We start from the raw sequence: 58,986 nt of genomic DNA, 5'->3' as shown, positions 1-58,986 counted from the left end.
TTTGTGTCCATCGGATATAACCAGTCAACAGTACGATAACCCTTCATAGATTGCTTGTAAGTATAGCTCGGCCAATTTACCGTTTTGCCCTTGTAGTTACATCTAACTCCTTAAGTTACAACGACAACCAAGGATCTTCGTATATTGGTTTGTGGTTGATAGAAATTAAATATCTCATATTTCATAGATAATAGTGAAGAAAAAATCTTATATTATTACATCACAAGCGTTTGTTCATACAGGTGTTTACAAACTACAAGACCCTATGAGCGTTTAAGGCATCAACTCCAACAATCTGCCACATGTTCTAAAACGAGTGGGTGTATAAGATAAAAACAAGTACAAAACAAAAAACTAGGGCACTAAGGCCCAGTACAAAAACTCCTACTTGCCCTAATCCAGCCGCAGGCGGCCCCATAGACCCATGCTCTGAACATGACCCTAAAAAACTGTAACCGTGAGAGCCTTTGTAAATGGGTCAACCACATTGTACTCCGAAGCGATCTTTGTGACTATCACGTCGCCTCGATGCACTATCTCGCGGATGAGATGATACTTCTACTCTATATGTTTTTCACCCTTGTGACTCCTCGGCTCCCTGGTGTTCGCCACAACACAACTATTACCACAATAAAGGGTGATGGCCCTAGACATGTCTAGAACAATATCCAGATCAGTCAGGAACTTCCTAAGCCAATTGGTTTTCATAGCAGCTTCACAAGCCACTACATACTCGGCCTCCATCGTGGAGTCACCGATGCACCCCTGCTTAGTGCTTCGCCATACTACAGCTCCTCTATTCAGAGTGAACACCAAGCTTGAAGTGGATTTTCGAGAATCCTTATCAGTCTGAAAGTCAGTGTTCGTGTATCCAATAAGGATCAAATCCTTAGATCCATACATGAGCATGTAGCCCCTCATACTCCGATGATACTTAAGGATGTTCTTGACGGCGGTCCAGTGACCCTGTCCTGGATTAGACTGATATCTACTGACTATCCCCACAGTGTAGCAGATGTTCTAGTACACAACATCGCATACATCAAACTACCAACGACAGATGTATAGGGGACCCGTCTCATCTCCTCAACCTCTTGAGGTTTCTTAGGACAAATTTCCTTAGACAATGTAACTCCATGCCTCTTTTGAAGTTCTGCATCAAGTACTTAAGCAACATCTTGTCAATATACGATGCCTAAGACAGTAGTAGAACTTTGTTCTTTTGATCCCGAAAGATCTGAATACTAAAAACAAACTGAGCCTCTCCCAAATCTTTCATTTGGAATTAGGTCGTTAGTCAGTTCTTAACTGATGTCAGTAAACCTACATCATTCCCAATAAGTAGGATATAGTCTACATTCAACACTAGGAAAACTTCTGAACTGTTGATGATTTTCTTGTAGACACAATGCTCATCAATGTTTTGGACAAAGCCATACGATTTGATCACAGTATCAAATCGAATGTTCCAACAGCGAGACGCCGTTTCAGCCCATAAATGGACCGATTCAGTTTTCAAAACTTTTGCTCTTGACCTTGCGCCATGAATCCCTCGAGCTGCACCATATAAATGGTCTCCTCAAGATTACCATTCAGAAAGGCAGTTTTGACATACATTTGTCTTATCTTATAGTCATAATATAAGGCATGGATAGGAGGATGCAGATTGACTTCAACATGGCAATAGGTGAGAAAGTCTCCTCATAGTCAACTCTCTCCACCTGGGTATAACCCACAACTCTTGCTCCAATAACGACTAGCCATCATTGATTTGGCCAAGAGATCCTTAACTTACTTAACAATCTCCTGTAAGTATGACCCGTCATTTTAGGCTCTAGAGGTCCATCTCAAAAAGCCAATCCGAAACAAAAAAAATCTAATTGGGGCAAAACCTAAAGCAACCCTATCATTTCTAAAGTTCACCTTGATCTTGACCAACTACACAAAACCCATCTGAAGGGGGATGCTCAAAGGCGACACGAGGGAGTACAGAATGATCTCACGGTGTGAACCAATGACAGATACCATAGGATGTATTGACACACACCCTTCACCCACTTACTATAAACACTATCTCTATCCACCTTGATATTGACTCATGCAAACACCATCTGAAGGGGGATGCTCCCAAGACACCACGAGGCCAAACATGAATCTCATGGTGTGAACATACAGGGAGAAACGTGAGTGGAATCATAGATATATCAGATACATCTCTTCCTCCCACTGAGTATTTTATAACCTGGGGTTTAGCTTACTTAGAAAAAATATGACTAAGGATTTTAACTAAGTGACTTTTATGTTTGCCCAAGAGTAACTTTTACCTTGGATAGTTAAACAATTGTTGATCATCATCCATTAAACTCTTTAATGGAGTCTTTGACCAAATTGGCGCATGCTTGTTGAAAATCTATCTAATTCACCTTTCCAGGTAGGTTTCCAGGTAGGGCTGTTATGTTTTCGTCAACTTAAGAACCCTAGCCTAGCCAGAACCCGCCTTAGACAAAAGGTCTCTTATAGATAGGTATAAACAAATTTAATCTTTTATGCCAATCAATTTACTCCTATTAAACCGATTTTAAAAGAATAATCTAGGTTACTAAACTCTTTAGAACAACTTAAACTTAGGTCTATCTCAAACCAATTTTAAAACCCTTTTAAAAAACTTGAGTTCCCCCTAAGTTCGTATGCAACTCTTTCTTATTGATTTTAGTTCTAATTTCCTTTATAACACTTATAAACAGAAAAAACCAAAAACACAATACTAAGCTAACACATGCAAGGCATTCATAAAGATTATAAACAGCCTAAATGTCATGCTCAATGCATTGTCCATTCATTGCTATTTCTTTTATATAACACTTATACAAAACAGCAATGAAACCAAGCATAACATACTTCCATTCCCTCTTAGACTATAACACTTACAATAAAAGGATGATGCATGATAATGCTCACTGCATGCAAAATATAACTCTTATATTTCATGATGCATGCACATGCTTTCAAGTAATTTCTTCATGCTCGATTATAACATTTATAATACATGATGCATGAATAACTGCACAACCTAAGGTGGGTTTTAAACTATATGTCAAACACTTTGGTATATAAGCACCATACATCACATGTATAATAAATCAATATTGATGAACCGGGTAAAATTGCCTTCAAATCACAAAATTGAAGCTAACTATTACAAAGACAAGGAGTCTCCGGTTCAAACAGGTGAGTTGGGTCTTGAATCACTCGGTCAAAGCATCGTGTCTCCAATCATCGTGTACTTAACTCCCTACGATCGTCTACATGATAAAACAAATGCTTTGCTCTATCACTTACCAACGCTCGTAGAGCTAAACGATCATTTAGCAATTACTACACGATCGTGTACCTTTTGCTAAGCGATGAAGCTTAAGTACGTGATTGCTTAGTGCGCTCCGCACAATGCCCGCCTTCCGTAATTGTCTATACGACTAGGATGCCGTAAACCACCATTGCCTAAGCGATCACTTAGTTAGCGTCTCAGTATAGTATACATACGATCGTGTAGGTAGTAACTAAGTGATGAGGCTTGCTAACTACACGATCGTTTAGCGCGCGCATTTAACTAAACGATGAGCATCACATGCTCCCACTGTGATCGTCTACCTCCAACGCCTTTAACTAAACCGTTTTGACCCTTGAGCATTAGATTATTGCCGTTATGCCCGTTGGTCTCTCCCTCCCCTATCTCCACATTATCTTGGTTATATCATGTTAACTAAAAGTTGAAACATTGATGGATGACTTTTCATCATTCTCTTTATTTTATTAAAAAAAATTATCTAAATGGGAATCTATTCTATTTAATTAAAAATATATTTGGAGTAAAAGTTAGAATGAAGGAAAAACTATTGAATATGAATGGTCCATACATTATCAAAACTTTATTTGATTTGAAGTTTATACTCATTTTACAAACCCATGTAAATTCCTTTACCATACATATTATATTTTTTTTCCACTTTAGTGAATTCAATTTCACCTTTCAACTTTTTCTATGATTTTCATTGGTCACAAATGAATAAAAAAAATTAATAATAAAAGAATGATGTAGCGGTAAATATAGCAATAAATGTCAAAGTATCAATAGATAGCTCTATCCAAAAGAAATTTTGCTATGTATCAGCATATATACTAATGATAGATTATATCACTAATAGGAATGTAAACATAAAATGCGATGATTCTATTTTAGGCATATGCATAACGATATATGATGCATGATACAAGCCCATGTCCTCGACAACGGCGCCATAAACTTGTAAACATAAAATTTATCTTCTTATGTCACACTATGCATTGGTGAATGTGAATATGCATGCGTGATAATGCGCTACAAGCTCATGTTGCCATAAACTTGTAACGGGAAAATGTATGTTCAGCTATGTAATTGCTCATGCACACTTTATGCGATACTACTTCTAGATGTATCTGTTATTAATGAAATGCTTGTAGTATGCTATACGTTGTCACAAGTTTCCTTGTGCTAAAACCAAGTATAATTCCAACGCAATTTTCTCGGTGTGATCTGAGGTCGAACACAGCGATTGTTTTCGTTAATGCGTTACCTTCGTGATATATTTGACCGGTTTTACAATTAATAAAAGAGTGGGCGTTTGTACAAGAAATTAAAGTGCGGTAAAGTAAAGTTGCGATAATAAAGTAAAGTGCGATAAAAATAAACCTAAGCTATTATGATAGAAGATAAAGGATATAAGATGCATGATACTGAAGTTGAGGATTGTGAAGATTGTACAAAGAATCGTGTTATGCGATGGCAAGTCTTTATGTATGAGTCAGAAATAGAAGGGATAACTAGTATGAACATCGCAAGTACATTCATTGTGTTAACGATATAACTAAGGTTCCGCTTTCCCTTGGCGTAACTTCTCGGTGATCGGCCGCATTCCCACATCTCTGTGGTGAAACAGGGATGAACGTAATGAACTCAAGGTTGCTTCCATCTCTGGAAGTACTTCTTGCTTTAGTTAATGCATTCTTCCAACCTTCTCTCAACAGGCAAAATGGCATCTTCACTTCTTCTCTCACAGGTGAAGATGTTGTCTAGCATGCTTTAGCTAAATATATTTATTTCTTTAGCACAGATTAATTTACTTGCTTAATTCATACTAATCACTAAGGGATTAAGAAAACATCATGAAGAAAGCAAATTATGGAAGAATGGAAATAGACAGAAAGATGGAGATGGAAATGATCATGACATTCAATATTAAAATTTAGCATCTGATACATGGTGTGAATGATAGAGATTAAGAAGATGAGTACAAATGATTATAAAGAGATAGAAACAAATACAGAAGAGTGCCAATGTCTTGACACAGATCTTGATGGTAGATTTGCTTGCCGGCATATGGAATGAATGGAAAGAAGAGCTTCCCTCTCAGGCTTGCTCGTCCGATAGTGTTGATCTTGGTACAGAGCTTCAACGGCGGGGATTGAAAGGATTTGCCCTGAGACTCACCTCTCGGCCTTGTCTCTTAATTCTGGATATACTCCGATCAGCACTCAGTCAGTCTCTCTCTCAATATACAAATATCAAAATATACCCGTATCCATTGTATCTTGCAATGGAATTGCAGATGCTATTTATAGGCTCAGCTTTGACTCTTTGCAGTGTGAACCCCACTTTATTGTTAAGGCAGCTCCAAAAATGATGGAATGAATATTCCTTCTATTACACAATCAATCCCGTCAGAAATGCACAACGGTCAGCTGTACACGCGTCTGAATCCTCTGCAATTGCGTTGCTCTTTTGCATCTTCGATCGTGTGCCTGCATGCGGTGTTATTTTTTATTATCGCATGTGGTTGAAGTTAAGCTCTGGATCGACTGTCGCATGCGTCGTCATTGCATTGATCATCTCTTCCTTATTGATTGACAGGCGCAATGTGACGAAGATCATTGTTCAGTTTCTCTTTGAGCCACGAACGCAAGCGGTGAAAAAACAGAATGGAAACATCCTTTTCTACCATCGCAATGGTGTTAGTAGGCGTATTTATGATAATTCATAATTCTTGCATTTCTTAGCCAATTTTCATACATTCGACGCAACTTTTCTCTCTTTAAGCCGCAATATCTAAATAAAACAGTATAAATAACTTGTATTTCTACAAGTTATCAAGGAGTCCATCAACAACTAAGTCTATTATTAAGACACTTTGCTATGTTTTTATTATGTTTTTTAATATGTCTCTATAGACTTAAATATGACACCGAATACCAAAGTATCAGCAAATATGGCCCCTTGTAAAAAAAAAAAATGTATATATAGAAAAATTTAGATCTAATTCTTGGAGTTTACTATTGATAGGCTATATCGTTAATAGGACTATATTAGTAATATAGTTTATCATTGATAAATTTTGCTATGTTTGTATTTTTTCTTAAAATATTGACATACATTTAATTATTAACCCTAAAAATGCTACCTATTGCAATTACCTTCAAGATGTATTTTTATGGACCACTAGTTGATGACTTGATATTGGTTGTTTACTGTGCATGCATGATGATGTGCTACAAGTTCATGTTGCCATAAACTTGTAATGCTAAATTTAATGTGATGCTATGTTATTGCTCATGCACATTTTATGCGATACTACTTCTAAAGATATATGCGTTGTTAACTATATGATTGTAGTATGCTATGGAGTAATGTGTTGTCACAAGTTTCCTTCTGCTAAAACCAAGTATAATTCCAACGCAAATTTCTCAGAGTAATCCGAGGTCGAACATAGGAATTGTTTCGTTAGTGTGTTACTTTTGTGATACATTCAACCGATTTTTATAATTAATAAGAATTGTTATTTGTACATGGATTTAAAGTGCGGTAAAATAAAGGTGTGCTAATAAAATAAATTGCATTGAAAATAAATCCTAAGCTAACGTGATACAAGATACAAGATACATGCTATACATGATACTGAGTTCGAGACTGACTCTGAAGTTTATACAAAAGATCGTGGTATGCGATGGCAAGTCTTTATGTATGAATCAGAAATAGAAGGGATAATTAGTGTTACAAAGGATCGTGGTATGCGATGGCAAGCCTTTCGTCTGCCAAGTCATAATTGCTTGGGGATACAAATTGATTGGACTTCTTCCCAAATTAGCAAATGAATTTTTCTTTAATATTTTATTTGAATGGATGCATGAAAAAGGAATAATGCATTGTGCTCACCAACGCAACTGTATCTACGCAAAGGACGGGCAACAACGTATATATCCCCGTAACACATCCCATAACCAACGCATTTTTTGAGAATACCTCAACATAGTGCATTTGGCTAAAGACGGGCAAAGGACATATGCAAGCGCAACACACCCCTCACCTTAATACAATTGAGTTAGGTGAACGTAAAGCATTCCTGATTGGTTTGATATGCGTTCATTGCCGCCTTGCATATTTGTTGTTAGATGTTTTTGTTATTATTTTTATTATATCTTTTTCATCAACACAAGTGTTATGTCTTGCGACGATATATTTTCCTTTATTACTCAATCATTCACAATTTAAAGCACAATGCACTGACTACAAAAAAAAAAAGTCAAAGAATTAAAGACGAGACGAAATTAAATGCAAAGAAGTGAATGAGGAAATAAATTCATAAAGTAAAAATTGAATTAAATGAAGAATTTAAGACAGAATTCAGAATTTAAAGAGACAGAAGTTCAATAAAGCATTAAACATTACTCCTTCCCTGTAGATCCCGGGGCTTCTAAATTGCTGGGCAATGTTCTCGGTGTTCGACTTCTTAGCTCAGAGGCCAGTTGGCCAACTTGGATCTCCACATTCTTTATAGGGGACACTTGTGCTTGCATCACAACATCATTTTTATCTATATACTGCTTTAGTAGTGTCTCTAATGAGCCTCCTGATGTGTTAGACGATGATGGTTGCTGGTTCTGCGGTCTTGATTGCCCTTGGCTATGGTGAAAAGAAGGATTTCCTCTACTGCCCCTTGATGGATCCCTGGCCCCCCTCGGATGGGATTGCCTCCTCAACCGAAGTTAGGATGGCTCCTCCAACCCGGATTATAGGTGTTGCTGAAGGGGTTGTTCTAGATAGAACACACTTGCTGAAGATTCAATGGACACCCATCAATTCCGTGAGCCCCTCCACAATTGACGTAGCTGATTGCGGCCACTTGAGCCGCTGCAGCGGGTTACACTGATTGTGGGGAAATGGCTCCTTGGTTGATTGCCATTAACTGAAGGATCGATGTCACAGTGGCCATCTGCGCGGCCAACGTGGTCATTGTCTCCGAAGGGACAATGGCTATTTCAGTTTTCCTTCTATCGTCGCCTCGGCCTCCATAACCATCGTCGATCCAATCATCCATATTCCGCAAGATGCGGTCGAGGATGACTTTGGCCTTCATGTATTTCTTATCCATAAAACCACCTGCCGCGGAGGCATCAACAATAGCTTGCGTTGCTCTGTTCAGGCCATTGTAAAATGTTTCCATCAAGACACAATCGGGAATCCCGATATGCGGACAGTTTTTCACCAGTCTCATGAATCGCACCCAGACGGTGCTCAGGGTTTCATTCTTCTTCTGTTCAAAGTTCAACACATTCTTTCGTCGCCTTGCATTGATGGTAGGTGGGAAAAACTTCTTCATGAACCGTTCCACCAATTGCTCCCATGAAGTGATCTCATTTGGCTTCAGTGAGTAAGCCCACCTCTTAGCCTCGTCCCTCAAGGTGTAAGGGAACAAATACAATCTTATATTTTCTAGAGTAACGCCCGGTAAGGAAAAATTGCCGCACATCTCGACAAAGCTGGTCAGATGGGCATGTGGGTCTTCACCTTGCAGACCTCCGAACTGCCCAACATTTTGAATCATCTGCAACATGACTGGCTTAATCTCAAAACGTGCATTCTCCTCCATAGTCTGCCTCGAGATTCCAGGCAAAAAATCATACTTATTGGGTGTCGTATATTTACGCATCGGGATGTTGTGGTCAGCCACCAGGAAAACAGGATCTTGAGTCGGTCGAACATACCCTTGGTTTGCAACCGGTACCACGTTATCATTGTTGTCTGCCATGCTGGCTGCCTTTTTTTGTCGAATTCGGTTCTGACGTACCCTTGCGCGGAAAGTTCACTCGATCTTAGGGTCATCTACAAATTCCAGTTCAGCACCAGGATTCATAAACCGTCAGGTTGCTTTCCACGTTGAAGAAGCAGTACAATGAGATCTGTCCTGCAAAATACCAAAAACACACTCAAACAATAAACTGTTAACCACTCCCTGGCAACGGCGCCATAAACTTGTTACGCATGTTTACTATAACAATGATGCATGATGTTCTCTGCACATGACGATGCGATACTACTTCTAAATATGCGTTAATTATGGATGTTCATGTAGTATGCCATGCGCTGTCACAAGTTTCCTTACGATGGAACCAAGTGTAATTCCACCGCAAGTTTCTCGGTGTGATCCGAGGTCGAACACGGGGACTGGTTTAGGTTATTGTGGTATGTTCATGATATATACGACCAGGTTTTCAATCTTTAAAAATGTGTTTGTACAGGTATATAAATTGCGATAAAGTAAAGTAAAGCAGTAAAGATGCGATAATAAAATAAAAATCAATAAACCTAAGCTAGATGATACAAGATACAGGCTTCGTGTACAAGATGCAGGGGTCAAGGCTGGCTATGAAAGTTGTGCAAAGACGTGGGACGCGGTGGCAAGTCTTATGAATAGAATAGAAAGAGAAAGACAAATAATATAAACAACACAAATTCTTAATATCATTGAAGCTAAAAATACTGTTCCGCTTTTCTCTTGGCGTACACCTCTTAGTGATCGGTCGCGCTCCTACATGTCTGTGGTGAAACAGAGACTAACGTAATGAACGTAAGGTTGCTTCCATGTCTGGAAGTACTACTCGCTTTAGTTAACGCATTCTTCTACCCCTCTCTCGATAGATCAGAATCGCATCTTCACTTCTGCTCTCATAGGTGAAGATGTAGTCTAGCATGTCTTAGCTAAACGCATTTTATATCTTTAACACAGATTAAGTACTTGGTTAATTCATATTGCTTATCAGGAAATTAAGAAAACATCATGAAGAAAGTGATTGATGGGGGAACGGAAATAGACAGAAGATTATAAATGAAAGCTATCGAAACATTTAATATCTATATTAAGCATTTGATACATGGTGTGAATACAGAGGTAAAGAAACAGTGAAAACAATGATGTAAGAGATAGAACAGATACAAACAAGTGCCAATGTCGTGGCACTGATTTGATGAAGATCTATTTGCTGGATAGGATGGATTTGATGGCAAGAAAAGCTTCCCTCTCAGGTTTGCTCCACCGGTAGCAGGGATCTTTGCATAGAGCTTTCAATTGGGTGTTTGGCAGATTAGATTTAAGATTCAACTTTTGGCCTTATCTCATCTTCTTCCCGAATTTCTTCACTTAAGCACTCAGCTCAGCCTTTTCTCTCAACAATTTTGCAGCACTTACCCCGTGTTCTGTAGCATCCCTTTTTCTCTGAAATCAATGGTGTATTTATAGGTACAGATCTTTGACTCCAACCTTGTGGTCCCCACTTGATCATTATGGTAATTCCGAAGATGGAGGGATATTATTCCTTCTGTTATGCAATCAAACCGTCAATTCTGCACAATCGTTAGTTGTACACGTGTCTCAATTCTCCGCTTTTGCGTTTCTTAGTTGCATCTTTCGATCATGGGTTCGCATGCGGTGTTGTTGTTATCACCGCATGCGGTTGACAGCTCTGGACCGACTGTCGCATTGCGCCATCATTGCAGTAATCGTCTCTTCATTGTTGATTGACGAGCGCAGTGTGACAGAGATGCGTTGATCAGTTTCTCATGAGCCTGGAGTGCAAGCGGTGACTTGGTCTCCTGCAAAATAGAGTAAAATTCGACCTGTTTTCCATCTTTATGGTGTTAGTGGGTGTAATTGCAAACATTTATAATTATTGAAATTCTAAGCTGATTTTCATACAATCGGTGCATATTCATTAATCTTTTGGCTGCAATATCTAGATAAGGTGGCATAAATAACTTGTATTTCTACAAGTAATCAAAGGGATAATTAATAAAAACATCGTAAGTTTGTTAATTGCGTTAAAGATATAACTAAGGTTCGGCTTTCCCTTGGCGTACACCTCTCAATGATCGGCCGTGTTCCCATATCTCTATGGTGAAACATGGATGAACGTGATGAATGGAAGGTTGCTTCCATCTCTGGAAGTACTTCTCGCTTTAGTTAATGTATTCTTCCAACCCTCTCCCGATAGGCGAAATGACATCTTCACTTATGCTCTCACAGGTGAAGATGTCGTTGAACATGCGTTGACTAAACTTAATTATTTCCTTAACCCAATTAATTGACTTACTTAATTATTGCTAAGTATCCAAGGGATTAAGAAAACGTCATGGAGAAAGTGAATTATGGATGAACAGAAATAGACAGAGAGATGGAGATGGAAATGAGCATAACAATTAATACTAAGATAAAGCGTCTGATATATGGTGGGAATGAAAGACTAAAGAAGATGAATACAAGTGATGATAAAGAGATAGAAACAAATACAGAAGAGTGTCAATGTCTTGACACAGATCTGGACGGGGGTTTTTCTTGTCGGCATGTGAAATGAATGAAGAGAAGAGCTTCCATCTCAGGCTCGCTCTTCTGGTAGAAGTGACCTTCGTACAGAGCTTCAACGGCGAGGATCGAAAGGATTCTTTGCCTGAAGACTCACCTCTCAGCCTTATCTCTTAATTCTTCCCGGATCTACTCTAATTAGTCGCTCAACTAGTCTCTTTATCAAATCAATATATCAAGTCTCTATGTATTCAAGCATATTTTTCAATGAAATTTCAGAAGCTATTTATAGGCGAGCTTGACTCTCTAACTTATTGTCCCCACTTTATTGTTATGGCAATTCCTGAAATGGTGGAGTGAATATTCCTTCTGTTACGCAATCAATCCTGTCCGAAATTCCTGAAATGCGGCGATGGTGGTGAAAAGTGAGGTGGAGATGGATGGTGAGGGGACGCTGCTGGAGATTTGGTTTTGGAATCTGAAGCAAGGAGGAGGTTTGTGAAGTGTTCGGGAAGAGGGGAAAGGGGTTCTATTGGAGGGGTCGGTGGGCGAATGATTAAAGGCAAAGGGTTCAAGGGTACTTGGGTTTGTTTTTGCGGTGATTGTTCTTGGACTATCTCCTTTCCTTTATCATTGCAGCGCTGGTTCTTGGGCTTGGGTGGTTGCGGCGCATTGAGATCAATGAGGGGCCTTTTGGTTGGAAGCTCAGAGCAATGTGGGGAATGCTTGAGAAGCATTCTCAGGATCTTCATGTGGATGATGCCTTGAACTTTAGGCATGGGCTCTTCGTTAATGCCTACGCCCACAGAGAGGCACAAACTTGAAATCATCCACGTGAATAAGTATTAGCCTCTCACACGGCCAACAAAACCTCGAATCTGCTTTGCAATAAGTTGGCCTACATCAATCAAAATATCGCACACTATACAGTATGCGGCCATCACTCGATCCCTTGAAATTGTTTTGTCATGCGTTGTTGGGATGAGTCGCCATTTCACCAAATACACCCAAAGTTGTGCCTCTGGGAGTAGCTTGTTGGAGGCGAGGGTCTTAATGTCTGTTAATGATACTGACCACTTGGTGCTCGGTAGTGTTAATACCTTCACCGCATCCTCCATGTGCTCTTCTTCAGGATCATCAATTATCTTGTTACCCGGTGCTTCCGGGAGGTTTTTCAACTTGTAGAGCTCATTGATGTCCTTTGCGCTTAATGGCACTACCCACCCTTCAATGATCACTGCATCTTCTGTGTCATGGAGCTGGCCACGATAAAAGGCCCTCACTACTGCAGGAATAACAATAGAGGGACATTGGCAGAAATTTCCCACCCATGTTCCAACACAACACTCATGATCAAATCTGGTAGTGGTGTTGACGCAGGGAAGAAACCCATTTCCATCATCATATCATCATTTTTCTTTCTTTGTTGATGGGCGTCTCCTGGTCGATGCAAGCTCGTTGCTCACAACTTTAGCTTTGCCCTTGTCTTGAGCAGACGCAAGGCGGGATTTTTGTCTTTGTTTGCATTCCCTTTCATTGCGTTGCTCTTCTTTTTCCCTTTTCCATTCCCCCCTTCCTTTCTCTTATTTTCTCTGACGTGTTGCACATTGGCCTTGCAGCGTCTTTCCTTCTTTTCTCCTTCTTTTCTTTTTCTTCTTCTTCTCTCATCTTTCTCTCAAACTGCTCTGAGGCAAGCAATATGCGTTGCTTTTCCTCGAGCCTTCTTATTTCTTCTTCTGCCGCCCTTGCATTGTCACAGTGGACCGCTTCATCGTGAAGTTTTCTCGCTAAATCGCTTGTTGCGATGATTTGGCGCACACATGACAACTTTTCTTTCTTCTCCCCTACTTTTCTTTTTCTTCTCTCCTCTTCTTCTACTATGCGTTGAAAGAATAGTGGGTCACTTGTTGACCCTTGCGGTGCATTCTCCTTGTGACGCCGCATAAGAGGGTTGATGTCAGGATCTTCTCTATCTTCAGTCACAACCATTATGATATGCAGTGATGAAACTTGTAGTTGCGCTGATGCTTTGGCTTACATTGACATTCCCTTTTCCACCCTTGCATGGTTGATTCTCCGTCAAAATTTGGGCTTTTCGCCCTCTTCCTTTTCTACTCCTTCTTCAAGCGCTTCTCTTCTCGCCTGCATTGTTTCTTTTCACTCTCCTCCTTTTTTCTCTTCTCCTTCTTCAACCGGGTAGCTTCATCTCCTCCCAATTGTTTTTCTTTACTTCTTCTCTTCTTCTTCCCTTCAACCATCCCTGGCTGCTTCTTCGCCCCTATAACCTCCAAAATGGCCCTGATGGGTCCCTCATTGGAGTCTGTTGGAATAGTCTCCTTAGGATCCATAGTGGCCAGGGCCATTGTCCACGAAGCTTCCACCATTTCCTCCTCTGAAGGTAGGGGCTGGTTTACAACTCCAGCTTCCGGTAGCCCCCCCCCCCCTTTCCATATTACTCAAAATTCTGCCAAATACCTCTTTTCGTCCCTTCGCCTCAGTTCGCTTTCTGTCCACGGTACTGGGAGTGCCACCTTAGTTCTGGTGGCATGGGCACTCTCCATGCTTAGCCCCTCTCGGATGGTGAGTGGTTTTGCTACAAAGGTCTTTTGCCAAGGTTTTCCAGCGATTCTTAGGGAAGACTTGGGCTGGGCAGTGAGGCAGTGCTAGCAATGAGGAATGCCGCCTCCCATGTGGTGACGAGTGCTTGGGAAGGGGATGATGGTAGGGAAGATGAGTGTGAAGATTGTCCGACCATTTGCTTGGCAGAGTGAAAGATTTAAGAAATTTTTTTGTCTGAGGAAGGAAATCGGCAAGGGAATGAGTATGTAGAGAATTGCTTAGGGTTTCTTTTGCGACGAATGCAAATGAGCTCCTCAGTTGAAAGGGGTAAGATTTATAGGTTGGGCCTTGATAGGCCCAACGAAATCTCTACGTGGCAGGCTTCGATATTCTCAAAAAGCCTGCTGTCGTGCTCCTCCCATTATGATTTAAATGAAAGGACGTCCTTTCATCTGCTAAGTCATAATTTCCTTGGAAGCTGAAACGATTCAACTCCTCTCTCGCAAAAATTTTATCATTTTATTTTATTTTTTCTTTAATCAGACGGGCGCAATATTAATTATTAACGCAATGCATCCGTTACCGCAAATGCATATTTGCGGAGGACGGGCACAACGTATGCATTAGCACAACACACCCCTTAACACAATGTATTTCTGGAGGACGGGCACATGGTATTTCTACCAGCGCAACACTACCTTCGACATAGTGCGTTTCTACTGAGGACGGGCACAGTGTAGATACGCGCGCAACACACCCCTCAACGCAATGCATTTGTGGAAGACGGGCGAAAAGTGTATCTTATTAGCGCAAGATACACCCATCATCGCAATGCATACCGGACGTTATAAAAGTTTATTTTATTTTTTTTTTAATTTCATCAACATCACAACGCTTATCCCCAAAACCAAGTTGATAAGACGTTGTGGTGTTCATTTTCTTTTTAATATTCATTCACAGAAATTAAGTTCAATGCAAACTAAGGCTAAAATGGAAATACATTCTACTAGGCATAAAATTAAACTAACGCAAGCTGGAATTGAAATACAAGTAAATTCAAGTAAGCAGTAAAGACTAATTTAAGAAAGCGATAAACTGAATTGAATAACGCAATAACAAAGCAATAAACTAATGTACGAAAGCAGTAAAGAAAGTATTAAAGAAAGCGATAAAGATAGATGTAGGGATGCTGATTGAAAGAGGTTCTTCAAGGTTATCACAATAGCATCCCTGCAAGCGGTCAATCCTGCTTGCTTAAGTCGATGGTCTCCATGCATCATTCCACATTGCCCCCATAGTAGGGCTTAATTCTTTGACCATTTACTTTGATTGCGCTATTTCCATCCTCGGTGGTTAGCTCCACTATGCCATGGGGAAAGATAGTCTTGATGCGGAATGGCCCAGACCAGCGTGACTTCAACTTTCCTAGAAACAATCGCAAATGTGCATTAAATAAAAGGTACCTGTTGACCCACGAAGAATGTCCTCTTGCTTATGCGGTCGTCATGCCACTTCTTGATTCACTCTTTATAAAGCTTGGCATTTTCATAGGCATTCATTCCCCACTCGACTAGCTCGTTCAGCTGCAACTTTTGGACTTCTGCCGCACTTGACAGATCAAAATTCAGCTTTTTACTCACCCATATTGCTTTGTGTTCCAACTCTAGAGGCAGATGGCAAGCTTTTTCGAAGACTAGGGCATATGGGGACATACCGATTGAAGTTTTGAAGGCAGTCTTGTATGCCCATAGTGCTTCGTCAAGCTTGGGTGACCAATCTTTCCTGGAGGTACTGACTACCTTCTCCAAGATGGTCTTGATTTCTCTGTTGGAGATTTCTGCCTGCCCATTAGTTTGTGGGTGATATGCAGTTGCAACTCTCTGGCTGACATTAAATTTGATCAACATGTTGGTGATGATGCGGTTGATGAAATGTGTGCCTTCATCGCTAATTAAGGCACGAGTCGTTCCATATCGCGTGAAAATATTTTTCTTGAGAAATTTCGCTACCGTGGCCGCATCATTTTTAGCGCATGCGATGGCCTCAACCCATTTTGAAACATAATCAACCGTAACCAAAATATATTGATGACCCTCTGCAGGCGAAAATGGACCATGAAGTTGATTCCCCATACATCAAACAATTCAATTTCTAAGATCGAAGTCAAAATCATTTCATCCTGTCTGGACATGTTCCCTGTTCCCTGGCATCTATCGCATTGCACAACATGGGCATGGGCATCCTTGAATACCGTTGGCCGAAAGTCGCCACTCTGTAGGACTTTTGCGGTGGTCCGCTGCTCCCCAAAATGTCCTCCATAAAGGGACTCATGACAAAGTTCTAAAATGTGCTTGGTCTCGTGCTCAGGAACACATCGACACAGAATATGATCAGGTCCGAGTCGATACAAGAATGGATCATCCCAAAAATAAAACTTGACTTCGTACCTCAACTTCTTCTTCTGTTGGTATGAATAGTCTTCTGGTACTTGGCCATAAACTATGAAGTTCACAATATCCACTTGCCATGGGACATTAATGCATACCGTCATAAGTTGCTCGTCAGGGAATCTCTCTTCAATTTTTTTCTCTTTCTTCTGAACCTCACAATTTTCTAATCGTGACAAATGATATGCGACTTGGTTCTCAGTGCCCTTCTGATCTTTGATCTCTAGGTCAAATTCTTACAGGATTAATACCCATCTTATCATATTGGTTTTGCATCCTTTTTCGTCATGAGGTATTTGATCGCAGAATGATCAATATACACCACTACATTTGATCCAATTAGGTACTGTCGAAATTTCTCCAGGGCAAACACCATTGCGAGCATTTTTTTTCTCTGTGGTTGTATAATTTTCTTGTGAATCATTCAGCGTCTAGCTGGCATAATAGATAAGATGCAAAACCTCGTCTTTGCATTGACTCAAGACTGTGCCCACTGCATATCCACTGGCGTCACACATCAACGCAAACGGTTGTGTCCAATCGGGCACAACCAGAATAGGTGCGATGATGAGCGCATTTTTCAGCGTGTCAAACGCTTCCGCGCATGCGTCATTAAAATCATATTCACCGTCAATCTCGAGGAGCGCACTTAGGGGTCTTGCGATCTAAGAAAAGTTGCGGATGAATCTTCGATAGAACCCCGCATGTCCCAGAAAACTCCTAAGTGTTGTCACATTGACTGGTGGTGGTAACTTAGATATTATGTCAATTTTTGCTTGATCAACTTCCAACCCTGCCTTTGATATCTTGTGACCTAGCACTATTCCTTCTTCTACCATAAAATGGCATTTCTCCCAGTTCAGAACCAAATTTGTTTCAACGCATCTCTTCAAAAGTTTTTCCAAATTTGATAAACAAGAGTCATAGGTGTTGCCAAAAATCGAAAAGTCATCCATTAAAACCTCGACTGACTCCTCTAGAAAATCTGAAAATATGGCCATCATACACCTTTGGAAGGTGCCTGGTGCGTTACAGAGTCCATATGGCATGCGACAGAATGTAAATGTGCCAAAGGGGCACTTGAAAGTTGTTTTGTTCTGATCTTCCGGCGCCATCGCGATTATGTTATACCCTGAATAGCCGTCAAGAAAGCAAAAGAATTTATTCCCCACAAGCTTAACTAGCATTTGATCAATAAACGGGAGTGGAAAATGGTCCTTCTTTGTGGCCAAGTTTAACTTGCGGTATCCATGCATATTCTCCACCCCGTGGTTATTCTGGTAGGAATTAATTCATTTTTGTTGTTGGTGACGACTGTCATGTTCCCTTTCTTTGGAACGCATTGCACTGGGCTTACCCACGGTTCAGACGAAGCTGTCTCTCTACTGATCCTGTTTTTCCCTCTTCAAGATGGATCTTGTGCATGCAATACGAGGGACTGATCCCTCGAATGTCTGCTAAGGTCCATCCCAAGGCTTTTTCATATTTCTTAAGGAACTGAATAAGTGCTTCCTTCTTTTCTTTGCTCAGTGAGGCAGAGATTATAACTTGTAGAGTGTTATTGCCTCCTAAATAAACATATTTGAGGTGCACTGGTAACACCTTCAACTCCAACATGGGTGGTTCTTCCAAGGATGGCTTAGTTTACTGCGTTGCTCGTTCAAATAACTTTATTGTTTCAAAATCTAGTTCAGTTTGTATTGCGGCGCAATTCTCGTCCAGCATTGCGCCAATCTCAAAGTCTTCTTCCTCTGATAGTTCTCGAAACTCGTGCCAATGTTTTCATGCAGTTCTCCAACATACTGGCAGTTTTCCAAATAATCACCTGGGTATTTCAACACATTGAGAACATTGAACTTTACTTGCTGATTATTGACTCTTATTACGTTATCATTTCTGTACGTCAATCAGTGCTCGCCCTGTTGCGAGAAATGGGCGACCCAAGATGATCGGTACCTCAATGTCAGCTTCATAATCCAATATAATAAAGTCAGCAGGAAAGATGAATTGATTCACTTGCACAAGTACGTCTTCTATCTTGCCCTCTAGATGCATTATTGATGTGTTAGCCAACTGTAATGTAACTGTGGTGGGTCTTGCGTTGCCGATGTTTAACTTCTTGAAGAATGACAAGAGCATCAGGTTTATATTTGCCCCTAAGTCACACAACACATTTCCGACTTCTTTACCCCCTATTGAGCATGGCAATGTGAAACTCCCTGGATCTTTCATTTTCTTGGGGATGTTATTCTAGAAGAGTGCACAACATTCATACGTTAGTGCGACAATTTCATTTTCCCCGATCTTCCTCTTGATGGCGATTATGTCCTTGAGGAATTTCACATAGCTCGACATTTGTTCCAGTGCTTCTACTAAGGGGATATTGATATGTAGCTATCGGAGAACATCCAGGAACCTCTTGAATTGTTTACTATCATCTTTCATTTTTAGCCTAGACGGGAAAGTTGGAGGATCCCACCGTACTTTCTGATCATTTGACTATTCATTGAGGTCCCCTACTTACTGTGTTTTTTAGGCTGGAGTTTGCGGTGACTTCGATTATGTCTTGTTGAGATTCATTCCTTGTAGAGGTAGTTGCTTCTGAACTGGTAGATCTGTTTTTTGTGATTGAGTGGTCATTATTGGTCATTGAATCTTTTGGCTATTTTACTGATTCCGGTACTGGTGGCATGGGGACCGTCTTCTTACCACTTCTCAATGTCACTACTTGACATTGTTCTTTTCCACTTGGTGCAGGTGCTTCCGAGCTGCTGGGCAGCGTACCAGGCGCTCTATTCTTAAGCTCATTCACAAGTTGTGCAACCTACACCTCCAAATTTCTAATGGAGGAAGCTTGCGATTGCATGATTGCCTCGTTCTTCTCAATATAGTTTCAGTAGTGTTTCCAAAGATGAGGTACTAGAAGAGGTGTTAGATGAGGACGGTTGGTCGTATGGCTGTCTACTCTGAAAATTACCTTGGCTTTGATTCTGAAAATGGAAAACCGGAGGGTTACCTCGATTCTCGGGATGACTATTCTAATGATTAATTTGGCCCCCCTGGTTGTGATTCCCTCCCCAATTGAAGTTGGGGTGATTCCGCCAACCAGGTTTGTAGGTATTGTTGAACAGGTCATTGTGAATAGAGTATACGAATTGTGGATTTAACGAGCAGACTTCCACCGAGTGCCCCTCTCCGCATTGGATGCAACTTACTGCTGCCACTTGCATCAGTGCATTGGCTTGTGCTGCACTTTGAGAGAAATGTCCTTGATTAACAGCCATAGTTTGGATAAGCGAGGTTACTGTAGCCATCTGGGCGGCCAGGGTGGTCATTGTATCAGCTGGTACAATGGTACTTTCTGCTCTTCTTCATTTCGGGCCTCTTCCCCCATACCTGTGATCCATCCAATCATTTGTATTTCAAGAAAGGCAATCTAAGATAATCTTCGCTTCCGTATAGGTCTTGTCCATGAACCCTCCTACTACGGAGGCGTCAGCAACTGCTTGTGTTGATCAATCCAAGCCATTATAAAAGTTTCTATCAGAATGCAATCGGAAATCCCGATGTGCGGACAGTTCTTCACTAACCGTTTGAATCGCACCCAGGCGGTGCTCAAAGTTTCATTTTCCATCTATTCAAAATTTAACACGTCCCTCTATCTTCTTGCATTGACGGTTGGCTGGAAAAATTTCTTCATAAACCTCTCAACCAACTGGTCCCATGAATTGATTTCATTTGGCTCTAGTGAATGAGCCCACCTCTTTGCTTCATCCCGCAGTGTATACGGGAAGAGGTATAGCCAAATTCCTTCAGGCGTCACACCAGGTATGGAGAATGTGTTGGACATTTCTACGAAGTTATTCAAGTAAGCATGCAGATCTTCTCCTTGTAGACCTCCGAATTGTCCCACATTTTGGATCATTTGTCGCTTGATCGGCTTTATCTCAAATCGTGCATTCTCCTCAACCGTGGTTCTTGAAATTCTAGGTGAGAAGTCATACAAATTGGGCACCGCATAGTTCCTCATTGGGATATTGTGGTCAGCTGCTAGGAAAATTGGATCTTGCGTTGGCCGATTAACCCCTTGATTCCCCTCAGGCCTATCGTTGTTATTCATGTTTCCCCTTCGCTGAATATGGTTCTGGTGTGCTCGTGCGCGAAAAGTATGCTCGATCTTTGGGTCGGCTTCGAATTCTGGATCAGTCCCAGTACTTATAAACCATCAGCCTACTCTCTGTGATAAACAGACAGTACAACAGAGATCTATTGCAAAATACCACAAAAATATTCAACACTAACTGTTACCAATCACCGGCAACGACGCCAAAAACTTGTAATAATAAAATGATGTTATTGAATATAGCTTATGTTGCACTACTGAATCATTCAAGTTCTTGTCCTTGGCAACGGCGCCAAAAACTTGATAGACAAAATTTGTATTTATCTTTATCTATTATAAAAATGAATGAAATTGATGATGCTCTATGCACTCAAGTTGTTTTGCGATAAAGATATTTTTGCGATACTACGTTCTAAATGTATGTATTATTGATGATAAGCTTCGTAGTATGCGATGATGTAGTGCGTGTCACAAGTTTTCTTGCATTGGAACCAAGTATAATTCCGACGCAAGTTTCTCAGATTGACCTGAGGTCGAACACGAGGATTGTTGTTGTTAATGCAATACTAATGTGGTAAATGCGACCAGTTTAACATAAAGAATAAGAATTGGTTTGTGCAGAAATGTAAAATTGGGTTGTAAATAAAAGGCATTAATGTAAAATACACCTAATCTCTGGGTCAGCTTAGAATTTCTGGATCAATTCCAGTACTCATAAACCATCAAACTGTTCTTTTCGATAAACAGCCAGTACAAAGAGATCGGTCCTGCAAAATACCACAAAAGTATTCAACATTAACCGTTACCAATCCCCGACAACGGCGCCATAAACTTGTAACTTGGATTTGTGTATGTTCTTTTTATTATGCATGCACTATGATGATGAAAATGATTCAAGTCAATGTTGCCAAAAACTTGATGACATAATTTTAATGCTTTTTATCTTTATCTAACTCTAACGCATGCCTTGTGAATGAAATGAATGATGTGCTAATATGCACTCAAGTTCATTGCGATAAAGACATTTTTATCGGATACTACGTTAAGTATATGCGTTGTTAATGAAATGCTCGTAGTATGCGATGGAGTAGTGCGTGTCACACGTTTCCTTGCGCTGAAACCAAGTATAATTTCAACGCAAGTTTCTCAGAATAATCCGAGGTCGAACATAGGGATTTTTTTCGTTAATGCGATACTATTGTCATACATGCGACCGGTTTTTATCAATGAATTAAGAATGTTTGTTTATACAAGAATATAAATTGCAGTGAAATAAAACTACGTTGATAAAATAAACCTAAGCTAATATGATACATGATACATGATACTGAGGTCGAGAACTTACTGTGAAGTTGTACAAAGAATCGGTGTATGTGATGGCAAGGCTTTATGAATGGAGCAGAAAGAGAAAGAGTAAATAGTAAAACATCGCAAGTTTGTCAATTGCGTTAAAGATGCAACTAAGGTTCTGTTTTCCCTTGACGTACACCTCTTGGTGATCCGCCGCATTTCCATATCTCTATGGTGAAACAGGGATGAATATGATGAACGCAAGGTTGTTTCCATTTGTTGAAATACTTCTCACTTTAGTTAACGCATTCTCCAACCCTCTCTCGATAGGCGGAATAACATCTTCACTTCTGCTCTCAAAGGTGAAGATGCTGTCGAGCATGCTTTAGCTAAACCTAATTATTTCCTTAACACAAATTAACTCACTCACTTAATTCTTGCTATTTACCCAAGGGATTAAGAAAACATCATGGAGAAAATGGATTATGGATGTACGAAAATAGACAGAGAGATGACAATGGCAATTAACATAACATTTAATGCTAAGATTAAGCGTTCGATACATGGTGTGAATGAAAGATTAGAGAAGATGAATACAAAAGATGAAATAGAGATTAGAAACAAATATGGAAAGAGTGTCAACGTCTTGACATAGATCCCGAGCGGAGATTATGCTTGCCGGCATGTGGTAGTGGTGGAGAGGAAAGCTTCCCTCTCAGGCTTGCTTTCCTGGTAGAAGTGACCTTCGCACAGAGCTTCAGCCACGGGGATTGGAAGGATTATCTAATCGGAGACTCACGTCTCGGCCTTGTCTCGTGATTATCTCGGATCTACTCTACAAGTTGCTTCAGACTAGCCTCTCTCTTAGAATCAGTATATGTACATCTCTATGTAATCGTGTATCCTATATCATGTATCATATTAGCTTAGGTTTATTTTATCAACACAATTTTATTTCACCACAATTTTAGCTTATGCTTGCTTAGGATCTATTCGCAAATGCATTGCTCTTCATATCTTCGATTGATCTTCGCATGCGGTGTTGTTTTTGAATATCACATGCGGTTGAAGTTGCGTTGATCGATAAGCTCAAGATCGATTGTCACATGCCCCATCATTGCGTTGATCATCTTTTCGTTCTTGATTGATGGGCGTAATGCAACGTAGATGCATTGTTTATTTTATCTTTGAGCCATGAACACATGCGATGACTGATTTCCTGCAAAACAGAATTGAAACATTCCATTCTACAATCGCAATGGTGTTAGTGGGTGTATTGACGACATTTTATAATTTTCGCATTTCTTAGCAAATTTATATACCATCGACGCAACTTTTCTTTCTTTTAGCACCAATATCTAAATACAACAGTATAAATAACTTGTATTTCTACAAGTTATCATATCCCCAAATTTAGATTTATGATTGTCCTCAAGCATATCTTCAACTAAGGTAATATTGTTCAATTCTTATCATAACTTTGCGTCAATTGGTTCCTCCGAATGCTCCACCTAGACAACATTACTCGACAACGCAATTTTCTTCTATCCTTGATAATTCATAAACATGCCCTACTTTATTCTTTTATACAACAAGTATCTACTCAAAAATTCCCTTATTGTTTTGAGAAGAATGTTTACCTCTTCTTGCAAAAACAACTTGGTACGACTTGAATGCGGTGGTCTGATTTGCGTTGTTTTAGTAGAGACTATTGATCATGATTACACCCTTCTTTTTGGCTTGTTCTCAAGGATGTCATGCGAACATCCAACTACGGTTGTGTGCCAATCTCAACTTTAACTCTTGATTTTAAGCTAAGTTTTACTTTTGCTGGTCAGAGGAGTTGTCTCTTATATTCTTATTTTTCTCTCTCATTTTTTTTTCTTTTCATATTGCGTCATTCTTGGAAACCCACCTTCGTTTTGGCTTGCTCCAACGGCTGTCATGCGAACATCCAACTACGAGCAGGTTCTTTTCATGTCTTAACTCTTATCAGGTTGAGATTTTTTTTCCTTTACGCTGACATTGGAGTTTGTATGATTTTTTTATATTGTTCATTTTTTTTTGACAATAGCGAACGCATTTTCTAAGGATAAGCGCATTCATTTGATCGCATCTGCTAAGACCTTCCACACCACTAAATTTAGAGATGTACAAGGTCCTCATTGCGTTGTTTTTGACAGAATAGACAAAACACTTAGTCAAAATTTTGAAAAGAAGGTTTGAGTAGAGTCTTGAAGTATAAAAGGTAAAGCAGTGCTATTGCTACAAATTATCTAAGTGTTAGTCAGAAAATACAAAGTGTGTGAAATGTTGCTAAGGGTATGCATATAACTCATCATTGCAACACAATTAATAACGCAAAATAGAAGATAAAGAACATCACAATTATTGACAAAGGATGATAAGAGAAGAGGCTAATGCATACAGAAAGAATGGCTACTCAGTTGTATTAAAACTAACTAAGTATACAAAGAATTACAAATAACGCAATACAAAATTTGAGCTTGTACAAAGAATCAAGAAATAGCTTCTATACATAAAAATAATGAATTAAATTTAATCTTTGTATGTTATTCAGATAGGTGCGAGATTAAAGATTAACACAATGGCTCCATTAACGCAATTGCATATTTGCAGAGGACGGGCAACAACGCATGTATCAGCGCAACACACCCCTCAACACAATGCATTTCTAGAGGACGGGCACACAGTATTTCTACTGGTGCAACACTACCTCGACATAGTGCATTTTCGCTAAGGACAGGCGAAAAATGCATACGTGTGCAACACACCCGTCAGCATAATGCATTTGTGTAAGATGGACGAAAAATGTAACTTATCAGTACATGATGCACCCATCATTGCAATGCATACCAATTTCTTTTTTCTTTTTAATTCATCAACAACACAAGTCGACAAGACTTTGCGATGTTCATTTTCTTTTTATTCAGTCATTCACAAAGCTTTAAAAACCACGCAACTAGGAACTTAAACAAAGCATATAAATAACATAATTGAATTAAACTGAAGGTAAACTCATAAAGCAGTAAAGGCTATTCTACTAAATAGTAACTAAAGCAATGCAGAAAACCATAAAGGAAAGCTTTAAAGAAAGTGATTAAACATAGCTATAGGGATGTTGATTGAAACAAGGTTTTCAAAGTTACCGCAATAGCATCCCCGCAAACGGTCAATCCTGCTTGCCTAAGTCGATGGTCTCCATGCGTCGTTCCACATCGCCACCGTAGTAAGGCTTAATTCATTGACCATTGACTTTAAATGTGTTGCTTTCATCTTCAGTTTTCAGTACCACTGCGCCGTGGGGAAAGATAGTCTTGATGCGGAATGGCCCAGACCAGCATGACTTCAACTTCCCTGGAAACAATCGCAAACGCGCATTAAACAGAAGTACCTGTTGACCCTCGAAGAATGTCCCATTGCTTATGCGGTCATCATGAAACTTCTTGGTTCTCTCCTTATAGAGCTTGGAATTTTCGTAAGCGTTCATTCGCCACTCGACCAGCTCGTTCAACTACAGCTTCCGAACTTTCCCCGCGTTTGCTAGATCAAAGTTCAGCTTTTTGCTTGCCCACATTGCCTTGTGTTCCAACTCGAGAGGTAGATGGCAACCTTTTCTGAAGACCACAGCATATGGGGACATGCCAATTGGAGTTTTGAAGGCAGTCCTATATGCCCACAATGCTTCATCGAGCTTGGGTGACCAATCTTTCCTGGAGGTAGTGACTACCTTCTCCAAGATAGTCTTGATCTCTCTGTTAGAAATTTTTGTCTACTCATTGGTTTGTGGGTGATATGCGGTTGATGAAATATGAACCTTCATCGTTGATTAAGGCACAAGGAGTTCCATATTGGGTGAAGTTATTTTTCTTGAAAAACTTCGCTACCATGGCCACAATGTTTTTAACGCATGCGATGGCCTCGACCCACTTCGATACATAGTCAACCGCGACTAGAATGTACTGATGACCTTCTGAAGGCGGAAATGGGCCCATAAAGTCGATTCCTCAGATATCAAATAATTCAATCTCCAAGATTGAAGTCAAAGGCATTTCGTTTCTTCTAAACATGTTCCCCGTTCTCTGGCATCTATCGCTCTGCACAGCGTGGGCATGGGCGTCCTTGAATAGTGTTGGCCAAAAATAGCCATTCTGTAGGAATTTTGCGGCCATTCGCAGCCCCCCAAAATATCCTCCATAAAGAGACTCATGACAAAGCTACAAAATGTGCTTTACCTCATGCTCAGAGACGCATCGACGGAGAATATGATCAGGTCCAAGTCGATACAAGAAGGGGTCATCCCATAAATAAAACTTGACTTCATGTCTTAGCTTCTTTTTCTGTTGGTATGTATAGTCTTCTGGTACTTGACCGCAAACTGTGAAGTTTACAATGTCCGCATACCATGGAAGATTAACGCATACCGACATCAGCAGCTCGTCAGGGAATCTTTCTTCAATATCTTTTTCATTCTTCTGAACCTCACAATTTTCTAACCTTGACAGATGATATGCGACTTGGTTCCTGGTGCCCTTTCAATCCTTAATCTCTAGGTCAAATTCTTGCAGGAGTAACACTCACCTTATTAGTCTTGGTTTGCATCCTTTTTCGTCATAAGATATTTGATCGCGGAATGATCAGTATACACCACAACATTGGTTCCAATTAGATACTATCAAAATTTCCCCAGTGCAAATACCACTGTGAGCATTTCTTTTTTCATGGTTGTATAATTTTCCTGCACATCATTCAACATCTTGCTAGCATAATAGATAGGATGCAAAACCTTATCCTTGTGCTGGCTCAAGACTATGCCCACTGCATATCCACTAGTATCACACATCAACGCAAATGGTTGCGTCCAATCCCGGCGCAATCAGAATAGGTGCAGTGATGAGTGCATTTTTCACTGTGTGAAATACTTCAGCGCATGCGTCATCAAAATCATATTCACAGTCAATCTCGAGGAGCGCACTTAGGGGCCTTGCGATCTGAGAAAATTTGCGGATAAATCTTCGATAAAACCCCGCATATCCCAGAAAATTCGCAAGCGTTTTCACATTGACTGGTGGTGGTAACTTGGAAACTGCGTCAATTTTTGCTTGATCAACTTCCAACCATTCCTTTAATATCTTGTGACCTAGCACGATTCCTTCTTTAACCATGAAATGGCATTTCTCCTAGTTTAGAACAAGATTAGTTTCAATGCATCTTTTCAAGACTTTTTCAAGATTTGATAAACAAGAGTAATACGTATTGCCAAAAACTGAAAAGTCATCCATAAATACCTCGATTAACTCCTCCAAGTAATCTGAAAATATTTCCATCATACATCGTTGGAAGGTAGGTGCATTACAGAGTCCAAACGGCATGTGACGGAATGTAAATGTGTCGAATGGTCACGTGAAAGTTGTTTTATCTTGATCTTTCAACGCAATTGCAATTTGGTTGTACCCTGAGTAGCCGTCAAGAAAATAAAAGAATTCATTCCCCATAAGTCGATCTAACATTTGATCAATAAACGGGAGTGGAAAGTGTCCTTCTTCGTGGCCAGATTTAATTTGCGGTAATCTATACAAATTCTCCACCCCGTAGTTGTCCTTGTAGGAATTAACTCATTATTACTGTTGGTGACGACTATCATTCCCCCTTTCTTTGGAACGCATTGCATTAGGCTTACCCAGCTGCTATCAGATATAGGGTAAATGACGCCCGCATCAAGCCCCTTCACTATCTCTTTCTTTACAACCTCCCTAACGGTAGGGTTCAATCGATGTTGCCTTTCTATAGACCATATTTTTCCTTCATCCAAACGAATCTTGTGCATGCAATACGAGGGACTGATCCCTCGAATGTCTACCAAGGTCCATCCCAAAGCTTTGGCGTTGTTTTTCAGGATCTGGATAAGTGCATCCTTTCTCTTTGCCCAACGAGCAGATACAATAACCAGTAAAGTGCTATTGCTCCCTAAATACACATATTTGAGGTGCACTGACAACGACTTCAACTCTAACATGGGTGGTTCTTCTAAAGATGGCTTAGTACGTTGCATTGTTCGTTCAGATAACTTGAGTGTTTCAAAGCCTGACTCAGTTTGTATTGCGACGCAATTTTCCTCCCACATTGCGCCAATCCGAAAGTCCTCTTCCTTCAATTCTTCTTGATGCTCGTGCCAATGATCTTCCTGCAGTTCTTCAACATATTGACAATTTTCCATATCACTCGGGTACTTCAACACATTGAGAACGTTGTATTTAACTTGTTGATCGTCGACCCTTATGGTAAGCTCTCCTTTCTGCACATCGATCAGTGCTCGCCCTGTTCCAAGAAATGGGCGACCCAAGATGATAGGCACCTCGATGTCAGCTTCATAATCTAATATGATAAAGTCAGCAGGGAAGATAAACTTATCTACTTGCATAAGTACATTCTCTATTTTGCCCTCTGGATGAGTTATTGATCTATCGGCCAATTGTAATGTAACTGTGGTGGGTATTGCATTTCCGATATTTAACTTTTTGAAGATTGACAAGGGCATTAAGTTTATACTCTCCCCTAAATCACACAGCACATTCCCAACATCTTTTCCCCCTATTGAATAGGGAAATGTGAAACTCCCGGGATCTTTCATTTTGGTGGGGATATTATTCTGAAACAACACACTACATTCATATGTTAACGCAACAATTTCATTCTCCCCGATCTTCCTTTTGTTGGCAAGTATGTCCTTGAGGAATTTCACATAGCTCGGCATCTGTTCCAACGCTTCTATCAAGGGAATGTTAATATGTAATTGTCGGAGAACATCTAGGAACCTCTTGAATCGTTTGCTGTCATCTTTCTTTCTCAGCTTGGACGGAAAAGGTGAGGGATCTCGTCGTACTTCCTGTTCAATTGGTTGTTCATTAAGGTCCTTTGCTTGCTGTGTTTTAGGAGCTGTGTTCAATTGGTTGTTCATTAACATCCTGTGCAGTTATAAAATTAAATTCAACATTTTTGTTTTAATTGAGGACTTTTTGTCAATTCTGAAATTTAGTGTGTTTAAAGGAAAATTTTGGATTTTTATGTCGCATTAATTTAATTTTAAGTCGATGTCAAAATTGAGATTTTATGGGGAGAATTGAGTTAATTTTGAAATTTGGATTTTAAAGAGGAAGAGGAAAGAATTTTAAATATATATATAGTTATAGTTATTTGAGAATTCATTAAAGCAAATATTTGAAAAGATTTGGAAATTTGGATTTAGTTTAAGGAAAAATGGAATTATTTTGCAAACTGAATTTATTTTTTTGAAGTTTGAGAAATTGAAATTTTGGGAAGAGATAACATGTATATATAAATAAAGAAAGAATATGTATATGTATATATATATATTATATATATATATATTAATTTCTCCCTCGAGAAGCGTGCTAAAAAGGAAAAAAAAGAAGAAGAATTTTCATCTTCTTCTTCGTGAAGGAGTAATGGCTGCCGAAACCCTCTTCCTCCAACCGAGACTCAACCGCACGCCACACTGTCAGCCCTCGCCAACTGCGTCCGAGTCGCCATCCACTTTCGACCGTTCACGCTGTCGCTCAAGTGCCCTAGCCACTTGCGCCTTAGGTGTCATCACATCCACGCTGCTTTTCACACAGCAACATTTGCGTCGCGCCTGTCCGGCCATCCTTCTTGATCGAGCCAACACCGCCACCGCTAGGCCCAGCACGTGCCACTCATTCCAGCCGCCAGTTTGGGTCCAGCTGCAATGACTACTTCACAGACCTGTTCGTTTTCCGCAGGGGGTTTTGTCACTGACGACTGCTTCTCAGATCTGGCCGATGCCCACTAGATTTTCGCACATCAATCACTGTCGTTTGGGTTTTCGCCAGATTTTTAGTTTGGTGTAAGTTTTTTTTTGGGTTTCTTGAACGTTCTTGATTACCCATTTAAAATTTTGGCCCAATATTTACCCATAAACTTTGGGTGTTCAGATTCAAGTTTCAGGGAGAATCTTGAGCTTTTTTATGTTTTTGTTATAGATTATTTAGGTTGATCTTGTGGGTTTTCGGTTTCTCGGGAAAGAAAGAGCCTAAGCTTACTAGTTTCTAAAGTTGTGATTAGAGGTAAGTAATCTTACCACTGGAACTGCCCACGGGCCAGGCTTTAGTTGTATGCTAGCATGATAACTGTATGTTATGGTAAATGTTAGCATGTTGATTGACAATATGACCTGAATGAAAGTATGTTCTGGCACGAATTCTGATTTGTTTTCATACACACCTAAGTACTTGATCATTAGTATGTGATAGTATGTGTTTTCATATGTCGATTTCTGATCTGCTGGTGTGAAGGCAAACTTACATGTTGTGGATTTATGATGTAATTTATACATGGATGATGTATAATATGTTTTTAAGAAATATGTGTATGTGATGAAGCCATGGTATCAGGAATTTTTATGTATGTTTTAGAACTGTACAATGTTGAATCTTAGCACGTTAGGACTGTGTGAATATCCTCATTGATTAGTTGGATGCCCACCAATTTGTGTTTCCTTGGGATTCACCAGTTTGTGTTTCCTTCAGGATTCACCAGTTTTGTGTTTCCTTTGGGATTCACCAGTTTTTGTTTCCTTCGGGATTCACCAATTTGTGTTCCTTCGGGATTCACCAGTTTTGTGTTTCCTTTGGAATTCACCAGTTTGTGTTTCCTTTGGGATTCACCAGTTTTGTATTTCCTTCGGGATTCACCAGTTTGTGGTTCCTTCGGGATTCACCAGGTTTTTGTTTCCTTTGGGATTTACCAGTTTTGTGTTTCCTTCGGGATTCACTAGTTTTGTGGGCATACTTAACTACAATAGGATAGGACTCAGTCTCTTAGTTGTTCCATATGTTTATGTGCCATATGTGGATATCTAAAGGACATAGATGCCTAGCCTGACCCCAGTGGTGGGGTTACTTACTGAGTATTTCATACTCATTCTTTCTTATGTTGATGTTTCAAGTAAGGGTAGAGATGCACCGGCGATGACGCAGCGGAATTCATGATCGAGCCACTGGGACTAGTTTTTACGCTTCCACATCATGAAATTTAGAATCCTTATTTTACCCTTAATTTCTAGTTTTACTGTTTGAAACTTATTATGAAGGATTGTTACTTTTATATTTTAATAGTCTTTACGAATTATGGGTACCCTATTATTGTTTTAAAAATTGCATTTAATAAATTGCTTTTGAACTTCTCTTTTTAATGCTATCATTTCTTTCAACATTACTGAGCGTTGTTTCAAATCCTATGCATGTATTCATTTTAGTAAAGGCCTAACCTAAGTCCTAGGGGGTCGGGTCGTTACATAAGCTCTATTTGTCGACCTGCATCGCATGCACCCTAAGGATAGGAATGATATTATGTGGTCGCCTTATTTGTGTGTGTGTCATTTTGTCATCGCATAAATAAGAATAGAGGCTTATGTGTAGGTCCTATAGACTTATCGCATATATCTCATGCGTTCTAGCCTTAGAAGCCGTGGCATTCACACCGAGAGGTGGTTTACTGTTGTATGCATGTTGTATGATTGCATAGCATGAACGCATCCTAGGAAGTGTTAGCCGAAACTTTTCTCAACCCGTTCACCGCATACTCGTCGCATCTTCCATTTTATCAACTCTTTTCAAACTCCACAGCATTTGTTTAATTTTCATTACTACAAACAAAAACCTTAACAACTATTGATTTATTTGGTTAATACAAAGTTTTCCTAAAAATTACCAACGCAACCTGTTTTCCCCAGTCCCTGAGTTTGACCCTTGACTTACCAGGAACTCAGTGGGGTTTACACTTAGATTCTACTGAGAAAACTTGAGTGCTCAATGTAATTTCATCATCGTATTTTCTCCATAATTTCACATCATAAAATAACGCATCAGTTGTGGAGGTGAAGAATCCTCAAAGAGTGTCTGCTCATGCTCTCATCTGTGATCACAAGGATCTGCCCTAAGGCAGAAGCTCAGATACCTTGAATTTGGGTAGAAGGCTCTATTTATAGGGCTCAAACACTGACAGCATTGGTGGTCCTGCTTTGAATCACTACCACTTCTGAAGCGGTAGGTGAAATGTCAACATCATCTTATATTTTTTATACTCCCAAGGTATGTGTTCATGCTTGTTTCTCCTAAAGTATCAACGCATTCCACTCACTTTGCGATCCTATCACGGTTATCACTCTATAGTTGCGGCATTCCATGCACGAACTGGTCTTCATGAAGATCAACGCATGCGATCATCTTTGCGTTGGTCTGAGATCAACGCATGCGATCGATTGCTGTGATTGCTACAAAAGTAGATATTTTGATGTCGTATAACGCATGATATAGGGTTAACAAGGATTTTTAGTGGTTATCTATGAAGACTCTCTTTTCACACGAATTCTTAGTATTATCAACGCATATTATGCTTGTTAGCCCTCATAATTCTAAGTAAAAGGCAACACTAGCTTGTATTAAAGTGGCATAAACTACCTTTACGGCCTCTCCACAGCTCAAAAGGCATTTCATAAACACTCTTTAAGAGAACGTTGTTCAAAACGTAACATGCAGTCTCCACTGCAAATCCCGAAAATGATTCTGGAAGATGAGCATAACTGATCATAGACCGAACCATGTCCAACATGGTTCCATATGATAAAAAGCCCTAGGGCCAACTTTTTGCTTCCGAACCTTTTGGTAAGAAAATGCGCAAAAACGGACCCAGGGGTTAAGAACAATGAAAAACTGCTGAGGTGACTCGCCCTGCCACGAGGCCCAATTTTTGTGCACGAACCATCCATCAAGAAAAAGCACGAAAACGAACCTAGGGGTTAAGAACTATGAAAAAAGGCGTGTGCCAAATGGTTTTGTGAACGGAGCTCGTTTGGTGCCCCAAACGGCCGCTAGGGCAACGTGGGGGTGTCGAAATGACTTGCTAGGGTGTCGCTAGGAACTACTAGGGTGTCGCCATGCGCTGCTGGGGTATCGCGGGGCTGCCACGGGGCCCAATTTTTGTGCGCGAACGTTCCGTACAAAAGAGCACAAAAACGGACCCAGGGGTTAAGAACTATGAAAAAAAGTCTGGTGCCAGATGGTTTTAGGGACAGACCTCGTTTGGTGCCCCAAATGGTCCCCAGGGCCCTGGGGCCAACTTTTTGCTTCCAAACATTCCGGCAAGAAAATGCACGAAAAAAAACCCAGGGGTTAAGAACGATGAAAAACTGCTGAGGTATCACACCCTGCCACGGAGCCCAATTTTTGTGCACGAACCATCCGTCACGAAAAAGCACCAGAGGTTAAGAACTATGAAAAAAAGGCGTGTGCCAGATGGTTTTGCGAATGGAGCTCGTTTGGTGCCCCCAATGGCCCCCGGGGCACCGTGGGGTTGTCGCAGGGGCTCGTTGGGGTGTCGCCAGGCACTGTTTGAGTGTCGCCAGGCACTGCTGGGGTGTCGGGGGCTACCATGGGGCCCCATTTTTGTGCGCGAACATTCCGAAAAGGGACCCAGGGGTTAAGAACTATGAAAAAACACGAAAAGGGACCCAGGGGTTAAGAACTATGAAAAAAGGTCGGGTGCCAGACGGTTTTGGGGACAAACCTCGTTTGGTGCCTCAAATGGTCCCCAGGGCCCCAGGGCCCACTTTTTGCTCCCGAACCTTCTGGCATGAAAATGCGCAAAAACGGACCATGTGGTTAAGAATGATGAAAAAAAGCCATGTGCCAGATGGTTTTGGGAACGGAGCTCGTTTGGTGCCCTAAATGGCCCTTGAGGCCTCGCAGGTGTGTCGTGGTGCCTTGCTGGGGTGTCGCTAGGCACTGTTGGGGTGTCGTCATGCACTACTGTAGTGTCACGAGGCTGCCATGGGGCACAATTTTTGTACGCGAACCTTCCGTCATGAAAAACTGCAAAAATGGACCCAGGGGTGAAGAACTATGAAAGAAAAGCCGTGTGTCATACGGTTTTCGAGACAGACCTCTTTTGGTACCCCAAACGGCCCTCGGGGACCCGGGGTCCACTTTTTGCTCCCGAACCTTCCAAAACGAAAATACATAAAAACGGACCCAGGGGTTAAGATCGATGAAAAAAGTCATGTGCCAGACAGTTTTGGGAACGGAACTCGTTTGGTGCCTTAAACGGTCCCCGGGTCCTCGCAGGTTGTGTCGTGAGGCCATTTTTTGTGCACAAACCTTTCAGAGCGAAAAAGTGCGAAAATGGACCCAGGGGATAAGAATGATGATAAATGGTCGTGTGCCAAACGGTTTTGCGAATGAAGCACGTTTGGTGCCCCAAACGACCCCCAGGGCTATGGGGCCCACTTTTTGCTCCCAAATCTTTGGGCCCGAAAATGTGCAAAAATGGAACCAGGTGTCAAGAACGATGAAAAAAAGACGTGTGCTAGACGATTTTGGGAACGGAGCACGTTTGGTGCCCCAAATGGCCTCTGGGGCCCTGTGGGCTGCTCCGGGAGGCTGTTTTTTGTGTGCAAACCTTTCAGAGAAAAAAATTGCGAAAACGGACTCAGAGGTTAAGAATGATGATAAAAAGTCGTGTGCCAGATGGTTTTGCAAATGGAGCTCGTTTGGTGCCCCAAACGGCCCCTGGGGCCATGGGGCCACTTTTTGCTCCCGAACCTTCCGGTACGAAAATGCACGAAAACGGACCAAGTGGTTAAAAACTTTGAAAAAAGGCATGTGCCAAATGGTTTTATGAACAGAGCTCGTTTGTTGCCCAAATGGCCCACGAGGCCCCATGGGGTTGTTGCGGTACCTTGCGGGGGTGTCGCTAGGCACTCTTGGGGTGTCACCATGCACTGATGGGGTGTCGCGGGGTTGCTGATGCTTTATTTTATAAGGTGGAATTATGGATGAAATGAGATGATGGAAATGCGTTGAGCACTTAAGTTTTCTTAGTGTAATCCAAGTGTAAACCCCACTGAGTTTCCTGGTGAGTCCGGGGTCGAACTCAGGGACTTGGGAAAATAGGTTGCGGTGAAAATTTTCAAGAAAACCTTGCAGTATCTGGTAACTCAAATACTGATCGGTTTTGTTTGTTGTGGTGATGAAACAAATAAATGCGACGAATTTGAGAAAAGTTTGATTGTGTGATAGATGCACTGAATATGCGGATGAACGGGTTGAGAAGATCTTTAGCTAGCATTACTTAGGAATGCATCAGACTATGCGATCATGCTACACCCATGCACAGCAAGTCATTTTCCAATGCAAATGTGGTGCTCCTAAGTCTAGGACGCATGTGTTGAATGCAAAAGTGTCCATAGAGCTTATTCCTATGTCTCTACTCTTTTCCTATGCGATGATGCAAGATGCATAAAGGCAAGGTGAACGCACACAATCATATCCTATCTCTTTAATAGCAAACAATGCTTATTCCTAAGCTCTTATTTCTTGATTATGTGTTCTAATCTGACTCTCTCGAGCCTAGATTCTAACCTGGCTTTTTCAAGCCTAGATCCTATTCTTAGACCACCCTCCCGAGTATCTCTAATGGACGAATGAAGCATACATAATACAATATAATTGCATAGAATGAATATCCCCAGTTAAGCTATCTAACTGCTTCTCAACCCATTCAACAGATTTAGCTACTCATGCGTAAATAACAGAGAGTGAAAAAATATAGAGAAGTAAATTCCATTTTTATAAATGAGTTTGAATACAAAATAACAATGGAAGATAAAGGTAGAGAGCCCGGTAGCAATCCCTTGGTGACCGAGGCTTTTACGCTGGCAATCTCTATTTGGTACAAAATATATTTCTGCTTCCATAGGAGTTGGCCCTCTCTCCGATCTTGAAGCTTTTGGCACTCTCCCGAGCTCACTGGAATGATCTATCGGCACAACCTCCTTCCCTCGCTTCCCCCTTAAAATAAAATAAAATCTAAGAATAGGGCTAAACTATGAACAGAACTTGTGAACTCGTGAGCAGGTGAGCAAGTGAACCCCTTTTCTGAAGGATGCCTTTGATATTTATAAAGCTTCGGGGTGAACAGATGGGATGGATTTAATTCCCTGAAAGATGCGCCGAATATTTGTCACCGAAAAGCTGAATGTACTTGTTATCTAGCGATTTTCAACATAATTCAGATTTGACCGTCATCAGCTTTCTGTCCCATCGTGATTAATTATGCCTTTCACCCAGATACGCCCACCGAGTTGTGCCGACTCTATGCGGAAATCCTTCTTGAGCAGATGTTTGCGAACAGAAATCACCACAAAGTCTTGCGGTAATGTTGCGCTCGTCCGTTGATTTCTTGTGATTGCTCTTTTCGCCTTGTGTCAATGCATATTCTGCATAGATATATAAAAATCAACTGTTTCTATGCGATGAATGCATGCGACCGCAATGTTATGAATTTAATGCTTTTTATGGACGCAATCTAACATATTTTGTCAATGCAAGCCCACATTGTTTAAGAACTTAGCACTACAATAACATGCATTTCTCCCCGTTATCACACCCCCAAATTTAAACAATGCTTGTTCTCAAGCATAAGCTAAAGATTTCCTTTTGCAAGTCGACCGCAATTCTCTTTTCCTAGATTTCTCAAGGATACTTCATTTAAATCCTATATACCAAAATTTCCTTAAGTCTTATTCAAGTCTACTCTGAAAATATTTATAAGACCTAGGGACCGCAAGCTTAACCTTCAAAAGGACTTTACTAAATTCTGGGACATCGCATGATTTATTTCAAAAAGAAAACTTTTTCACCGGGGTGTCAAATGATTTTTATCCTTGCATATTTCTTGACATTATTATTTTTTTTCTGACTTTGCGCTGATCCAAATGCCTTGCCTTCGTTTTGTTTTGCCCTCACGTGTGTCATGTGGACATCCAACTACGAGCAATGCGCTCTTTCTCAGACTAAACTCATACCTACTTGGCAGTGGAGTTGCAGTCATTTATTTATTGCATTGATCCTAGCGACTTACTTTCGTTTTGGGTTGCCCCATATGTGTCATGCGGACATCCAACTACGGGTAAGTGCCTTTCACAACTTAACTCTTATCAACATGGGTTTCCCTATTGCGTTGACAGCGGAGTTGTTATTCACAAAGTTTTCCTCTTTTCTTTTCTTTTTTTTTTTTTTTCAAAATAGCAAGGTCGAAAATAAATACCTCACCCCCAAATTTAAAATATGGCAATGTCCTCATTACCAAAAGATTGAAACAAGTCATGTGATGTTCTCAGAAAGCTTCGTAAAGAGAGTTTGAAAGAAAGCTAGCAGACCCTTAACTTCTAGAAATATTTCATGAGGTGACTATCTTAAAATTAAGTTGACTCTAGTATATACGAAAGAATAGAAACATGTGTTTCATCATTGAAATCATAATTGGCAAAGAGAAATCATGCGGTGACTTACTAAATTTATTGATATGAAATGATTACGGTAATCAAAGAGAATGCGGTGATAAAACTTTCAAAATCAAAATGCGATGCGATAGTGCGAAATTTGAAATAAAGTGAACGAAAGATACAACCCCCCAAATTTGCGTTGTCACTCACATTGTTCATTATTGCATCCTACTTTGCGGCGATCTTCCTCCTTTGGATTATGGTGACGAAGTGAAGTTACGTCTTCGTATAGTACCTCCGCAATCGTGTACCTTGATCGTTTACAAAGAAACATCGAGAGGGTCAAATGAAAAAAAATTAACAAAAAATTTTCTTGGCCCTTTTTTTTAGAAAGAAGTAATAAGTAAAATTCAGATAGATAAATGATGATTAAAGTGTCGAAGAAATGAGAGTTAAGAACCAAACAAAGGATACTCCAGAAGGCTTGGGCCACTCCATTTTTCTCTATTCTAGGATTTTTCAAGTCTACAAAGGTCTTTTCTTGCTAAAAATCACCCCCGCAATATGCCTCAACTTGCTGCCCATTAACCTTAAATGCACGGCTTTCGTCTTCAGTAATCAACTCCACCGCACCATGTTGGAATATTTCTTTAATGATGAAAGATTTGGACCAACGGGATTTTAACTTGTCAGGAAAGAGCCGTAGCTGTGAATTGAAGAGCAAGACCTTCTATCCTACATGGAGATTTTTACCGCATATGTATTTGTCGTGCCAGCACTTTGTGAGCTTTTTATAGAGCTTTGCATTCTCATACGCATTAATCCTCCATTCCTCAAACTCGACCAGTTGAAGTTTTCTCGCTTCTCCTGCTTTCTTCAAATCGAATTTTAGCTTCTTCACTGCTTACAGTGCTTTGTATTCCAACTCTAGAGGCAAATGACACAAGGGTTAAGAAAGATGAAAAAAAGTTGTGTGTTTTTGGAACGGATAACATTTAGTGCCCCAAACAGCGCCCAGGGCTCCGGGGCTGCGCCAGGAAGCCGTTTTTTGTGTGCGAACCTTCAGGAGTGAAAAAGCGGGAAAACGGACCAGGGGTTTAAGAGTAATGATAAAAAGTCGTGTGCCAGACAGTTTTACGAATGGAGCTCATTTGGTGCCCCAAACGGACGCCAAGGCCGTGGGGCCCACTTCTTGCTCCCGAACCTTCTGGCACGAAAATGCGCAAAAATGGACCCAGGGGTTTGGAATGATGAAAAAAGAGTTGTGTTCCCGACGGTTTTGGGAACGGAGCTCGTTTGGTGGCCCAAACGGCCCCCGGGGCCCTGCGGGCTGCGTCAGGTGGCCGTTTTTTGTACACAAACCTTTCGGAGTGAAAAAGTGCAAAAAGGGACCCATGTGTTAAGAATGATGAGAAATAGTCGTGTGCCTGACAATTTTACGAACGAAGCTCGTTTGGTGCCTCAAACGGCCCCCGGGGCCGTGGGGCCCACTTTTTGCTCCCGAACCTTCGAGCGCGAAAATGCGAGAAAACGGATAAGGGTTAAGAACTATGAAAAAAAGTGTGTGCCAGATGGTTTTGCAAATAGAACTCGTTTTGTGCCCAAACGGCGCCTAGGGCCCCACAGGGTTGTCATGGTGCCTTGCTGGGGTGTCGCAGGGCCTCGCTGGGGTGTCACTAGGAATTTTTGTGTGCGATACGGACCCAGGGGTTAAGAATTATGAAAAAAAGTCATGTGCCAGACAGTTTTGGGGACAGAGCTCGTTTGGTGCCCCAGACGGACCTGATAATGGGCAGAAATGCACGTTATCATAATGCTAAGTTCTTAAACAATGTTGGCTTGCATTGATAAAATATGTTAAATTGCGTCCAAAAAGCATTAAGTTTATTATATTGCGTTTGCATGCCTTCATCGCAGGGAACAGTTGATTTTTGTGTTTTTATGCAGAATATGCATTGACACAAGGCAAAAATTGCGATCATAGGAAATCATTTGTCAAGCGCAGTTTTACCGCAAAGATTTGCGGTGATCGTGTTCAAAAATATTTTCCCGAGAAGGATTGCCCAACTTGGTCAGTGCAACGTGGTGGGCGCATCTGGGTGAAAGGCTAATTAATCATGATGGGACAGAAAGCTAGTGACAGTTCAATCCGAATTAAGTTGACAGCTGCTAACGACACAAGTACATTAAGCTTTTCGGTGACAAATATTCGGCGCATCAGTTAGGGAAATTGATGAGGTGTACCTGGGGCCGAGAGTTGGGACATGATTCTGTATTCTATAATATAGTTCTAGAATTCTAAGTCCATATACTCTCCACCATGATGAGATCGTAGTGTTTTTATCTTCTTACCTAACAAGTTTTCAACTTCAACCTTATACTCCTTGAACTTGTCAAGGGCTTCAGACTTATGTTGCATTAGGTATAGATACCCGTATCTTGAATAATCATCTATGAATTAGATGAAATATTCATACCCACCTCGAGCTCTAACACTCATTGGACAATAGAGGTCTGAATGTATAGGCTCCAAGGTTTCCTTGGCTCTATAACCTTTTCTAGTAAATGGTCGTTTAGTCATCTTGCCTTTAAGGCATGATTCACACACCGACAAGGAGTTTTCTTCTAAACTCTTTAGAAGTCCACATTTGACCAACTTCTCAATCCTATTGAGGTTCATGTGACCTATTCTTAGATGCCAAAGATAGGCATTTTCATTAGGAGAAAGCTTTGGTCTTTTTGCAATTGTCGCTATTTTGAAAATTTTAGTATTAAGCAAGGCTTTTATAACTAATGGCCTTAGTACATACAAGTTATTCTCCATCGAACCAAAACCAATCTCCATAACATTCTTGAATATAAACACTTTACTCTCAGAAAAGGAGACGATATAACCTTGTTCAATTAGACAAGAAACCGAGATTAAATTCCTTTCGATATGAGGAACTACAAAAACATTATCCAGTAACAGATAACGTTTCTTGTCCAAAAATAACTTTAGCCTACCTACAGTAGCAGCAAAAACAACCTCACCAACACCGACTCGAAGAGTCAACTCTTCATCTTTCAACACTTTCCAGGAACTAAATCCTTGGTAGGAAGAACTTACATGATCAGTAGCACCTGAATCAAGTATCTAGGCAGAATCATCATTCTCTACCAAACACGTCTCCAAGACCAATAAATCGCATTTACTGTCTTTAGATTTCTTCCTCTTCTGGAGAGTAGTAGGATCAGTATTAGAACCTACATAAGCTCCAAGTTCCATCAGAGAATAATTCTTGTCAATGAACATCACCCGAGTTACAAACATTTGCTTTCTCTTTTCGTTCCTTGACATTCAAGAAAGACTGAAGATTAACTTTGGAACTGATACTACTAGTTTCTTTCTCATCCATCCCTTTTTGCTTAAAAAGTGAGAACTGACATTCAAATAATTCTTGCAACGAGTCCATGATCTCATGTGCAATGACCATGTTCTCAACCCTTTTGGCTAATGCATCAGGTATGCTAGCCAAAATGTGAAGTCGGGCCATTGAATTAGCCCTCATTCACACCTTATATGCATTACGAACATTTCGCGGTGCATCAAGGGTCGAGACTTGAGCACACTCCTCAACCATGACAAACTCGAGGTCCTTTACCACAGAATACATTTTAAGAGACTTTTTCCAATATATGTAATCGGTCATATTAAAATAGGCAACTAACAGAAAATTATATATATGTCTGAAAAAACAAACACATTGATCTACATTAGATTTTAGCAAATACTGTTGAAAAACAACATCCAAATTGGTTTAGCAAAATCTAAATAAACCACGTGTGACATCTAGTTTTGCAATGATGCTTCAGTGGTTTAGGACAAAAGCCACCGAAGGGTAGTCAATTTAGCCCTCCTCTGAATTGAGACACTCTCAACCAGTCATTAATACCAGAACAACTTTTGTTCCTATAACGACTAGCCATCATTGATTTGGTCAAGAAATCATTAACTCGCTTAACAATTTCCCGTAAGTGTGACTCTTCGTTTTAGATCCTAGAGTTCCACCCCAAACAGCCAATCCGAAGGGAAAAAATCTGATTGGGGAAAAAACTAAAGCGACCCTATCTATTTCTGGAGTTCATCTTGATATTGACCAACTGTACAAAAACCGTCCGAAGGAGGATGCTCCCAGGGGGTCATGAAGCGGTGCAAGAAGATCTCACGGTGCAAACCTATGAAGGAGAGCACAGGACATGTTGACACACATCCTTCACCCACTTACTATAAACATTCTCTTCCTCCACCTTGATATTGACTCATGCAAATACCATCCAAATGGGGATGCTCCTAGGGCACCACGAGGTCAAGAATGAATCTCACGGCATGAACATTTAGGGAGAAACATGAATGGAATTGACATATCATATATATCTTTTCCTCCCACCGAGTATTTTATAACCTAGGGTTTAATTTACTTAGAAAAACACGACTAACAATTTTAACTAAGTGACTTTTTAGGTTTGTCCAAAAGTAGCTCTTACTTTGGAAAGTTGAACAACATTTGATCATCATTCATTAAACTCTTTAACGAAGTCTTTGGTCATCTATTGCATGCTTGTAGCAAATCTATCTAATTCACCTTTCCAGGTAGGTTCCCAGATAGGGGTGTTCCGTTTCCGTCAGATTAAGTACCCAGGCTAGACAAAACCCACCTTAGACAAAAGGTCCCTTATAAATAGATCTAATACAAATTTATTCTCTTATAGAAATCAATTTAATCCTAGAAAAGATTAAACTTAGGTATCTAATCTCATTAGAACAAGGAACTTAGGTGTATCTCAATCCAATTTTAAAACCCTTTTAAAACATGAGTTCACCTAAGTTCGCATGCAACTCTTTTTTATAGATTTTAGTCTTAATCTCTATTATAACACTCATAATAGGAAACAACTAAAACAAACCGCAATGCAAAGCAACACATACAAGACATTCATAACTCTTATAAACAAGCCTAAGTGTCAGGCTCCATGCATTATCTTTCATTGCTACTTTTATACAACACTTATATAACAAGCAGTGAACCAAGAATATATGCTCTCGTACACCCTTATACTAAAAATATTATATTATAAAGAGGATGCATGAATACGCTTAATGCATGCATAAATATAACTCTTATATTTCAGAATGCAGGAGCATGTTTTCTTGTAATTTTATCATGTCATTAACCATATTATAACACTTATAATGTATGATGCATGAATAAAATTCATAACTAAGGTAGGTTTTAAATCTATATGTCATACACTATTGCATATTAACAAACATACATCTCATGTACATTAAGTAAAAGTTGATGAACCTGGATAATTAGCCTCAAATCTTGAAAGAAAAAAAAAAAAGACAAAGCTAACTATTACGAAGAGCAATTGAATCAATGGGTTCAAATAGGCGAACCAGGTCTTGAACTGTCTAGGAGAAGAACACGTCTCCTTGATCGTGTAACAACTCCTTATGATCGTCTACATGATAGAGTAAACTCTTTACTCAATATTTTAGCAACACTATATGAGCATAAAGGATCGGAGCATTTGTAGCACTTTACAACACTTGTAAATATCTACAAAGCGGGCCATATCTGTAGTGTCACTAGGATGAGATATCTCTCCTGTATCCTTATACTATAGACCATTTAGGTTGTGACTTAAGGCATGATCCACTTGTATGTCTCACATACATTCTTAAGTTACATGAAATAAGCACGGATCTTAATTTATTGGATATGAGTAAATGTAAATAAAATAACATTTATTTTATTAATAATAATGTGTACAAATTGTTTACAAACTACGAGACTCCAGGAGAATTAGAACACCAATCGAGTCTAACTCGATTCACGAACTGAGTAAGGACACCACCACAAGTGTTACCTTTGTATTTTCGATGTGAGAATCCAGGAATTGTGGGCTCTGTATGATCTTGGATTGAGGAAGAGAAGAGGTCTACGATCGAGTAGTTGATAAGAAAATGTCTATCGCATAGACGATGTACTCGATCGTTGAGTAAACGCAAGCCTATCGCATAGACTTTGCTACTCGATCGTGTAGCAACAATCATCTGAGTAACTATCATATAGTCAACTCTAAGCGATCGTGTAGACTCTGTCAATGCTATCACTTAGTAAAACTCCTTTTACTTGATAGCTTTTTCCATGAGAATTATCCGAAGGAATCAACTATTAATTTTGGAAAACAATTTTCTTTTTATCTCACGGTTTCCATAAAACTTCCAATAACCTCCCACTCAAACGATTATTAGAGAAAAAGAAATTAATTATCATATAATCAACATATTATAAATATATATGATAACCAACTCATCATATTATATTTGTAACCTATAGTTTTAATATTTCATCATAAGAAGCATATAAACCATAGTTCTTTTTCTATTTTATGGTACTTAATAAATCATACTTATATCAATTCCTCCAACTAATATATCTAATACATCACACCAATTATATCACATATAATTGAATTTTCTCTTGTTAATTTGAACAGTTCAAACTAACTCCAAAATTTGATTCTCAACTTGAACATCTTAAGCTACCAAGGAAACCTTATGGACCTGTAGCTTGAAGCTCCAACGGTTCGTGAACAACTGACTAAACTCTTTAGTCACGAGATCCATCATCCGTTAACCATCAGGCACTCTACTAAAGACCTACAACTGAACTCTTCTAACTACAGAAATATTTCTGTGTCCATATAATCAAACAACAGTGCAACAACCCTTCACAAATCACTTGTAAGTATAGTTGGGCTAGTTTACCGTTTTGCCCTTGTAGTTACATCTTACTCCTTAGGTACCACTGATCCCTCTAATAAACAATAAATCGTAGTCCTACTAGGAGTGAGTCCTCTCTTCCAAAGAGAGGGTGTGCCACTATGTTCAAGACTCGGAAATGGCCCTTAAGAGAACAATTTATCTGCTTATCCCTGTTTCCAGCTCCCCAATCAGACAAATCCCCGAAATGGTAGGCTTTTTAAGTTGGCAATCTGACTACTCTAACTCATACTAATCAAAGGACCGCCTTCATAAGCAGGAGTTCCCAAAACACTCAGGATTAAGGTTATGTCACCTATAGTCGTTTTAGTGAAATGTAAGTCTCAATTATCAACGGCGTTATATAAAGAGACTAATCATCTCGTGGTTCGGTCTTATAGAAACTCTTTGTATAGGACACTCCCGCTCGCATGTCTCCACATGAATTGTCAGGATCAGACCATTTGTAATACTTTATAACACTTGTAAATATCTACAAAGCGGGTCGTATCTGTAGTATCACCAAGATTCCTTTATTCTTATACTATAGACCATTTAGGTTATTACTTAAGGCATGATCTGCTTCTAGGTCTCACATACATGCTTAAGTTACATGAAATAACCATGGATCTTAGTTTATTGGATATGAGTAAATGAAAATAAAATAATATTTATTTTATTAATAACAATGTGTACAAACTGTTTACAAACTACGAGACTCGGTAGAATTAGGGCACCAATCCCAACAAAAAGAATGCAAGTTTATGGTACCCTAGAATTTAATTTAAGACACCTTAGTTGACATATTACTATATTGAAGTGTTAGTGACAAAGTGGAGCTAAAATGAGCCAAAATGGAGTGTTAGTGACAAAGTGGAGCTAAAATGGGCCAAAACCGAGCTCCAATGCATCAATAGAGAAAGAGAAAGCTAAAATTACCATTTTTCTCTCCATGCATGGTGCGCAACGCACTGCGGAGATAGACTTGCGCAAACCCGCATTAGCGTTGTAGCGCCATTGCGGCACCATACCATTTTTTATACATATTGAGTTAGCCGCCTTGGGTTTTGATAATCCGATCTCAATTGATTTCCTAATGTTTTCTTTGAATTTTCTCTACTTCTTTGACCTCTTGATATAGCATAACAATTCCTCCTCAATTTTCATGTCAATTGGGCTAAGGAGGAAAATCTAGCTTAGGCGTAGAGTGATTTTCCCCATTTATTGTAGACTTTTGAGATTTAGATCATTTAGTAATAATTTTAAATATTATCTTTGGATTCTCTTACTGTCTCGAATGTTTATGACTATGTATTCTCAGGAATGTCTGACAAACTTGTTGGGATTATGTAATCGATAGCTAGAGACTAAATTATAATACGTGACGTATAATTGTAATTTGATCGAAGGTAACAAAAGATTAGATCAGCTTGTGAACTATTGTCTATGATAGTGAATAATGGTCTACTCAACTAAGGTGAAATCACGTTGAATATTGACGTAGACTATTGTAAATTTAATATTTACCTTAGCGTATTCCATTAGTCTTAACACGATCAGTTCAACTGATTACAATGCATCTCATCTAATGAAATTGATTAATTTGATAATTTAAACTCTTAGCTCGTTTTATAGGTGAGTTGGCTAAGTTTAGACAATATAGAAATTAATTTAATGAATGTATGATCAAGTTGTAACATAGGGAATAACTCAAACACCTAGGCTAGACCGTTTAATCATTCAAATTCACTTTTTCTTTATTTTTCTTGCAATTTATTTTTCTACAATCAAACAAATCAATCTCCACCCTCCCCTCAGTTACCTCGGGTTGTAGACAATTTAATAGAGAAGTTCAATGGCTCCTTGAATTCGACCTATGCTCTCACGACTACATATTAGGTGGAAACGGTTAAAATATTCGATCTGAAATTAGACGACAAATTTCGCCGATAAATGTTACAGCAAAGGTTTGAGTATTTTTCAAGACACATGCATGTTATAATTGTACTCGATAACTTTAAGATGTTGATTTAAGAATACCTTACTATCTAAGTCTAGGAATTTACTTGCTATTTTGAATTATCATTGAAACTTTTCTTTTCGTCTTGAATAACAATAAAATATGAAAGAGATGGATCTCAATCGGTGGTTGGAAAAATAGACACCAAAATTCAGCTTAGACAATTGAATCGAATATTAATAAAAGCATCCGTATTGTGTTTGAAATTTTTTATATGAATTTTGGCATTATTATAACTTATATATGACAACAGGAAAGTACTCTTGTACAATCAAGAGTACTATGATTTTAGTTTCAAATGATCAATAACAACATGATTCACTTAGATCTTGGTATTGATTCACATTACATATTTGATTGAAAATTATACTAAAGTGTTTAAACTAACCTTATTGCTAGTACGCAAAAGGTTGTATTATTTATCTTTTCATATGGTATTACATAGTATTCAACGTTTAACACATAACTAAAACATAAAGTATTTAAACTCACCCTTCTTACTTATAAGTAAAAGGACCTATTATTTATCATTTCATTCTATTACTTTATATTTATCTCTTAACATATTGTTCTCATGCTCATTTTTATGTTTCCACCACAAGGGCTCTTATGATAATCCCCGACTTCCAATGTATTCCAAGTTGAGACAACTGAAATCGGACCAACCCACTACTCCCAAGTAAGAATTTTCCTATCAAGATCTTGAACCCCTCGTTTCTTGGCTTATTCTGTATTATTTCTTGAGACTCTTCCACGCTCCCATCTGGCATCACGATTTACTTGGTCACAAGAAGATCCCATCCACTGGCATTATCTTTAAACATCACCTCAAAATTTACTGTGTACCAAGTATTTTGTTTGAAACTAGAAGAACTCATGTCCAAGAATCAATCAAACCAAGATACCTGAAGAAGCTCTGCTTCTTCGATTGTGTAACGCAAGTTTTTAAACACCATGATGAGAGAGATTACATTGAGTAAAGGCAACTCCAAAGTCGACCAAACACGTTCTTACTACATTATATTATTTTTCCTCTTGTTTTAGGGATAAAACTAATTTATTTTAAAAAATAAATCCTATTTTATTTAATTTATTTAGAATTAAATCAAAAGTATTAAGCTTATTCAAAATTGAATTTGAGCACATGTTTTTATATCTCATAATAATATAATATAGCACAAAATATGAGATTATTTTCAAATAAAAAAATGAACCAATTTATTTATAAATATAGGAAAATGATACCATCTATCAATAATAAATCTAGATAGACTTCTACCATTGAGTGATAAAAGTCTAGCACGGTCTATCGCTCATTGATGCATAATGAAATTAATAATTAGTTTATATTTTAATGAACCAAGAACAAAAGAGTGGACAATAATGAAAGATTTCGTTAAAGAAGAAATAAAATTTTGGTTTAAGATTATACCCACAACGTTCCACCTTGTTCCATTTCTAGTATTCGTTGTTATCACTCCATGCTTTGTGAGAGCTCTCTGAAATACCAGAAATTGTGTGCTCATTGTTTTCTCTTTGATTGGCCACTAAAAATGATTGGAGTTTGGAGGAGAGATGTGGGAATAAGTAATTCCTCTACTCTTTTATACTCGCATATAAGGGTATTTTAGACCTTTCCAAAAGTAAGAATTTTTTGTATCCATTATCGTTTCTCTCTTATCTTTAATATCTTGTTTTTTTATCACCTCATTTTTGTTTTTGATATATAAATTTAATTTACTTGTAAATTATTTTAAAATTTAAGGTACTTACAAAAAGGTATTACATTAACAGCGATAATAAATAAGGGTCTATTTGATAGGTAATCTAAATTCTATTTTATACTTTTAGATTCACTTGTTCTTCAAATAATATACATTTAGTAAATAATCTAGATTATGTAATTTAAAACTGTTTCAGTATTTTCTTATTCAAATAGTCCATTTTCTGAAAACAATATTTTTATGTTTTCATGGTTTTCATATTTTGAATTTGAAAATTTCACATTCTGAATACTTGTTTAAATTTGAAATCAATTTATGAATATGATTCCAAACACATATCTCTAAACATCGAATACAACTTTGTATTCATCGAATCATGTTGGTGTGTTGGATGATGCACCGTCCTCGTCGGTCGCATTAGAGCACTTCTCTTGGCCTTTCGTCTTTACCAGATGTGTTGAAACTCACATGTCGCTACTGCACTGTTTGCACAAGTGGGGTCACAATCTACTATCTCAAAGTTAGATTGTGACATCCTCCCCTACTTCAACTGTCATTATCCTCAATGACAAACTTGGGGGTGCAATCCACTTTCTTCTCGTTGGATTGCAACACTCTCCCCCATTTAGAACTTGGCCTCCGAGGCTCACAATATACGTATGGCAAAAGCTCCGGCATCCTCTTGCCTCCGCAAACAAGGGATATCTTTTCATCCTACAAAACTCGGCCATAACCACATTCATAACACATACTCTCTGAGCATACATTAGGATGCACCCCTTGGGGTGAGGCTCGCAAGCCTACCACGGAACATTACACATCGTGGTATCTACCCACACCTTTGCGAAGTCGAAAAAGAAAAAAAAACCCCCTCTTTCGCCGACACTAACCTTCAACCATTCACTGGCCACCTCATGTGGTCATGCTGCGAATATGCTTCTCTTGCTCTTCATGTAGCTTCCTTTCTTTCTTTGAACTACCAGATTGTTTGTCATCTCCAACGTGCAATAGGCCCAATAACTGTGAAGCCACTCCATTTAGGCATGTGAAATGACTTAAGAGACACACTTATTCACACAAAGGGAGCATTCTCATGGAAAAATAGCCCATTCTTGCGAGTTGCATTCCAATCACTTGGCCCTACTAGCCATAACGTTCCCCCATCCAAACCCTTGATGAACAACTGCACTTGACCGGTGCATGTCTCCCTAACCCCACATTCTTCTGCATGCAACCATTAGTACTATCCCTTTGGTAGTAATGATTCTTCCGAAGGCACCCTACCTGGTACACCTTCTGTGCTTCTTCTAACCAACGGAACACCCAACCTCTTGGCAAATGAGCTTGGTTCTTGCTCACCGATGCGATGGATTTCCCTCAATGGTGAAATTCGGCTTTAACATACACACTATCTCTCATACTAACTCACATCTGCCCTGCCAAACTTGCACTCTTGACGCAACTATGAAATCTTCAATTCAACCCTCGGGTCTTCTCTATCTTGTCCGACCCCACTTAAAATAGTGGCTCTGATACCAAATGTATCAGAGCCAACCTTTGCTCTGATTCCAACTGTAACAATCGTACTTCCCTAACTGTACGACTCCATGATTCACAGTCATCATGGTCAGACTTAAGGGATGCTTAAGTCCCAATTCCTTTTTTGCTCGACTATTTGAAGCTTCGTCGGACCTTAGGCGAGGTTATTCCATTCAAAACCAAATTGAACTTCATTCGGCCATACACGTCGCACATATGTTTATTTTCCCTCATATGCGTCTCTAGCCGGCTTGCCTCTACTTTAGGCTAAGTTCTGAAGCTCGACCTTGCCCATATATGAAGCTAAGGTCATCACAATGCAACGTCACATCTTTCTTCATCATCTTGGTTCCCAAGAACACGTCCCTCATACTCTTACATCGCTTCGAAACTTGAGCAAGTATCGGGCCAACCGGGAACTATCGAGTCCCTTGATGCCATCCGAAATGTTAGGATGTCATCAACTTTCTCTCTCCTAATCGGGCACACTTATTGAAAATCATCATCAAACAACCCATGGGCGACAATCTAACTTGAGACTTCCCAGACATCCATCCATCTGAACATAATCGAGACTTAGGCCCCTTCAAGCCCTCGTCAAATCAAAACAACATACTGGGTGCTACAACGAACCTCTGGCCCATGGGAAGCAGCGCAATGTCGGCACACCAGTGCCATCCGAAACTATCCATGAGATCCCATTCTCGATGGAAGACGCCCAAGACACTAGTCTTGTAATGCTCGCCCATGCCATAACACACACATGTGCCATGGGGTAGCTCACTTAGGCCACAGGGCCCAGGGGGTAGTGGAGAGCTGACACGCATCCCTCTATAATGCATTTTTAACATTTTCCTTTTTGCCACCCATGCATATCAAATGTGGCAAACTATCACTCACCAACGTAGAGCGCTCATTTAAACTCCGGTTGACATGAAATTTGATGTGCTTGCATATATTAGAAATATTTTAAGAAGAGACTTGAATAAAAATTAAGGAAATTTGTATATGATTTGAATGAAGTATCCTTGAGAAATCTAGGAAAAGAGATTGCCGTCGACTTTCTAAACGAAATCTTTAGCTTATGCTTGAAGACAAGCATTGTTTAAATTTGGGGGTGTTATAACGGGCAGAAATGCACGCTATTACAGTGCTAAGTTATTAAACAATGGAGGTTTGCATGATAAAATATATAAGATTGCGTCCAAAAAGCATTAAGTTTCTAATATTGTGGTCGCATGCGTTCGTCGTATAAAAATAGTTAACTTTTGTATTTTTGTGAAGAATATGCGTTGACGCAAAGTGTAAAATGCGATCTCAAGAAAGCAACAGTCGAGCGCAGTGTTACCACAAAGCTTTGTAGTGATTTGTGCTCGCAAACATCTGCTCAAGAAGGATTTCCGCATAGAGTCGGTGCAACTTTGTGGGCGCATCTTGGTGAAAAACATAATTAATCACGATGGGACAGAAAGCTGATGACGGTCGAGTCCGAATTAAGTTGACAAGCTGCTAATGAACTACTGTAGCAAGTACACTGAACTTTTCGGTGACAAATATTCGACGCATCAGACGGAGAATTAATGCCATCCCATCAGTGCAATCATAAGAGAGAAGATGCCTGTCACCCTGAAGCTCTATAAATACCGAAGGCAACCTTCAGAAAAGGAGCGCGAATAGTTCAGATAGAGAATTTTCCCTTAGAGAGAATAGTCTTGTTCTTAGTTTTTCTTTTATTTTAAGGCGGAAGCGAAAGAAGCAAGATTGTGCCGTGAGATCGTTCCGGTGAACTTGGAAGAGTGCCGGAATCTTTGAGATCAGAGAGAGGGCCAGCTTCTGTGGAAGCAGGAATATCTTTTGAACAGAATAGAGTTTGCAGTGTAAAAGCCTTGGGAAGCAAGGGATTGCTACCAGGCTCTCTATCCTTATCTTTCATTTTCATTTTGTACTTAAACTTATCTATAGAAATGGAACAGAATAGAGTTTATAGTGTAAAAACCCTCTGATTGAGCCATGTAGATGGTCTTTTCAAGATTACCATTCAAAAAGGTCGTCTTCATGTCCATTTGCGTTATCTCATAATCACAAAATGTGGCTATGGACAGGAGAATCCTGATAGACTTCAACATGACAACGAGTGAGAAAGTTTCCTCATAGTCCACTCCCTCAACCTGGGTATAACCCTTTGCCACGAGTCTAGCCTTAAAGGTCTGCACCATTCCATCTACATCTCGTTTTCTCTTGTAGATCCACTTACACCCTATAGGTTTTATCCCATCATGCTGATCCACAAGTTCCCATATAGAATTGAAGTACATACACTCCATTTCCTGATCATAGTTTTAATCCACTCATTTTTGTCAACATCCTCAATTGCTTGCTTATAAGATAATGGATCCTCAATTCCATCATCAGACATGATGTTTTAGGCTTCAGTCAAACCCATGTAGCAATCCGGTGGGTTCGTAACCCTCTCACTACTTCAAGGCAGTCTTAACTCTTGAGATGATTGACTAGATGAACAAACATCAACAACTCTTGTTGATTTATCAATCAGTTCAAGAACTCTTGTTGAACTCTCAGTAGTGTCACTGGAAATCTCATGTAAAACAAGCTTTCTTTGTGGTTTATGATCCCTTATGTGGTCTTCTTCCAAGAAGATAACATTTGTCACACAAACACCTTATTCTCACTTGAATCATAGAAGTATCCACCCTTCGTTTCCTTGAGGTAGCCTACAAAGAGGAAACACCTCATATGCATCACGAACATTTCACAGTGCATCAAGGGTCAGGACTTGAGGACACTTCTCAACCATGACAAACTCAAGGTCGTTTACCACGAAATACATTTTTAGAGACTCTTTTCAATATATGTAATCGGTCATATTAAAAGAGGCAACTAACGGAAAATCATACATGTTGCTGAAAAAACAAACACATTGATCTACATTAGATTTTAGCAAATATTCTTGAAAAACAACATCCAATTTGGTTTAGCAAAATCTAAATGAACCCCATGTGACATCTAGTTTTGCAATGACGCTTTAGTGGTTTAGGACAAAAGCCACCGAAGGGTAGTCAATTTATCCCTCCTCTGAATTGAGATACTCTCAACTAATCATTAATACGATGACAACTTTTGTTCCAATAACGACTAGCCATCATTGATTTGGTCAAGAAATCATTAACTTGCTTAACAATTTCGCACTATTCATTTTAGACCATTTAGGTTATTTATATCTACAAAGCGGGTCATATCTATAGTGTCACCAGGATAAGGTATCCCTCCTTTATCCTTATACTATAGACCATTTAGGTTATTACTTAAGGCATGATCCACTTCTAGGTCTCACATACATGATTAAGTTACATAAAATAACCATGGATCTTAGTTTATTGGATATAAGTAAATGCAAATAAAATAACATTTATTTTATTAATAACAATGTGTACAAACTGTTTACAAACTACAAGACTCTGACAGAATTAGGACACCAATCCCAACAAAAAGAATGCAAGTTAGAATTTAATTTAAGATACCTTAGTCGTCATATTACTATATCGATTGTTTTCATTCTTAATAGTAAGTGCTTGAGCCATAGTAGGGAGAAAACGAATTGAGAGCTATATAAAACTGTTTGAGGTTGTTAGGACATAAATATGAGGGCTTTGAACTGACTTACATATGAATAGGTCTAGAATCATTTTTAATAGTGCTTCATTGACTGATTATAATTCGATCCATTGTTGATTGCAAAAATTTATCCTAGGAGACTGTTAAAACTTAAGTAATGAGTCTTGTGTTAGGAAACTGATTCTTGAAAATCTTTATTATCATAACGGGTTGGTACAATCTTCCGGAATAGCATCTAAACGATGATCGACTTCTTTATTAAACGATAAGAGTCAAACAAGACTAAACGGTCGCTTACAGTTGTTATGCAATCGCTCAGTATTACTAAATGATTGCTTACAAAATACTCCGCTATCGCTTTCAAACTCCTACATGATCGCTTATAAACTATTACACGATCGTTTACCAGTTTCAATACGGTCGCCTACCAATTGATATACGATCGTCTTCCAAATGCAACACGATCACTGAGCTCTGCTACACGATCGCCTAGTAGAAGTAGACAATGAACAACACACTACGATGACTTCTCCACAACAGAGACTTCCGAACTCCCACTCTCGAGGGTTCTCCTTCCTCACTTGTGATATTCAGACTTCACTGCCTCCCTTTCAGTTTCTTTCCTCCTTTTAAACCACAACTTCTCCCAACAACCTTGAAAGTCATCCATAACCGATTCAACCACCGACTTCCCTTTATTTTTTTTTATTCTTTCTTTTTTGATGTTGTAACACAATTGTAGGTCTATTATTACCTCCCTACTCAACTTTTACCTTGTCCTCAAGGTAAAGTTTTGTTTGTCCAACTACCTTTTTGGCAATCTTCATCATCCTCTCTTGAGCCACCCTCAAACTCTTATGAAGTACTCACAGGGCCTCATCCCATATCATCTTTGTACATTTCAGACTAATCCGTACCTTTGTCAGACTTGGATTCTCTTGCAGAGTAATCTTTTGACCTTCATGAATAAATGACATTGTTAAGTTCTGCCAATCGACTTCTGTTTTCCCCGAGTGTAGCCATTGCATTCCCAAAATCACGTCAACATTTTCCAACTCCAATGGTATGAAACTGTCACACACTCTCCAATCTCCCAGCCTTCTTTCCACATTTTGCATACTCCGCTTCCTCATAGAGCAGTTCCAGATCCTAAAACTATTCCGTAATTGGTCATGGCTGTGATGTTCAACAGCAAACGATTCGCTAGACCCTCTGATATGAAGTCATGTGTAGCTCCACAGTCTATCAACACCACTATCAATTCTCCTTTGATATCCCCTCCAATCTTCATTGTTCGTGGGTTCGACAATCCCATAACTGAGTTCACGGACAATTCAGCAAAAGATGAAATTTCCTAGCTCCACAGTTTTAGCTTTGACTGAAATTCATCATCTGTTAATCTTCTTTCCGGAATTTCTCTCTGGTTATCATTATTCGATGTTCCTCGCAAGGTGATGGCCCTCATCGAAAATGACTCTCCAATCTTCTCTCCCTCTTTCGGCTCACTTTCGCTTACTGATTTACTCACATTTTCAGTATTGAGTTTTGAAGAGTTCGAATTTTGGAACTTACCTTCATATGTTCACGCTCGTCCTACTTCAACCCGTGCATTTTTCCTATCTTCAACACGTTATGCCCGCGACATCATTTGCGCTAACCCGGTCAGATTCTAGCATTCAACTTCTGCCTTTATCCATGGCACCAAACCGTTCATGAATGTCTCCTCAAGAACTTCGTTCGATAGATGCGCCAGCGATGCTACCAACTTATCGAATAGATTTTGATATGCCTCTACCATCGTTTCTTGTTTAATAGCCAAGAATCTTCCACAGATATCTTAAAGATCGGAATTGCACTAACATCCTTTTCTTCAAATCTTTCCAGTCTTTGAATGGCTCTCTACCTTCCTTCGACCGATACCAATCTAATGCGGCGCCGTTGAGACTCACAACCGCCACCATCATATTCTCATATTCAATCAACTTATGAATCTGAAAATATCGGTCTGCTCTGAACAACCATGCGTCTGGATCATTTCCGCTAAACACCAGCATTTCAACTTTCTCGAATTTGCTTCGATCGAAAACCGCATCTTCTCCGACAGTTTTCACTGAACTATTCTCTTCGCATATATTGTGAGTCTTCGTTCTTTCTGCCTCTTCTGTCACTTTTTCCTTTCCCTTGGCCATTTTCGTAACATAAGAAATGAGCATTTGTTGATTTTCTCTACATACAATCCCAAATTCTCAATTTCTTCGCTAAAGATGCCAAATTCTCCTCTATGGTTGGCAATTTCTTTATTTCGACTCTGAATTCAAAGATTTCTTATTCTAGCAACTCTAGTTTCTCTTCAAAAAATTTCTGAACCATGCTTGCCCAGGTGATTGCTCTAATACCAAATTGTTAGGAAATTGATTCTTGAAAATCTTTATTATCATAACGGGTTGGTACAATCTTCTGGAATAGCAATTAGATGATGAACAACTTCTTTATTAAACGATAAGAGTCAAACAAGACTAAATGGTCACTGGTGATGAAAATATGGATCGCATATTATGTGATGCACGTCTTAGGCTATGTGTTTGTCCTCATGCGTCGATGGTCATGCATTGGGATGGAAAGTACGCATTAACCTCATATGCGATGACAATGGATTCTTATCACAAGTTTTCTTGCTCTCTCGCCAAGTATAAAGAGATCACAAGTTTCTTGGGTGATCCGAGGTCGAACTCAGGGACTTCTAGCTAAATTTATGCGGTAATGTGTTTGCGGCGAATAATAAAAGAATGTTGAAGGTTATGGACTATGTACTACTCCTACTCCTAGCTAACAGATTAAGCAGTGGAAGTATGACTGAGAGGTAGAGACACGGAAACTGTTACGCGTAGTGAAATGCATGGAAAATAGATAAAATGGCAAGGATGTCTTCATCGCAACACTAAGCTCGATCGCAAGGGTAAACCCAGCCAACGCATGCTATGCGATCATGCTATACACACTTGACAAAGACGCATGCAATGTATATGCAATAGTGTCGACAGGCCTTATTTCTAAGTCTGTATTCCCACTCATGTGCTCTCACACATAAGCAAAATGACTGCATACCACCCTATCCTACTTAAAGGGTGCATACGCTGTGTAGTAGCAAATGAAACTTATTCCTAAGTCCCCATTCTTGCTTATGCAATCCAATCCGCTCTCCCAAGTCTAGATTTGGTTTTTAGACTACTCTCCCAAGTATGCCTAAATGATGAATGATGCGCTCATAAGACAAGGTAATCGCATAAACATGGTTGACGTAAGACTATTCCTATCTCTAGTGAACACATTGCTTACATTGCTTAAAGAGATCAACTACTTACCCTTCCAGGTAGTTGGTTGCTGCTGATTCTACTCATAGACAAGCATTACGTCCGCATATAGACAAGCATTGCTACAGCTTCACACTAAGCAAATAGGATTTTCTCACAACACTCATGCAACGCACACCTCTCGGTGGCTTGCTACATGCTTCATATGTCTATGCCGCATGACTAAATATGCGATGCTCTAGCAGTCTTACTTAGTGATGCAATGAAAGTAAAAGATGCTAAGTAAATGAAGATGGAGATGGAATTGAAGGAAAATATAGAAATGCATTGATCACAAAATGTACTAATTTCTTAAGTCACAATATAATACAATACAAGAATAGAAGAGAAATGGAGGGCTAGATGGAAGCAATGTCTTGCTTCCATTGGATGTGTGTCAAGGCTGCCAGTGGTGCCATGGATGGACGGTGGAGTAGACTCTCTCATGCTCAAACTCCGACGAAGGCTCTGATACTCACTCGGAATGGTTGAGGGGATGAAGAACTCTTAAGACTATCTTCTCATGCTTTGGTCTGGATCACAAGGATCTGCCCTCAAGCAGAAAACCTCGGATGATTTTAAGTTCTGCTTTACGGCTTCTATTTATAGAGCTTGATCGCTGACAGCATTAATGGTCCTTCTCTGAAATTCTGTAGATAATGGTGTGATGGACTGCTCTGAATCTCTGCTACTAACAGCGTGGTAGGTGAAATGTCAACATCACCTTTTGATACAACCGAGGTATGGGTTCATGCTTGGTTTCCGAAGTATCAACGCATTCCACAACCCTTGCGCTCATCCCTCTATTATGGTTATTACTCTATAGCCGCAACTTCTATGCGATGGACGCATGCGGTTAATTGCCGCAACATCCATGCGTCGAACGTATGCGTTCACCTTTATGATGGACAGATTCCCCGCATGCGGTTATCTTCACAATAGCCTGGCTTCCGCGCATGTGATCGATTTTTGTGTTTGCTACAAATATAAACAACTGAATGCATAATAATGCATAATTATGGGTTGGCCAAGATTCTGAATACCGATCGACACAAGCTCGTTTTCTCATGAATTCTTAATATAATCGTCGCATCTTCTACTTAACAGCCTTCATAATTCTAAATAAAAGGCCTATAATGACGTGCATTTCTTCCTATTACCAGTCGCTTACAGTTGTTACTCAATCGCTTACCAAACGCTAAATGATCGTTTACAAGTTCTACAAGATCACTTACAAAATACTCCGCGATCGCTCACAAACTCCTACACAATCACTTACAAACTATTACATGATCGCTTACCAGTTTCAATACGGTCGCCTACCAATTGCTATACGATCGCCTACCAAATGCTATACGATCGCTGAGCTCTACTACATGATCTCCTAGTAGAAGTAGATGATGAATGACACACTGCGATGACTTCTCTGCGACAGAGACTTCCGAACTCCCACTCTCGATGGCTCTCTTTCCTCACTTTTGATATTCAGGCTTCACTACCTCTCTTTCGGTTTCTTTCCTCCTTTTAAACCACAACTTCTCCCAACAGCCTTGAAAGTCATCCTTAACCGATTCAACTGCTGACTTCCATTTATTTCTTTTATTCTTTCTTTTTTGATATTGTAACACAATTGGAGACCTATCATCTTGCAAGTTGAGTGAGCATATCTTTGTGTCAATGTATGAAAAATTCTACCTTGCTCGAGGACAATCAAGAATTATGTTGGGGATGTTTGATATGATCGAAAATATGTTATCTTGATCCACTTAATTCAAGGTTATTCTTAGGTTTTACATGTTTATTATACGATTTTGTAGGTATTGAGCATCTAATAGGTAGAATTGAGCATTAGTGATGAAATGGAGCGAAAACGGGCTAGAACAGAGCTACGACATACCAAAATGGAGTTAAAATGAGCCAAAATGGAGTGTTAGTGACAAAGTGGAGCTACAATGGGCCAAAACCGAGCTCCAACGCATCAATAGAGAAAGAGAAAGCTAAAATTACCATTTTTTCCTGCATGCATGGTGCACAACCATGCGTCTTGCTTGACTCCTAAAATTCAAAAGCATTGTTTTGCAGAGATGTGTTGAACGCCATGCACTATGAAGATAGACTTGTGCAAATGCACATTAGCGTCATAGTGCCACTACGGCACCATACCACTTTTTATACATATTGAGTTAGCCACCTAGGATTTTGATCATCCGATCCCAATTGATTTTCTACTATTTTCTCTCAATTTTCTCTAGTTCTTTGACCTCTTGATATATCCGAACAATTCCTCCTCAATTTTCATGTCAATTGGGCTAAGGAGGAAAATCTAGCTGAGGCGTAGAGTGATTTTCCCCGTTTTTTTGTAGACTTGTGAGATTTAGATCGTTTAGTTATAATTTTACATATTATCTTTGGATTCTCTTACTATCTCGAATGTTTATGACTATATATTCTCAAGAATTTATGACAAATTTGTTGGGATTA

The 58,986-nt window shown here is 39.6% G+C and overlaps 1 protein-coding gene across 1 annotated transcript; it reads right to left on the bottom strand.

Annotated features, from left to right (window-relative positions):
• Positions 1–26,938: 26,938 nt before the first annotated feature.
• LOC150038130 (uncharacterized) lies at positions 26,939–29,061 on the bottom strand. Its single transcript, XM_090311149.1, has 3 exons — positions 28,459–29,061; positions 27,784–28,398; positions 26,939–27,283 (listed from the first exon to the last, which is right to left on the bottom strand). Exons 1-3 carry the CDS (start codon positions 29,059–29,061, stop codon positions 26,939–26,941), a joined length of 1,563 nt encoding a protein of 520 aa, XP_090167275.1.
• Between the last annotated feature and the right edge of the window lie 29,925 nt (positions 29,062–58,986).

This window comes from Benincasa hispida, chromosome 2, assembly GCF_027475165.1.
Source record: "Benincasa hispida cultivar pf3 chromosome 2, pf3_genome.v1.1, whole genome shotgun sequence".
Classification (NCBI taxonomy): domain Eukaryota; kingdom Viridiplantae; phylum Streptophyta; class Magnoliopsida; order Cucurbitales; family Cucurbitaceae; genus Benincasa; species Benincasa hispida.
The sequence above is the reverse complement of the archived record's forward strand: the minus strand, read 5'-3'. Positions and strand labels throughout refer to the sequence as shown.

What these genes read in the sequence shown, in the direction of transcription:
- LOC150038130 (XM_090311149.1), bottom strand. Translation starts at nt 29,061, where the DNA reads ATGAACAACCAATTGAACACAGCTCCTAAAACACAGCAAGCAAAGGAC. An exon ending in ATTATGAAGCTGACATCGAG is followed by an intron (nt 28,399 to 28,458) that starts GTGCCTATCATC and finishes ATCGATGTGCAG; the next exon opens with AAAGGAGAGCTTACCATAAG. An exon ending in CTATATCTGATAGCAGCTGG is followed by an intron (nt 27,284 to 27,783) that starts GTAAGCCTAATG and finishes GTTCTAAACTAG; the next exon opens with GAGAAATGCCATTTCATGGT.